The 72089-nt window shown below is 40.7% G+C and overlaps 1 protein-coding gene across 1 annotated transcript; it reads left to right on the plus strand.

Moving 5' to 3' along the window:
• The first annotated feature begins 37405 nt into the window (after positions 1 to 37405).
• LOC145411595 (uncharacterized) lies at positions 37406 to 37927 on the plus strand. The gene has a single exon (XM_080281605.1). It carries the CDS (start codon positions 37406 to 37408, stop codon positions 37925 to 37927), a length of 522 nt encoding a protein of 173 aa, XP_080137731.1.
• Positions 37928 to 72089: the final 34162 nt, after the last annotated feature.

Consider the following 72089-nt stretch of genomic DNA (forward strand, 5'->3'; position numbering starts at 1 on the left):
TGATTCCCATTCCTACTACACTCCTTGTTGTCTGTTCCTCTGTCTTCTCGCACACTATTCAACAAGGTTCTCTTGCACTCCTTCAGTGGTAGGTCTTCTGCACCCTTCTTCTTATCATCCCAACCATTCTGATGCGCAAGTAACTCAAACTGTGCACAGTAAGCTTCCCAAGATACTCTACCATCACTTTCTTGAGGTTTCTTCTTAATTAGATCCCCATTATAGCCATGCACTTCACTTGTTTGAAGCCTAGAAACTGGGGCATCATAATTATGTCCAGGACTTGAACCTCCAACATTCTGATTATTCAACCCTGCAATGCCACTTTTAGATGCTTGGGATCCGTCAAGAGTCACCATATGCTGTTCAGTCCTTTCCATACGCTCCTGTACACTAACCTGAGGCTCAGCAGTGCAATATTTCTCTACAGCCTCAATTTTCTCACTAATTATCTTAACATGGTCGACTACATGCTCCAACTGGTTATCTACATGCTGTCTGCACTCTGTCACTATTTCCTCACTAATCGTAAGCTGGTTTTCCACATGCTGTTTGCACTCCGTCACTATTTCCTCATTAACTGTCTTCAATTGTTCATCTACATGCTGTTTACACTCTCTCACATTATTGTTTACCTCATACTTCTGCTGCTCTAGCTTGGCATCTACTTCCTTCTTAAGCTGTTGCTGTTCTTCCTTGATTTCCCCAATGATTGCATCTGGCTGTCCTTGCACCCTCGGTTGTAATTCCCTCTGTTGCTCCAGTAATGCCTCCCGAAGACGTTCATATCGTTCTTTCTCTTCTTCGTTCTGTGCCTGCAATTGTTCTTTGATTTCTTTCTTCTGTGCCTGTAATTGTTCTTCGAGCTTTTTCTGTCCTTCGTTCTTTGCTTGCAAATGTGCTTGGAGTTCTTTCTGTCCTGCCTGTAGTTGGGCACTTTGTGCTTGTAACTGTTCTTTGAATTCGTTCCTGAGCTCTTCACTTTGGGCCCGTAACTGTGATTGTAGTTTTTCCTGTCCTTCACTCTGTGCTTGTAATTGTGCTTGGAGTGCTTGTAATAGTTTCATAATTTCACCCAGCGATGCCTCTTCCTGCCTAGCTTGGTCTCTTGTCTGGACACCTTCTTGCTCCATGTTGAAGATTAGACTCACTGCAGCCCTGAAATAATGATCCTCACTCCTGACACCAGTGTTACGTCCCCGTCCCCACACTGCCACAGGCTCCAACAGCAGTAGTACAGTATAGGAAGGACGTTGCCCAGTGAGTTGTTGTTCTTATGGTAAGCCTTTAGGTGTGCAGTACACAAGATCAGCTGAGGCGAAAATAAACACTGGCTCCTTAAAGTTCACTGTCTTTATTTTCCAAATAATTCCACTTAATGCTTTTCAACTTCACTGTTCTCACAAGCACTGGAGCTATACACACTTTATAGATTGCAGTTACACTTAATGTTAAACAAAACTTCACAGTTAGTTCACTTAATGCTTGCTAACATTTCACTTATTACACAAGTACTGAAAATAATCTTCACTGACAGTAATTACACTTAATACACTTCACTGCCTTCTTAAGTTTCAATGATATACAAACTTCAATAACCCATCACTGTTTGCCACTGTTTTCACAAGTACCAAAAATATACAATCTTCACTGACACTGACACTGCACTAAACCAAAACTGACTGCACTTCACTCAAACTGACTTGACACCCGACTAAACTCCAAACTGACTGTCTAACTAAGCTCTTCCCCATCCTTATATAAGCTTGCATTACTCTCGAAACTTCTACTTCTCCAACATTCTAGGACATACTGTCTTGCATCAGCCCCTAGCAACAACAGTTACCAACTACGAAACATCAAAACATTCTAGAGTTATCTTACATTACATAACACTCTAAATCATTAACCATACGAACTTAAATTACATAATTTAACAAGCAATTACTTAAATAAAACATTATAAGAAAAAGAGCACAAAAATAAATGAATGTGTAACTTACGAAATAACTACGCTCACAACCACCAGGCAAACTAGCAACTCTGACGACTCGTACCGAAACTTACGGTACCAGAAACGTCTCGAAAGATCTCGGCCGCCTAACTGGCAAATCTCCCTTCATAATAGTATCATGACCTAAAGAAGTACTTCTTATAAATTACTTGGGAAAAGGAGCTTAGAGGACAAGATTTAAATGCTATATATGAAAAATTCTGTAAACTTCATGAAATAGAAGTCCAGAAGTACATCCCACAGCAAAAAGAAGCAGAAAAGAAAATAAAGAAATGGTTCAACAAAGAATGTAAAAAATCAAAAGAAAAAAGAGATTTGTTGTGGAATAGATACAGAAGACACAGTAGTGAAAGGGCATATAATAATTACAAACAGGCAAGAAACAATTATACAAGAATAAGGAGGGAAGCCCAAAAACAGTTTGAGGAGGATATCATAAATAAAAGTAATGATCAACCAAAGCTATTTTACAGCTACATCAGAAGCAAAACCAAAGTAAAAGATAAAATACATTGCGGATGATGGAATCACCTATACACAAGACAAGGATATTGTGAAGCACTAAACAAGAATCTCCAATCAGTTTTTACAAAGGAAAAAAAAATTGAGAGGGATTATGTGGAACATGCATGCCCACACATACTACCAGATATACAAACATCAGAAAAGGAAATACAGGAGGAGCTAAGTAAATTAGACAAAGGAAAAGCAAATGGTCCAGATGAAATTTCATGTTGGGTGCTACGTGAATGTGCAAAGGAGTTAAGTAAACCATTATTTATAATTTTCAAGAAATCCTTGAGTCAAGGTAAACTGTCTGATATTTGGAAGAAAGCAAACATTTTGTTCCCTTATTCAAGAAAGAGAATAGACAAAATCCACTTAACTACCGACCAGTATCACTAACTAGTGTTGTAAGCTAAGTATTAGAAAAGCTTATAAGAAAAGCTAGGGTAAATCATCTAGAACTCAATATGATAACAGAAAGACAGTTTGGTTTCAGAAAAGGAAAATCATGTGTTACTTATCTGTTGAGCTACTATGATAGAGTAACAGACACATTACAGGAAAGAGAAGGATGGGTGGACAGTATCTATTTAGATTTCAAGAAGCATTTGACACAGTACCACACCAAAGACTTATGGACACTGTACTATCAAGGAGGAATTCGAGGCAAACTGTACTGTTGGATGCAAGATTTTCTCATGAAAAGAGAAATGAGAACAGTACTAAGGGGAAATTACTCATCATGGAAAGAAATGACTAGTGGAGTACCACAGGGCTCAGTGCTGGCACCAATTATGTTTTTAGTGTATATAAATGATATAGACAGGAACACTGGAAATGAAAGCTATCTAAATATGTTTGCAGATGATGCAAAAATACAAAGGAGAATTACTAACACAGACTCTTGTGAAGAGCTACAAGAAGAATTAAATAAACTTCTTGAATGGAGTAATACATGGCAAATGGAATTCAATGTGGACAAGTCATGTAATCAAGTTTGGTAAAAGTGGAAAAAGACCTGACTGGGATTATACGTTAGGAAATAAAACCCTACACACATCAGAAAGAGGGAAGGACCTAGCTGTGATTATCAATAACAGATTATCTCTGGCTGACCACATTAGTGAGAAGGTACGGAACATGTATACACTGCTTGCCAATATGAGAATAGCGTTCACATACATAAATGAAGACATGCTAAGAAAGATAATAACATCATTCATCAGACCAACCCTGGAGTATGCATCAGTAGTCTGGAGTCCTCATATAAAAAAACACATAGACAAGATTGAAAAAGTTCAAAGGGCCGCTACAAGATGGGTACCAAGCTTAAAGGATCTAAGCTACGAAGAAAGACTAAATAAACTGAATCTACCAACACTACAGGAGAGAAGGAAAATAGGTGACATGACTATGCTATATAAATGCATATCAGGGAAGTAGAAAATAGACATAAATGATTACTTAATCTATGGGGAAGCATCAACAAGAGGACACTGCAAAAAACTGCATAAGAAGAGAGGTGATAAAGACGTAAGGAAATTTAGTTTCCCAAATAGAGCAATTGATCAGTGGAATGCACTACCGAATGAAATAGTGTGTGCCAAAACAATTCACAAATTTAAGGATATGTACAATAATTATGGTTTAAGACACGGGACAGTACGAGCTTGACTCATTCCTGTAAAGATACAGTTTAGAAAATAATAAAGGTCGAAAAATGGCCGGCACTGGGGTGATGCAGAGGGCTAAAAATAGCTGGCATGCGGTGGGTTAATCCTTCCACCAAGATTGGTTAGATCAGATCACAACTGTTGATGTTGGCTTTGCCACATGCCACTGACCCTAAACTTTTCCTATGTCCTTAACCTCTAACCGACTGTTCTCAAAATCGAATCTCCTTGTCCTTGCCTTACCTTGAACCCTTCCACAAATAGTGAGCTAAATCGGAAGAAGTTCACTTTGTCATGTGGCCTTGACTTTTGACCAGTTCTCAGACACAATAGATAAACCTCTTGGACAATCTTCTACCCATACAACAAATTTACTCCAACCTATATCACAACTGTTTTGCTTTTGTTCAAACACAGAGAAATAGATCAAAGTTTTACCATGCCCTGTGACCTTCATCTATGACTGATAGTTTTAAGACTGAATGTCTTTGCTCTTACCTGATCCTTAACCCTTCCATCTATTTTTATTCAAATCATTAAATGGTGAGTTGACAGGCTTATGTTTTTGGCCTTTGACCATTCCCTCTGCTTTGACCTTTGATTGATTACTCTCAAGAATCGAATTACTTTATCCTTGCATTGCCTTCATCCCCATCACAAAGTTTGGCCTAAATCGGGTAAAAACTGTGTAAGTTGGCTTTCCCATGTGACCTTTACCTTTGGCCTATTGCTGTCAAAGCAATACCTCAACCCAGCCGGTGATCCTGGACTGATCAACCAAGACTGATTCAGATGAGAACAAAACTCTTAGTTAATTTTGTTCACTCACGGACACATGGCTAAAACTTTGGCCTTGTCCTGCAGCCTTACCTTTGATTTTTCTCTTTTTTAAACTGTAATGCTTAATTCTTACCTTACTTTCAACCTTTCCATCACGTTTGGTCTAAACTGGACAGAAATGGTCTAAGTTATCTTTGATAAGTCAAATTTTGACTAACCCCATAACCTTGAACTTTGGCCTACAGTATTACTCCCTAACACAATAGGTGTACTCATTGAATGACACTAACAATTTCCATCAAGTTTGGTAAAAAAAAAAAAAACAAGGCTTCAGTTATTTTATCCAACACACACACACACACACACACACACACACACACACTGGTATATAAGAGGAAGATGTAAAAAAACAAGATCTCAAGAGACAAAAAGGAGATGGCAAATGTAATGGGTATCTTGAAAGAAGTATCAGAGGAAATCTGTAGTAAAGACATAGAGGAACACAAAAGGTTAGGGAAATACGAGAGAAGCAAGTCAAGTCCCCTATAGGTAACACTTTCTCTGGATGTTCTCGCAGGTACCTGTGTAATGAGCTAAATAAAAGCCCTTGTGATCTGGCAGCCAATTGGAGTATCCTTCCTGCCTTAGTGGTTACAGAGCCGGCCTTCTTTCAACCATTATTATTATTATTATTATTATTATTATTATTATTTGGCATTATTATTATTATTATTATTATTATTATTATTATTATTATTATTATTATTGTTATCAGTATTATAATTATACAGAGCTAGATGTGAGCCACACTAAAAAGTCATGATCATATATATGCCAGGATGGGTCCCAGTGGAAGACACAAGTAGTTGTTGAAAAATAAAGACACTATCAGTCCATTAAAAAAGGAGTTAGCCATGGCTAGAACACCTTTCGGTTGTCAATATTTACAACATTATCAGGAGGACTGTTCAACACTTACACACAAATGAGGTAGAACACTTAAAAGATACTGAACAAGGCTCCATCAAAGCATACCTGGTCATGCATAAAGGGCTGAGGAGCAGAGGGGTCCTATTCTAACTGTAGTTACATTGTTAAATTTCGTTTCAGTTATTATATGTGAAAACACTGTTGCTTTGTTGTGTAGCAGCAGCCTGGACATGTGATGTTGTAACGGCGGTAGCAGGGAGAAACTAACAATTTTCCCCTCACTTCTGCCCCAGTGTCCCGCGTCGCCAAATGTGTAATTCAGGATATATAGCGAGATGAGATTCACTTTTTCTCTGATCATCTTGCTTTTGACATCTACAGTAGCATTACTGTGTTGCTGTAATAATTTATTTGCCTGATTTAACCCGTGTGTAAAGCTTTGTCCACTTGGTTGATTTTCATGCATCTAAGATGTTTCATATTCACTAACGTAATGAACACTGATAATGAGTCATGGTCAGAATTGCAATGTACCGGGTAGTTTAAAAGTGCAGGTACTAAGTGATAAATATTTGTGTATTAATTTACCCCACAAAATAGTTTCTTATAGACTTCCATAGCTGTTATTGCAAGTGACGCTTGTGCTATTTAATGGTGATTGGTATTGTTTTATTATTGCGGTGTAATTTATTTAAATCTCACAATTAAGCTATTATTTTGAATAATGCCTTACGTATACGTAACACAAATCGCGACCTTATACAGGATACACAACTTTCGACAACCAGTGCAATGGGAGAGTGTTATTATTTTGTATACTGTGTACACAGCCATGGCTTTCATTCCGGTGGAGGTGGAGAAAGATCTCAGGAGTGTTACGTGTACGTCAGTTCCAGAAGCGAAAATATTCAAAGGAGAAATTGAAGTTGTTCATAATATGTATATCATAATTTTCCAAGTGATGTAAATACAAGATCATTGCGTTAGTATTTGGTTCCTCGAATACTGAAGTTGAATATATTCCTTTGCAAACAAGAATACCCTATACCGAAAAGGACTTAGTTATATACCGTAATTTATAGCCAAACTAGTAGAGTAAAACGTAATAAGCCGGGTATGTGAAGTAAAGATGCCGAAAGTAAGGTCTAAAAATGTGAACTGAACGTGAGGGGATCAGAGGAAAGAACGTGATGGAGCTGCCAGATGCAGTGAAACGTGGCAGTAAAAGGAGCGAGGCAAGTAAAAAGAACAGAAAATAGCGGTGAAAGTGAAAGACTGAGAGATTTTAGCGGGGGAACATAATCTCTTTCCATTTTCTCCCTGATTAATTCCTTACGTAAAACACACACACACACACACACACACACACACACACACACACACACACACACACACACACACACACACACACACACACACACAGTTGGGGGGCTGAGGAGAGATAGGTTACAGATGTAAATGATATGTGGCAAAAGGAGGGAAACAAAAGACTAACCAAATGAGAGAGAAGATAATAAAAGAATTGACAATGACAATTAGAGGGGCTGGATTCCAAATATGGACAGTGGGTGTTAGCGCCGAAGTGGTGACATGTAGAGGTGTGTGGTATGTAGGAGGACTGCTGGGCGTTGATAGCAGGCTGTGAAGCCTATGCCCAGAGTCGGACACATAAAAAAAAAAAAAAAAAAAAAAATGGACTGAACAGACCCCCCAAAATCTCTGTCAATTTACTTTTGCATATTGCTGGTTATTAGTTTCTCTCTCTCTCTCTCTCTCTCTCTCTCTCTCTCTCTCTCTCTCTCTCTCTCTCTCTCTCTCTCTCTCTCTCTCTCTCTCTCTCTCTCTCTCTCTCTCTCGCATTTAATCGATATCAAACCTTCGTCCGTTCAGAAATCTGTGCTGAATAAAAGCATCGTCCGTGAACCGGAATGGAATATCAAAGTTTAATTAAAATTACAGTTTTCATGTCGACAGACTGTACTCGTTGAACTGCATTTCATACAAGTGTCCTCAGTAGCCAGTCAGAATTTTAGCTAAGTACCTGAGTATTTATTTTCCTGGCTGAATATTACTCTGGAGGCAACTGTGACTCTGTGTGGCACTGCGAGATGAGCTAAAGTTTGTGGCTGTCAAGCGCCGGTGAATAATATGAGGGAGGCACAAGTTTATGACAGTTTCTCTGCAATGGGGACTGAGGTTTGGTGACTGGATGCGAAGAAACAAACCAAATAATGGCAAGAGAAGGAGAGTATAAAGAGAAGTGTGAGGTAGTATTTCCAGTGCTAACCAAGACAGTCAGCAAACAGCAATTGTTCAAGAATTCTCCCGTAAATCCTCTCTTGTTGTTTCTCTACGGGGGAGGCTTTCCCCTTAACCTGCTGTCGTTCTCCACCCACCATTTTTCTTTTAATCTAATATTAGATTAAGGCACATTGTGGTCTGACATGCCACTCCTCTTTCGTCTCTCCGATCTTCTGTCCAATACATCTCTCTAGTCCCGAGTTTGATGTTGGGACTAGAACAAAGATTGTGTTAGGCCGCCTAAAGCTTTAAGTGAGTGATTTTTATTGAATGTTATGTTGCAAGACCGATGTTAAAATAGTTTCATATACTTGCTTAGGCTTGCACCAGGTCGATACAGGTGACATGGAGTATAGTCTGACACAGGTAGACATAACTACAGCTACAATTCGACTAAAACTGTTATTACTATTACTGTACTACACGTGCAGGACTCTCGCTGCTGACAACCTTTCCCATATGTAATCTGCCTTCATGGGGAGAGGTACTTGTGGCTGATACTCTCCGTCCAAGGAGATGGTTGTGTCCTCCCAGTTAACACACTCCTTTAAGGTAAAGCACTCCCACCCCTTGGAATATTGACCATATTAGCCAACAAAGTCCAAGCTTTACTTCCATACGTTAGTGTTGGGATTGTACTACTGTCATCCAACGACTTCTTGAGACTCACTTCCCTATTCGTTGTCACCACCCTCAGTGTACAGTACCTTGCAACCCTCCTTTCCCAGTGTACCCATTCATTAATTTTGTCTCTCTAAACGCCCATCTTTGGTCATCATACTGCCAAGATACTGAACACGTTGAAATTCTCCATTGTCTTTTTACTAATCAGACAGACTATGCCCTTATAATTTTATTCATTGCTGCGTTCACTTTCTAAGTTCATTTCTTACATACATTTCCAATCTCTCTCTCTCTCTCTCTCAAATATATATATATATATATATATATATATATATATATATATATATATATATATATATATATATATATATATATATATATATATATATATATATATATATATATATATATATATATATATATATATATATATATATATATATATATATAAGCATCCGGAGTGGGGACAAGGGGGGGGAGTTGCCCCCCCCCCTTGGAATTCCAAAGTGCTTTCAAGGATGATTGAGTGATTTGAGTCAATTCATGCGTTCTGTCACTTTATGCATTTGATGTACCGGTAGGTCATGTAACTCATGTAAGTATATGCCTATGCCTATTTGGAGTGTGTGTATTTTGATACATTATAACCGCACATATATGTGTAATGTCTTTTATTTTGCCCCGCCCCCCCTTACAAAAAATCCTGCGGACGCTCCTGTATCTATCTATCTAACCATCTATTTATATATATAAAATGTGTGTGTGTGTGTGTGTGTGTGTGTGTGTGTGTGTGTGTGTACTACCAATGAAAAATAACACCTTTGTTCCAGTCAACATGCAATGTCAACACGTGATTAAGCTGCAGTATATAACGTTTTAGGTATAACACAAAAATAACTTTGCAGAGTGCAATGTCGGCTCCAACCAGTTTGTCCATGGGGAGAACATTTGACTTTACTTTGTGACCTTGACCTTTGACAGATCACTCTCAAAACAGAATTTCGTTTTTTCTTGCCTAACCCTTAACCCTGCGAACAACTTTGGTTCAAATCAGATCAAAACTGTTTGAGATGAGTTTGTCCTGTGACCTTGACCTTTGACATTTCCCTGTGGTCTTGACCCTTGACTAACTATTCTCAAAGTCGAATGCCTTTATCCTTGCTTTACCCTCAACCCTGCCACAAAGTTTAGTCTACACTGGATAGAAAAAAAAGTGGATGAATTTGCCATATGACCTTCACATTTAACATAGGTAAACGAAAAAAAAAAAAATGGTCAACCTCTTGGGTGATCCTCAACTCATCCAAGAAGTTTGGTTCAAAGCAGAAAAAATCATTTTGGTTATTTTGTTCAAACATAGACACAAGGTCCGAACATTTGCCTTGCCCTTTGATTTTTACCTTTTACTGTTTCTATAATGGAATGCCTTCATTCTTGCCTGACCCTTAGTACTTCCTCCAAGTCTGGTTCTTAACAAACCAAAACCGATTTGACCTTGTCCTGTGGCCTTGGCTTTTGACCCTACCTTATGGCCTTGACATTTGACCCTTCCCTGTAACCTTGGCCACTGACTGGTTGTTCTCCAAGTGGAGTCTTTTATTCCTATCTTATCCTGAACCCTTCCACAGTGTGGTCTAAGTCGGATATGGACTGTTTTAAATTGGCACTGACCTCTGATATTAACCAGTCTTTTGTTGAAAGAAACAGAATTGTTGTTTATTTTGCTAACACACGGCTCGAACTCTGACTTTGCTCCTTGAGCTTAACCTTTGACACCTGTGTTATCACAGATTTCTCTCATCGCACTGACTTGCCAATGTTCTTTGCGTATGATTTAAAGTTTCTACTTGCCTGAGTGCCAGGGGGTTGTCACTCCCCTTTAGACCCACAGCTGGGGGGGCGGGGGTACCTTGGTTACTAGTCTGGGACAAGGTGACACAAATTTTACCTGGTCGTGGTACAGTGGAAAGTTGCCTGGTTTGCACCTGAGAGGCTTGGGTTCGACGATTCCCGGCACAGCATTGGCAATATAGTTAGTTGATTTTTTTCCTCTGCTATTAAAATTTTATCTGTTCATTAATAATGTAGGACAGGAAGGTCCACGGCCTTCATCTCCCTTCTCATCCCGTGGTGGAAGTACGACTAAAAACTTGTTAACGTCATTGAACTGAGACAGAAAGAGTGATTGAAGTAAATACTGTACAAGCGAATGAATGTTTATGGCGTTCCAATATAAACCCGATTTTTTTTTTTCTGCTCAGCAAAAATGATGCCAAGGTTGCTTGCCAGAGGAATCATCATGAAAATTAGTACTTTTCCAAATCCATGTGATTATATGATTTGGAAACTGAATCTCCTATTTTCATTTCACAGGAGTATAATGGACTAATAACTTCAGCAGATCAAAATTAAAAATGGAGGCCGGAGGGAGTGTGGAGTAGTTTGTATACGAGAGAATATTAAGTATACTGGTGAGGAGATAGCACAGAGGGAATTCGCGACACATACATTCCTATCACCAACGAAGTGAGGTGTATGGCACAATGAGATAGTAAGAAGGATTACTGGTGAAAAACGAGGGCACAAGTAACCCGGGCTAGGACAGGCAGTGCTTGAGGGTAATGCAGGAAGGACAGACGCGAGTCCAAAGGAGAGAGATAAACAATATGAAGGTCGGAATGAAAGAAAGGAGGAAAGAAAGAAAAGGCACATGTGTTATCTCGGACTGAGTGATAAATTAGACTTTGAAGTAAAATATAATCGAGAAAGGAATGAGCATAAAAAAAAGGAGTATTGAGAAAGAGAAATGAAAGAAAGAGGGAAAAAGAAGTAGTAATAGGGTAGACAACCAGGACTGTGCCACTGATAACACGTTGGGATACACTGCATTACTGCATTAATAATATACCGTCCATTTTTCTGTGGAAAAATTGTTACTTATGTTACGAAATTCAGTAGAAAATAGTATTTCTGTTTTATACTTGAAAATGTTTTAAATATTTTAGTCTTAAGCACTTATAATTTATTATTTCATCACGGATAAGCGCATAACTCGCACGAGTATTTGTAATCCCAGGTAAAAAAATAATAATAAAAAAATGAAAAAGCTTGTATCTTATCCTGTCTCTTATTTCCCTGGTGTTTTTCGTTTCTGTGAGCAACCCTTAACGTGACGACAATATGGCGTGACAAGAAACAGTTGTGTCGTTGATGTGTGTGTGTGTGTGTGTGTGTGTGTGTGTGTGTGTGTGTGTGTGTGTGTGTGTGTGTGTGTGTGTGTGTGTGTGTGTGTGTGTGTGCCCTTAGTACCTAACTAGGCTTAAACCTTATTATGTCATTCTTGTAATATCTCTGATTCATTTACTTTTTTCATTTCCCTTTGTGTGAATATTTTACTGTCTTTGGTATACAACTTTAGGTAGTAGGTAATTCAGGCATCAAATTTTTTTATGTACGAGCTGCATTACCAAACATCTTTATAGCCTCGATTTGTTATTATTTCCAGCTGTGTCCTTTTGACCGATTGTTTGCTGTTCTCACGTAGCTTTTCATATCAATATATGTAGTTTTTTTTATACACACTTATTTAAAATTATATGTTTTCAGCTTTTTTCTTCCTCTGAAAGCAACGTTAAGAGTTTCATCTCATTTAATTTACCTTTACTCACTCAAGTAAGGAGACCTCCATCTTATGGCTGTCGCACTTTTTCTGTCTCCACACCATAATGAGGAGACATCCTGTTGCTGTTTGGTTTCTCTCTTCTTGTGTTTCAGTTTTCACTTTTCATCCATTTTTAAATACCTTTTAACTTGGGGCCTCTCCTTCATTTCTTCACCCATCCGCCTCAAACCTGTTACAATTGTTCCTCTGCCAAATGCTTCCACTCCCTCCCCCGTTTTTTAAATTGCCTTTTAAAGGGATATATGGGTCGAAAGGTCAAACTGCACAGCCACATAAGTTTGGGGACTGATTGTTCTTGTTTGTTCATTAATCATCACAGCGTTTCACGGAAGTGTCTTTATACTGTAACTGTATGGACACCATCCTTCATTCACTTGATTTTTTTCTCTCAGTGAAGAAGGAATCAAAGACTAGAAACCCCAAGTTTGTTCCGTCACACACACACACACACACACACACACACACACACACACACACACACAAAGAGCCAAAATCAAGGTAAGTGAATTTCTAGATACGTGGACACACTGCGTGTAAAAGAGTGGATGTCAAAGGCAGATAGAAATATAGACGGTTCCAGAGATGACCTGGTGCATGTATGAAGGAGTGGGAGTATCACTTAACTCTTACATTAGAGAGCTGGACAGATGATGGATGAAAGTTTGAGAGTTTGCCACGAGCCAGCCGTAATGGAGGAAGAATGCCAGCAGTCATTTCAGAAGAACAGTGACCATTTATGTAGCGACAGAGGAAGAGATAAATATGACAAACCGTAGCGAAGGGACAGAGGTTAAAGGGAGTCAACTAACAGGAGGAGAATTAATCAGAAGAAAACCCTTTGACTTCACCTTGTTGAGAAGAGCTGCGTGTGGGCAGTCCCCCCCCCCCCCAGTCATGGGAAATGTATTCTGCACAGGGGCAGTCTTTAATTTTCGTATTTGATTTTGTAATTTTCCAAGTGAAAGTTTCATTACCTATTCAAGTGCTGGCTTAACAAATGTAATTATATTCCTAATTATGTCGTCATCTCCAAACTGGAATGTGACCTTCACATTAGTCAACCAAATGAACATAGTAGTGGGAAACTGGGATAAGATGATTATCTGTCGAGCTGTGTAAGTATTTACAGATACACACACTTACATATATACCGTAAACTTAGGCAGAAGTACAGAACGTGCATATCAGGGTAATATTTGTATTTGTGTGTCTATCTGCTCAGGGAAATAATTATGGAAAAATGAGTTTTTTCGTTAGGCAGAAGATTTATTGCATTATTAGAATTACATTATTTTCATCATAGTGTGTATTTTGTACACGTTAATCTTCTATTGATATTGCATTTTTCTATCAAAATAGTTAATTTGTCACTGATAATGATAATTAAAACAAATGTTACCAGCAGCTTTTCTTTTGTTACTTCTACTATGATCATGCTTTAGCCGCCATAATGTACGCCAAAACAGTGTATACTCTCTTTCTTCACTCATTTAATACTTCACCTCCTTCCCTTGTGGCTCATTTTATTTCTGTAATTCTTTCCCCTCCTCCCCTACCCACGTCTTTTCCAAGCTTCTTGTCATTAAACTTTAATCCTTTGTTCGGTCATTGTCTTATTTCCCCTTCTTAATTACTTTTCTGTTCTTGTATCTCTACTGGAAAATCTTCTTTGTTGTTTCTCACTCCCCCGTTACTCTCTCATATTTTGCTTATTTTCATCCAATTCTTCTCCCTCTCTCTCTCATCCCAGCCTAGCAAGAACGACAGTTTTTTTTTTGGTTTATTTTTTTTTCTGGCCTATCGACCATTGGGGCCAAAGCCCCTGGTCATTAAGGCCATATAGGATATATATATATGTATATATATATATATATATATATATATATATATATATATATATATATATATATTATATATTTTTTTTTTTTTGTTATATATTTTTTATACGTTATATTATAAAGAGAAACCTAATCTAAAGACCCTAAAACTAATCACCTAACAGACAAATCGCTAACCTATACTAAATCCTACAGAGACAAAAAACTAGACCTACACTAATGGTAAAAATACCTCGACTAACAGAACACTATCAGCTGCAGATATGTAATGCCTTTCTACATTACATACCTGCACTCATCACCTGGTGACTGTCAGTCGAGGCACAACCTAATATAGGGGACATCGATATATGAAAGGGAACCAGACGAGTCAGGAACATTTCCATATACGTCAGCTGTCGGCCCTAATTAGAACAACTTAAACAAGGTGGTATAAGGTATTCACATAATATGTACAAAATGTGAAGGACCTCGCCCAACAGACCACCATCGACTGCAACTGCCCAATACCTTTCTATATTGCACAGTTACACTCATCAGCTGGTGACTGTCAGTCGAGGAACGGGGTTTAATGTAGGGGACATCAATATTAGAAATAGATCAGTGGGAAGGAGGAACTATTTCAAATATGTCAACTGTCAACCCTAATTAATAGTACAATATATACATAATTACAGTCGATAAAAAACAACACCATATAGTAAAAAAGTCACATCACTCTGATCAGTCCGGTCTCTCTCCAGAAAGCCATCAATTTATCAGTCATAACAATGTCCCCATCACCCGGGATTGTGGAAAGGGTGAAGGGGACGTCTGCTGCACCGCAGTAATTCATAGGTGAAGCGCGTTCACGAATAAATCGCCGACAGCGCAGGATGATATGACTGATAGATAACACCGCATCACAGATGTCACAGTGCGGTGGGAATCGTTTTTCCATACTGTATAAGGTTTCATGTGCGTAAGCATGGCGGCATTAAGCTGTAATCGTGCCAACACTTTTTCTTCCAGGCGACTGGGACAGTTGGCAGTGGCCCAGTCGCCCAGGTACGGATTACAAGTTCGAATATTTAGTCTGGTCCACTGACCTTGCCACAGAAGATTTATTGATTTTTTTCAGAGAGAGAGACTCGACCGTAGATCACGAGGAACGTCCCAAGTCTCCTCGAGCTCTACAGCCGACTTTGCAAGTAGGTCAGCCTGCTCATTGCCGTAGATGCGACAATGACCAGGCACCCAGATCAGCGTGAATGACTTGTTGCATGAATACAACTTATTAACGATGCGGCCCTGGATCTCATGAGAGTCTATAGAATGCAATTCCCTGAAGGGCTGATTTTGAATCTGAAAATATGACAAATGAGTGATGCCTAGAATTGAGAGCATAGTATATGGCTTTGTCAATAGCAAAAAGTTCGGAGGTAAACACAGATGTATGAGTCAGCATCCGATACATGAGGGCACATTCGGTCGACCATACACTTGCACCCACACATTCACTCGACTTGGAACCGTCGGTGTGCAATTGGTGGGACCCCAAGTGACGCACGATGATGTTACGAAACAAGTGGTGAAACTCCGCCTCCGGCGCCTTGGCCTTTGGTGCTGGGAGCCATGATACATCAACGGTAAAGCCAGGTGACTCCCAAGGCACTATATTTTTTAACACCAACTTGTCACAATCACTGAGGTCCACACCAAGCTCCTGAGTCAGTAAGTGGAGGCGAACGGTAAGTGGTGGACTCACCCCCCACAGAAGGTGGTGGTATTGACACAAGGGGGTACAGGCCATATTGCCGATATTATTTTTCCTAAATGTTCCTTGTCCATAGGACAAGGCCAGGTGGTCACAACGAATACGGAGGGGAGGCACATTTGCCTCCACTTCCATACGAGCTACACGGGTACACCGGGCGGCTCCAAGACACATTCGCAGACATTTATTCTGCAACACATCCAATCCTTTCAGCATGGCATCGGATGTCGAGCGAAACACCTTTGCGCTATAGTCTAGCTTTGATCGAATAAAGGACTTATACACCACTAATAAAGATTTTCTGTCGGCACCCCATGTAGTACCTGCTAGGTACTTGAGAACATTTACTGATTTATCACAAAAAATTATTAACATGAATTTTGAAGTTCATCCGACGATCAAAATGTAGGCCCAAAAACTTTACAGAATTTCAAAAAGGTACCGCCTGATTATCCAAAGTTAAGCACAAATTAGGTACATTACGAGTCGTAAAAACTACAGCAGCACACTTAGGGAGGGAAAACTTAAATCCCCACTGCAAGGCCCATTGATGGATGGAGTCAAGGGCTACTTGAATCCACCCAGCCTAAAATTGTGCATTATAGGAAGAGTGCCATATTGCACAATCGTCAGCGTAGAGCGAGTATTTAAGATTCCTCGGGATGGGAGCTGATGACAGAATATCATTGATCATAATGCTAAATAAAGTAGGACTAAGTATACTTCCCTGTGGCACCCCGTTTTCCTGGATAAATATATCCAACGTTACGTTATGGGGCAATTTGACAGAGACAATCCTGTCCCTTAAGAAATATGAAATAGAAATAGGCAAATTTCCTCTTAAACTATAAGCATAGAGCTTCATTAGTATACCGTGTCGCCATGTCATGTCATAGGCTTTATGGATGTCCAAGAACACCCCTATCATGAATTCTTTATTGGCAAATGCCTCTGCAATACAATGCTCCAAATTCATTAAATGATCTAGTGAACTTCTGTATTTACGGAAGCCACATTGTTGATCATTTAACAAATTCTTCGACTCTAAAACAAAAAGAAGCCTATTGTTTACCATTCGTTCCATAATCTTACATAGACAAGAAGTCAACACAATAGGACGAAATGAGGTGGGATTCATAAGATGACCAGCCTCTTTGGCTATCGGTATGATGTGTGCAGAGTGCCATGAGTTTGGAAACATTCGAGACGCCCAAATCTCATTGTACAATGCTAACATCTAAATCAGGTTGTCCTGATTAAGATGCTGGATCATACCGTACGTGATGGTGTCTGGTCCAGGGCTGGTGTCTTTACAGGATTTAAGGGCAAGGAGCAGTTCATCTAGCTTAAGCTCTTGATTGTATGGGGAGTCTACTTCTTCTTTGGCAAAGTCTACTAACTGTAGCTCAGCCGTGCATTTATGGTATTGAAAACGTGGGTCGTAATTGGCTGAGCTACTTACATGAGAAAAACTCCTGGCGAGGATGTTAGCAACGTCCACGGGCTCATCATAGATGGTGTTATTCACCTGCAAGGGAAGTATGGGCCTTTATTATTTAATATTCTAATAGTGGACCAGACTTTACTTAATGGTGTTGTATGAGTCACTCTGGACACAAAGGACCGCCAGGAGTCATGTTTGGCCCTTCTTATTATTCTCCTTACCTCAGCCCATGCCTGTTTGTATACAATAAAATTTTGCTCAGTGGGCTGACTATCAAAAAATCCTGTATCTCCTCTTGCGTTTCCTTAACCCGCCCCATCCCGATGTTTTCTGGGCAGTGGTACGCCCCAGTCCCGACATTTTTTGACCTTTTTTTTTTTAGGCTAAAACATTCGCTTTTGGTGAGAAACATCGAAAATTCATAGAGAAATCGCTCACCTGAGGTTTGAAATACTCGATCCAGGTACGAGTACCTCCTTACCTGACTGGGTTTTCTAACAGGCTGGCACCAAAGAAAACGAGTTCTATGGGAGGGTAACTATTTTATCCACTCATAAACAGTATTTATTTATTTACTTGGTACGAATTTATGTGTAGTACAAGAGTATATTGGTTTTCAAACAGTAATATAGGCATTATAAGCATTGTTCCACTCACTAACTCATCACCATTCATGACCTTTTTTTCCCACATTACCTGATCATCATTTCTGACTGTTTCTTCCTCTAATGCTATGTAAACTTTGTCCTCCACATTGTCATCGATTGGGGAATCACTCTGGCCCTGAATGTCTTTATTGGCCAGGTCACTGGTAACAAGTGAATTGCCGAGACAATGGCATGCAGAGGGGGGGGAGAGGTTATGCGATGTAAGGCATTATCCCTGCTTGGCATCTTGTAGAGGAATAGAGGAAGGTGTCCCGTGTATACATGTCAAAAATCACTCGCGAAATCACTCGCGAAAATTGAAAATTGTGCAAATTAGGGACCTTGCAATGTTGCCGCATTAATTTACGTCTCCAGGATATGAGTGCACATCATGTGAGGACGTGAATTCACGTCTCCGGGACGGGGCGGGTTAATGCTTGTCGGTAATCTGGCATCCACCAATGTGCTCTATGCTTCACATGAACTGTAGAAGTCTTAGGAATAGCAGCCTCAGCTGCGTGTAATATGGAAGTAGTTACATTTTCGACCTTAACATCTATGGTCTCCCCAGATATATCTAAATTGGCGATCCTTGAGAAGGATCCCCAGTCTGCTTTCTTATAGTTAAATTTTGGAGGTGGAGGGTCCGAAACGATGTCGCGTGAATAAGAAAGACAGATGGGTAAATGATCACTTCCCAAGGAGTCTTCATATGATGTATACCAGGGGAGGCCAGGGATAAATCAATGGCCAAAAAGTTACCTGTACGATCATCTACACGATTTGCTCTACCATCGTTCAGAAGACAGAGGTTGGACTGTAGTATTAGGTCGGCTATTTGCTCCACATGATCATCGATCCTCAAGCTACCCCATTGATAGTGATGGGCAATAAAGTTGCCCAACACTAACTTATTTCCAGGAAGATGTTCATATAGTGAATTTAAAGCATCACTATCAATGAGGCCATGTGGAGGACAGTACAGAGAGCAAATAGACAGATACGTGTTATTAAATTTTACTCTGCTTGCGACAGCTTCCAGAGTAGAATTTAGAATCACTTCCGTTTGTCAGTGTGCTTTGTGTGTGTATATGGCAACTCCGTGACCTTCATATTTTCTATACGAGTGGTAGCGTTGGAACTGTGGAGGATCAGGATGATCCTCCAGGCACGTCTCCTGTAAACAAACAATGTCTGGCCTGTGTATTGACAGCAAGATTGCTATATTTTGTAACATTCCCAACACCTCTACAACTCCACTGTAATAGTGTGAAAGCTACGGTTTAAGATTTACATTGGGGGCCAGTATGATTTGTCATTTTTTGTCACCCGCCAGCAGACAAGCGACTACCGGGGGACCTTTCCCAGTGCTTGTTTACAGAAACCTCCACATTTTCATCAATTACGCAGCTCCCAAACCCCACCGAGGAAGAGCTAACCTTCCTCTCCCTCACTGGAGTGGGAACTGGAAGAACATGAGGACGAGTCTGTTTTGTGAGGGTGGTCATGTTATTTTTACTAGACTTGTCTGACTTCGTTTTAGGCCTTACTGATGGAGAGGCAGCAGCAGCAGCCTGAGAATAGGTTGAAGCCTTAGGGATGTCAGTGAGAGAGTTGGAGTAGACAAGGGGTTGAGATGGAGAGGTACTGTGAGTGGCAGGAGGGAGAAGGACAAGGTCAGTCTGCGTCTCGACAGAGCACATCACAGGACGGGACATTACTGCTGAAGCATAGGACCTATTCGGCGTGGGAGTTGCATGCAACTCCTTCGCCTTTTTCCTAGCTTCATAGTAGGAAATGCCCTCAGTTGCCTTCACGGTGCAGACCTCCTTCTCCTCCTTCCACTTGGGACAATCCCTAGAGGAAGTGGAGTGAGCACCCTTGCAGTGAAAGCAACATACCATCTCAGATGTGCAATGTTCTGCATCATAACCTTGGCTTGCACACTTGCCACACACTGGCTGGGAAGCCCAACAAGTCTTGGCACCATGCCCATATAACTGGCATTTCAAACAACGGAAAGGGTTGGGGATATATGGCTGCACGTGAACAATTTCGTAACCGATTTTTACATGGTTAGGCAGTGACACTTTACTAAAAGTCAAAACATTAGTCACAGTCTTTGTCCTGACACATTCCGAAAATCTTGTTATAAAGTGAGCATCAATGACATCTTGCTGAGCGAGTTTCTGTATGATCTCTTCCTCACTCATCACCATGAGATCCCTGCAAGTGATAATACCCTTGCAGGAATTCATGGAAGTTAGGATCTTGGTTTTGACATCATAGCAGTGAAACTTGTGCAGCTTCGGCAAGTCCTTAACTTGGGATGAATTACATGTTTTTACAAGGAGGTCTCCGTTCGCAAGTTTTTTTACTTGTTCCACCTCCCCAGCACAGCCATCAATAACCTTCTTAATCATGAAGGGATTGAGACTGCTCAAGCGAGTGGAACCTAGAGCAGTGATGATTACAAATTCTGCTTTATTTACAGGGACGTCACGAGGCAAACGAGTCTGGGGCCGTTCTGTCTGGGGGCTGTTAGTCCGTTGATCAGTCAGGGGTCGGTCAGGACCACCTCCCCCCCTTAAGGGGGAGGAGGCAGTAGGGGCATCCGCCATAGTACCACTCTCCCCTAACGGGGGAAGTGGGAAGGAGGAGAGAAAACAACCAAAGGACAAATAAGCTGGGGTAGAACACCTAGGTCTGAGGTTGCCCTTTCAACCACTCCAGGGAGGCCCGACCGTGTCTATTCACGCCCCAGAGTGATCAGTGGGGGGGACCCTCCATGGGCGAGTAAGCAAAGGTAAACTCAGTGTAATGGCACAGACACCTACAGTACCTAGCTACAGGGGGGGGGAAGAATATGACTAACTAGCTAACCTAGTCGCCACCAGAAGGGTGAAAAAAAAAAAGAACCAATCCCAGTGAGGCAGCCCTAGAAAGCTAGAGAAGAGAGCATACGCACATACATCTACTCTCTCCACGACCATCCATCAAAGTCCAGAACGACAGCTTGTTTGTTTGTTGTTTGTTTGTAATATTTTCCCCACAGCCTGGTGGGGAACGGGCAAACATGAGAGCCCGTCAGGGAAAATGCAGAAAAGGCTCCTGTGAAGGAGCAAAGCACGGACGGCAGACTGGCAGACAGGGCAAGGGCGGCAAGGGAAGGGAACGATGCGATGGTGAGAACAGCTCGATGATCGACGAGGCGAGGGGGAGAGAGCAGTAGACTGCACGGCGTCGATGGAGGAGGCGCCGGTAAGCTCAGATGGAAATCCCCAAACGACTCGACGGTGGTTGGCGGCCGGCTGCTCGGTGATCATAGAGGGCAGAGAAGGATGAGAGCTGTGTAGACGTAACGGCGCCGATGGTGAGGGCGCCGAAGCTCAGGATGGTAGCGTCCCGACTCTGCCCTCAACCCCCATTGCCCAGGTGGAAATAGGGCGATGTAAAACTCGCCCAGCTCTCCAAACAGCAGCAGATGGAAGCACGAAGGGTAGGCCCGGTCCTGGATGTCAAAAGGGCACAACCCCGGTCCTGGTGGTGACGAAGGGAGGGTCGTCGACCGGGTAGATAAAAGGCAGAGGAGCCTCGGCCTCCTGGTGGACCGACCAGGGCACTCCTCACTCCCTCTGATGGAAGGACAGGCCCGACCCCCTCGGCTGGTATGGCTGCTGTGGAGAGCTGGTCCCACCGGGAACAGCGGTGGAGATGTTGCCTCAGCGAGAGGTGGGCTGCGAGTAACGACAGCTAATCTTATCTTCTTTTATAGTCGTAGCCTGCATTCATGTCTGTTAAGGAAGCTCCTTAATGCCTCTTCCTAAGTGATTTATTTTGCTTACTGTACATCGCTATCCTCTTATGTGTTGCTTAAATCAATCTAATATTGCCATACTCTTCATTAGTAAGGTACAAAACCATATGAACTAACCAGACAAAAATATATATCGCAGAGGAAGAAGTGCTAGGGTGCCTCCTTGACCAACGATAGTATGGGTCCTTGTCTGGCCTGTATTCTCGTGGGTTAAGGAAGCTCCCTAACATCTCTTGTTAAGCAACGTATTCTGCTTATCTTTCCATACTGCCCATTTCTTTGTCATTGAAATCACTCAAATACCACCATACTTAGCATGATTAATATACAAATTTATATTAATCAGCCATATGCAAAAGTAAATCGCTGAGGAAGAGATGTTAGAAGCTTCCTAAACTGACGAGAATGCGAACCCAGTCCTATCCTGAGTCCTGGGGATCATGTTGGCAGGGGGAAGCGGTGGCTTGGACGATAGAGAGGTGGCCTGCAGCCCTATTGGACCCAGGTTCAAATCCCCGCTGGGGCAAGGAACAGTTTAAGGATTTGAATTTCATAAAATCAGACTTTACTGATCTACCAGAAGATCGGCCGACATGTATAAATACCCCTGCTAATACCAGCACACCAGTCTTATATGAGACAGCCCTAGCATGTATTCAATATGGACGGTGGGTGTAAGCGCCGAAGTGGTGACATGTAGAAGTGTATGGCATGTAGGAGGATTACTGGGTCTTGGGAGCAGGTTATGAAGCCTATGCCCAGGGTCTGACACATAAAAAAAAAAAAAAAAAGGTACTGATGGCAACAGTGATATCCGTCCTGGCAAGACAGGACGATATGAAAGACACGAGGAGACGAGAGAAATTTATATAGAAAGAGAAATTTAGTTAATTTTGGTGAGATTATTTGTAAGAAAAGTTAACATGAAAAAATAATCCAACTAACACAAAGTATATATTATAAATAATAGGCGAAAGTGTGTGTGTGTGTGTGTGTGTGTGTGTGTGTGTGTGTGTGTGTGTGTGTGTGTGTGTGTGTGTGTGTGTGTGTGTGTTTGCTGACCACTCATACTCTGGATTACTTACCGCCAACATGCTTTAATTCATTATGTGTTCCTGAATGGAGTTAAAAAATTCTGAGTTTAAATTATCTGCCTGACCCCAAATGACACTCGGCCCAGGTATTATTAAACTCTCCCACCCGTACTGTTATATACTGACGCCGTACTCAGAGGCACAGAACAACCAGGCAAGGGCTGTCTGTCTCCAGATGGAGTGAAGTGAGGCTGTGGGTGTATAAAGACATTCCCTACCACGCTGCAGTAGTGACAATTTGGATCGATTAAAATCCACTTCAGTTCGGACTCCGAATTGCAATATTAAAATGTAAAATGATACTGGGTTATTAAAATGCGAAATGATACTGGGTACTAATACATCCAGGACAGCTGTGCGATTTGTATGTCCTGTGAAGCAGCAACCAAGTCAGTATATTAAACGTGATTCAACAGTAGCAGTCGTCATACTAATCAACATACTGATCAAAGTATCAAGAGTGAATTTACTATGTTTATTGCGTTGGTGGTGAGGGTGGTGAAGATACATGCTAGAGTGGATGGAAATGTTATATAAACTAGGTATAGTTTGGAGATGTTAATAAGGAAAATTTGTTGATAACAGGTGGTATAATGTACTTATATTTGGTGCGGGAAGAAACTGCATAGTGATGGCGATAGAAAATGGAGTTGATGTTTGTGACAGTGGGCCATGAATGTTGTTGACTTGTTGAATATTGGCCGGCTTCATACTGCCCATATTGTTAGTCACGTTTTCTTTCTTGTATTCTTTTTTATTTAATTGTGGCAGGCGCTTCTACCATTCAGAATTAACCAATTCTGACCAAACTTGGACACACTGACCAGCCTATAACCTAGTTGTGTCCGCAAGGTTTTGCCTAGCATGCCTGGCAACGGCCGAAAATCCGCGTTTATTCTTTTTTAATTGTGGCAGGCACTTCTGCCCCTCAGAATTAACCGATTCCGACCAAACCAGGACACAGTGACCAGCCTATGACCTAGTTGTGTCCGCAAGGATTTAGTTGCTAAGTAACTATTCGTTGCCTACCAATGGCCCGCTTAATGATGGCCATCTTTGCCTACTGTCTTGTGATAATTTACAATTTAGTTCACTCTTGGAGAAACTATTGACTTTGATGGGGTTAAAAACAATTGACATTTACCCAATTTCTATGACCCGTCTCACATTAACTGATTACATTCAACTAGCAATAGCCAAGATTAAATTACTTCATAATCCAACTGAGTGGGTTAAATATTCAACAATATGGAGGTGCATCAGACCACACCAGGGTGTTTTAGGATGGGGTTGCGAGGGGACCGACAGTCTTCAGGAAAGCGTCTGATGGCCCATATTATTACCCTGTATTGTCTGTGAACCTCTTTTGTCTTTATTCCTGATATCAACAGACGAGCCTATTCAGTTTGCAAAAAAAAAAAAATCATGGCAATATAGGGATTAGTTGGAGATAGTTGCCTTTCCTTTCACAATAGAGAGGTTTCACCTAGGTTGAATAAAATCGTCTGTTGATACTAAGATAAAATTCCAAAAGACGTAATAATAATGTAGCATTTAACTCCCTCAGTATGAAGACGTTCATATTTAGCATATCCTTTCTACCTTTAGCTGATTTTATTCAGCTGAGGAATGACCTCTCCTGAGCAAAATAGGGTAAAAGGACTTGGGAGAAAATGCGGATAAAACAAAAGTGAGGATATCTAGGGCAGATGGCAGTTCTGTCAATGCAGTAGAGCGTGGCCATGTGTAGTTTGCTACAAGGTGTGAAAAGTAACTTTTGTTGTGCAATGTTTGTGATAAATGGATGCATAAGAGATGGAGTGGTATTAGAGGTAGACTGAAAAATAATTGTTGATTCTATAAATGCTGTTTGTAAAGGACAGCATAGAGATGGAGAGAGGTAGAAAAGGATTTGTCTTGCTGGAGGGTCTCTTTAGAAGTTTAGTGTGTAGGGAACTTTTGCCATTTGGAAGACATGATATGTGCTAGTGGTGGGACTGGAGCTATATCGGTAGTAAGGAGAAGAATTGGTTGGAAGAAGTTCAGGTAGTTGTTGCTCCTCCTAACATTGAGAGGGCTTTCCTTTTGTGCTAAGGAGTCCTTGTATGTATCATGTACTAGAAGTGTAATGTTGTACGTTAGTGAGACTTGGACAGTAAAGGGAGAGAATATTTGTAGGCTTAAACGTACATAGATGACGATGATTAAATAGATGTGTTACGTGTGCTAGAATAACAGGCCGGGAGGGGGAGGGGGCAGGGTTGCGAATGAAGATCTGAGAGGAAGGACGAGACTGGAATGTTTTAGTGTTGTAATGAGATGGGGTACATTGAAATGGTTTGAGCTTTTGGAGAGGATGGAGGATGACAACTGGTTGAAAAGGATAAGAAATTTGAACTTTGAGGGGAGAGCAGAGAGAGTCAGATTGACAAGACTTGGGACGAGGTCAGAGTGTGATCATAATGATAAGTGACTGAACAGAGAGGCTGCTAGAGATATAGCATCGTGGAGAGCTCTCATTAGTTGATCATGGCCGATGCATGAAAGCACGTTGGAGCCTTTATAAATGAACAGTAGGACTACCTCCCAAACTGAAAATTAATGAAATCTTTTCCTACCTCTAGGCTACATAGAATCTCCATTGCGGCAGTGCTCATCATTATTCATTTTACCTGCTTGCAACGTACACCTTTGCTTGCTTATTACCATTACATTGCCTCTGACCGACCCTGCCATCGATTTCTGCCCCGCTTGCAGTATCTGTGCCGTCTATGCACCTCGTGAGCTGACTGTGTTTAGTTTACACCTCCTTCCTTGTAATTCCATCAAGATCTCTTCCACCTGCATCTCCCCTAGCCTCCTGTCTTTTCCGTGTTTATTCCTACCCGCTCCATCACCGTGTTACATTTCTTCCCTTCTGCATCACCATCCCTTTCCCTGGCTCAGCCTGACGTGAAGTAGCTTTTCTAAATTACTGGAAATTGTCGTCAAGCAGAGCAGCGAAGAGGAAGAGGTAGGTTATTGCGGTGTCAGAACACGGGTACACACGGGAATGTTAATATTGCTATTAACCAATAAATTCGTGGTTCTGTTCAGATTTCTTCTGCTTCTTTTTCCCACCTGAAAAATGAAGATTAGCTTATTTTTGTTGCACGGTGCTGTTACTAAATATAAATGAAATCTAAACAACAGTGTGAATATATGAATGTCAGACAACCAACATGGAAAACAGGGTTTGAAACGTACAACTTTGATGGGAGATTGGAACTCTGTTTTTATAAGATGGTTTAACTAAAGTAGCTGTTATATGCTAAGCTGGAAAAAAGAAATGCATTATAAGATAACACAGCATTATACGAGTATACCAGTAACAATATACTGAATGGTTTCGTTATTTTGTGTTTCTTCCTTGATATAAATTTTAGTGTAAGCGGATAAATGACACAACCAGTTATACAGAAATCAAAATGAAGTCAAGCGGTGAAGTTCGTCCCCTCAGTTTTCTTCCACATCCTACCAACTGTGAGGAGTGTAACACAAAGGGCGTTGTGAGTGTGGGGCGTGGCGGCCTCTGTCTGACCTCGTTCTCAAAATAACCAAATTGGGAACCAGGAAGGGACCTCATGCGGGCTGCAGCGGGTAATTATTATTCCTTCTCTGTATAATAATGCAACATTTGATTTGTTACTGTTCAGGTCGCGTAATCTCGTAATTTGACCTGAGACAATACAGTGTTGTCACTCTGCTTTTTTTGGGTGTGTGCAATTTGTGATTTGTGCTAAGGAGATGCTTTGCTATGTGCTATTGGTGACATGTGCTAAGGTAATGTTTTTTTTTTTTTGCAACTGGTGATATATAGTGAAGATATGCTTAAGGTGATGCCGTCAGCAACATGTGTTAAGGAGTTGCTATGTTTTGTGCGTTTGGTGATGTGTTTACCTGATGCTTTACGATGCTGTTGGTGACATGTGCTATGGAAACAGACTGTTGTTTTGTGTCACTGATACATAAAGTGTGAAAAACAGTCTTTCGATACATACGGAGTTAACGTCATATGGCAGAGACTAAGGCTGCCTCTCACAGAATATAGTTTTGTCATGACAAATATTGATTATTTGTAAATAGGGTCCAAGGAATGACATGCATACATTCCCCTCCGTATGTGTAGCAATTTTCTACTGCTTGACTTGGCCGGATATTAGTTAATAAACCTGAATCAAATTCCAAACTTCCCCCCCCCCACCCCTTCCTGCGTTTACTTTTGTCAGAGCTATGACTGAATAACAATAATCTTTGAGTCAGTGCTGTGCGCAAAGGAGCTTTATTTGGGATGATGATCCGTTACTAACAAAAGCCTGCTGTTATTGTATATACTCTCAGGCAATTGACATATTTTGGTTAGGTAAGAATACAACTCACAAGCTGTATTACTGTTAAATTCAAAATATATTTGTTCAGTATTTGAAGTAATTTATTTAAGTGGGGGATTCAGGTAATCTCTCTCTCTCTCTCTCTCTCTCTCTCTCTCTCTCTCTCTCTCTCTCTCTCTCTCTCTCCCCGCTGCCGTCCACTCACCTACTGTATACTCTCTGCTGCAGCTCGTGTTCCTCTGTCCTTCAGCCCGGCCATCCCTTTCCCATCTTCCTCCCCTTCCTTTATTTATGTTCCCTTCTCCTGACTATGGCTGTAAATCCACAGTGGCCACTCCACAGCGTCCCTCCTCCCTTTCTGTAAGTTTCCTGTTACCTTTTATCTTGCTTATACTCCCCCCCCCCCTTCTCTCTCTCTCTCTCTCTCTCTCTCTCTCTCTCTGATTCGTAATTTTTGGTAATCCGGGGTAGCAGTTCTCATGCAATTATGGCTGGACCACCTTGTAAGAACCTTAAATCCATAGATCCTTATATCTGTGTAACTATGTACTGAAACCCTTCGTGTGTGTGTGTGTGTGTGTGTGTGTGTGTGTGTGTGTGTGTGTGTGTGTGTGTGTGTGTGTGTGTGTGTGTGTGTGTGTGTGTGTGTGTGTGTGTGTGTGTGTGTGTGTGTGTGTGTGCTTGTGTGTGTGCAAACTTTATACGATATTGTCCGTAATTTAATTGAAGACTTGCTGAAAATACAATGATCCTTAATTGACAATGCATAAAGGTCAACATGGTGACTGTGGCTTTCCTGAATAGTCCACTACCTCAACCAGCCCGTCGTATCATATCCCCCCTCCTTCCCACAAATTATCCCTCACACTCCTCTCAACCTCAAAACCTAACTCACCCTATTGCCTTCCTCCCCTATTCTTCTTCGCACCACAGGCCTCTTCTCATATTCCCCCCACCACTGCATTCCTCCGTAGCCTATTCCTCCCTTCACCTCTGTCATCCTACTATATTCCTCTCATCACCACTGCCTTCCTAACATATTCTCCTCCTCTGCCTCCATTCTATATTTCTCTCCGAATCCCTGTCTTCCCCCTACGTTCTGCTCCTCACCACGTTTTTGTTCAGTCCTTCTTCTGGCTCTTCGTTTATTGTCTTTCCTCAGCTGCAGACGGAACTGCTTTCCAAACCGGCGGGGAATATAGAATAGGCAAAATGCACCACGCAAATGGAAAAAATGGAGAGAGGACAGTACAGTCGCAGAATTCATTGAATGGTAGATTTTACTCTGGTGGAGTGGGGGGTTGACTGCAGGAACCTTTTGTGAAGATTTCTATTTCAGTGTCATTTTTATTCCTAGAACTGCGTTTCATCTTTTTACATTTTATTAAGGGGTGTGAACGAATGGTTAAATATATACTGAATCTATCCCGCAAACATTTTACGAGTGACCTGCAACGTTTTAATTAATACGAAACATTTCCTCCAAATCAATAATCATAGTAGGCTGTCCGAGAAAAGCATCCACCGTGGCTTCTGATCACCTCCCAAAATTCACTCTCGGAAGCGAACGAAGATTTAGAATTATACCCATATTTAAGATGGGTTCAAACAAACCTTAGTAAATATGATCGAAACGATGTTACTAAACTTGTAGGAAAGCTTCATAGAAGAAATGAACTGATAGACACTGAGGACGACTTCTCATCAATCTGCCATCCAGTCAACCAATAGGTTGACCGGTAAGCACTTTATTCTTGCTGTTATCAGATGATGATATTTAGAAAATTAAGATTACACTAAACAACTTACCATCCACGACACCAGAAAGAGAGCCTTTGGGTCAGTCAAAACTTGCCATTCATTCAGCCAGAAGGTAAATTAGTTTATCTACCAATCATCCAGTCAGTCAGCAAGTCAGGCTGGCCAACAGCAATTGATTTGATGACTTTTAACAGAAGAAAAAGTGAATACTTCTAGAGGCCAGACTGTCAGCAGTACTCGTGAGGTTGGAGAATAAAGGAAAGTGAACAGAGGTTGCTCCTGTACTCAGGCTCAGGGGACAGAGAGTAGAGTGCTCTTACATATTCCTCCGCTGACTTAATACACGGAACGCTTGACGGTCCACATCTCTTCTGCCTTGACTGTCTTTCGTCCCTGCGTGTTGTGAAGACTTCTGCCACACTAGATTAAACTAACACTTATATTAGTTTTTGCTGACCACTCTCTCATTTCTTAGTAGTATCGTCCCCTTCACTTTCAGACAACATAGTAACACCGACTTACTTTCTTGTTTCGTTTTGAGAAGTGTAAAATTATCTACCGTTAAACCTATACAACCCAGCCAACAACGCACAGCGTCACTGTTTCCATTACCTTATTCTTGCCTCATCGCCCAACAACATCCCCGCCCACGTCCATTCTCCCCTTCATCCAAGAGAGGAAGGTGTATGAATGTGGTATAAACTGAGAATGGAAGTGCCAGAGACGAAAGAGATTGGGAGCAAAGGATTGAATTATGTGTAAACTATTGGAAGACTGGTTGAGATGAAGATCGTGGGGTGTGGAAAGGGATTAATTAATAGAGAAAATTGAAAAGACACATGTAATAAGTAGAAGCAATGAGAAGTGAAGACCAAACGGAAAATTAAGGAGATCGATGAATGAATGACACAGAAGTAAAGAGGGAGGCTAGACGAGCGCAGATTAGATCGATGGAGGGAAACCTATAGCGGTGGAGAACAGGGGGACGAGGAAGGTGGGATGGACGAGGGTGGGTGCGTGGTGGGGAGAATAAGAAGACATTCAGTGACATTGATGAGAGCCAGTTAATAGGAAACAAGAGAGAGAGAGAGAGAGAGAGAGAGAGGGAGTGAGAGTGTGAGTGAGAGTGTGGTTAAGGGGTTGAGGGAAGATGTGGAGAGAGGGAGAGAGAGATGAGGATCATCAAGAGAAGTGTGGCCTGTGGGATGTTATAAGACACGGAGGAAGGGTGGTGAGCGGAAAGCTAAGAATAGGTGGCCAGGCTGAAGACAGTAACATGGGGACAAAGGTGAACTACCGTAAGAAAAACGAAAAAGGCTGGGAAGGTGGAAAAAGGGAAAATGTCGGTAGAAAGGAGGAAACAAAGATTTATGTACTTTATCCATTCATATAGCCTACCATCCCCCTGCACATTGTGGTAAGGTATAACTCTCTCAATAGTATTCACTTTATCAATCATTCACATACTGTGTTTATTCACTCGGTTATTACAGGTCCTTTCTGAAAAGTTATCAAGTGTCTAGGCTGTTGCAAAAAGGGTAAATAACCTTTTCTGAATTTAATATACGAGTAAACACTAAACTTCCTACTTACCTTAGTAGTTTCCTTGTTAGTCACCCACATACGCAGCACTTATCCGTCTATGTTGTACTTTAGTGGTTACGTCCACTTTTCAATTTCTGCTCCCTTAACCAATAGCTTTCAGTTTCGCCTGCTTATGACATCTACTTAACACAATCCTTTCCATTACGTTCTATACTGTGGAGATGAGTTTACGTTCAAAGGACATTGTTAGACTCCAGGTTTCCAGTTCATAACAGAGACCTAGAAACACACACTGAATAGCCTACCTTTATCATTATTATGTCACAGAGGCACAGTCCTATCCCTCTTTTGACCATTTTTACCTAAGGTCCTTTATCTCATCCCTATTTTCTGGACTTGATTTCGTTGTCCTGAACTGTTAGTCCCTGAACTGCCTGTCCTAATTACGGTATATTCTTCAACACATTCTGTCTCTTCATACCCTCTTTAAAGTGGAACCTATTCATTATTTATTGTAATACAATTCTTTTCCATCTTAACAAAACCAAAGAAAAACAGTATACAGTTGTACACCTAGATCTAGACCTCCACACCTCGTAAAGTTTATGTGATGCCGGATCTTACTCTTATTTCCTTGCATTTGATTTACTCTTTCAGAATCGAAAATAATTAAGAAGATGATGACGATGAAGAAGAAGAAGCAGAAGAAGAAGAAGAAGGAAAAGAAGTGAAAGAGGAGGAGAAGAAAGAAAAAGGGAAAATATAATAAACAAAATAATAATAATAATAGTAATAATAATAATAATAATAATAATAATTATAATAATAATAGAAAGAGGAAGAGGAAGGTTAAGTGAAATGGGAAGAGGAAAGAAAAAAAAAAAAATAATAATAATAACAGCATCATACAGAGAAGGAAAAGAGTGTATCGTCCTGTATCAAAATCTTCCACTCGTTTGGGATGGAAATGTATTCACATCAGATGATAAGAGAGGCAGCGAGTCTCAAGAGGGAGAGGGAAGGTAGGGAGATCGGGTATGTTACGGTGAGGGAAGTTATGGAGACGAAAGACCTGGTGGTGAAGGGAAGTTAATTGGGGAGACTGTAAATACATGAAGAAGGTAGGAGATACGAGAGAGAGAGAGAGAGAGAGAGAGAGAGAGAGAGAGACAGACAGACAGACAGACAGACAGAGAAATAATGAGTCTAGTAACTAAATTCTTCATTTTGAAAATTCTCTCCTGAGGTGAATGAAATGGACTGGAGATTTCAAGAATACAAAAATATAAGACGTTACGGTAATGAGGGAATAATCGATTATGAAGTCACAGACACTAGTGTGTTTAGCTTTACACTATCATGAATTTACCAAACGGAGCAATTATGCACACATAGTAAAATTAAATTTGCTGTGAGGATACATTTTATGTCCGATTTGGATACTGAAGAGGGTTGAAGTTGAATTCTGAAACAGTTCCCTGCAAGCATCCTTTCCATCATCATCGATGGAGTGTTCGAGTGCTGCTGCATATTCCTCCCAAAAATGATACACGCTCGTCCTTACCCAGTAAAGCTGCTCTGCAAGAGTATTCAGTAAACTCCACCCAGCTCACCCACTCAGAGCTCTTCCCTCCAGGCCAACAAAATGCGAGTTATTGTTTGCCAAACATTTTCAACTTTCCCTGGTGTGTGCCTCACACTCACCTCAGGGCTGGCTGCATGCACGCCAGAGTTTTACTTATAAATGTCAGATCTGAGACGAGGTGACGTGAATGTAATGAATTCATGTAATTGGATTGCCTGCCAAGCCAGTAGTTAATGTTACATTATATACGGTATTAAATGTTGGCATTTTGGGACACAGAAAGCAGAATTATGTTGCATTGTAGCTACATCTTCCAAGTGATCACACAGTCTTGCATAAATAAAACGTCTTTCACAAGCGATTGATTGACTGCACAGCTACAGTTTACTTTTACATAACATATAATTTATGAAGATGTAATAATTTCCCCATATCATCTGACAGCTGTATATACATTTTATAATTATCTTTGAATTACTTATGACAGTGAAAACAGGTATTGTATAATAAACATGTTCTCTGTTAACCTGCCATCACTGCCAATCATCCAGTGTAAAATCACTGCTTACAATGGTTTTCATAAAGTTCTCCTTTCTGACGTGTTGGTTGTAGGACAATTCCTTCACAACCCCCCATAAATGAAAAATAGATAAATACGAATAGGCCTGCTATCCCTTTATCTACTTATCTGCCTACCATGTACTGTACCTCTTCCTCTCACGCCACATCTGGGCCAACACTCGTGTACCTTCAGTGTCTTAGAGCGGTATTCTGGAGTGGGTAGGAAGCTTATGAACACCTTTTCCTTGCCGGTTTACTTCCGATGCTTCTCCGTTACTATTCTTGTGAGTTATTCATGCAATCTATGACGATATTAAAAATACATAAGAAGCAAATATGAGGATATTAATGTGTACTTTGGAATATAAATCGCCAAGGAAGAGGTGCTAAGAATCCTCCTTACCCGACGAGAATATGGAGCTCACCCTCCATCCTCTTGCTTCAGTGTGTCTCCCTTTCAAACTTCTTTTTACCTGGTTGTCTTTTTTGATTTTCCCAGAAGTGCAGGTCCTTCTCCATGCTCGAAAATGTCTGTTATTGTCACTTTCTCTTTTTCATCCTCAGTGTGTGTGTGTGTGTGTGTGTGTGTGTGTGTGTGTGTGTGTGTGTGTGTGTGTGTGTGTGTGTGTGTGTGTGTGTGTGTGTGTCCTGTACTGAAGTTCCCAGCATCACCAAATTATGGGTATGAGCTCACAAGTGGGCAGTGAGTGGGATTAAGAAAATAATCAGAGGGCAGATTTTTACACAGGCAAAAAATAATACACTAAGTAAACAAACGTAGAAATGCGAATATCATATACATAAAAAACATATTATTAACCCAGTGGCCATATATTCTGCACACAGGGTTCAGTATGTCTTTATTGTCTCTCATTTGTCAGATTCACGGCGAATAATTACATTTAAGAAAATCTCTGGGCACACATCCGTTCTCTTATCAAAACTTACTAAATCCTATGTTCCATCCTGCAGTCGATATTATCCTTATGTATTCTTCATATCATCAGGCAGGTCTTGCATCTCAGTTGGGGTAGAGTTATTCAGCCGACTGCCTCCTTATAAGACTCAGAGGAAAAAAAATGAATAGGGGAACATCTTTATGGAATATTATTTAGAAACTTGTCTTACTACTAGCCGAACTCTCCTAATGAAGATAGAAGGAATCAAACAATAGTATCTGATTTTCGTCACAGCTTTCCGTTTCCAAATTTGTTGTTTCTCAGAAGAATGATTATGAGTGCAATGAAGTATGAGGCACAACAAAGGAAAGATGGTTCTGCAAACTTTAGAAATGACGGGGAAAAAAAAGAAAGAAAGAAAATCCAGGGACCTATCGCTATTCACTGGAAGTTGGTGGAAAAGCTGCACTGACGGGGCACGTGAGAAAGTGGGGTAAGGACGAGAGAGAGAGAGAGACAGAGAGAGAGAGAGAGAGAGAGAGAGAGAAGTTAGAAACGTCATTTTGAAAATAATAAATAATCAAAGATACCTACAAAATGCTCCAAATATTAGAAACTTCCGTCACTAAGCTTCTCAGCGAGAGGTATTAATGAAAACGACTTTCAGCACTCTTTCTCCCGAGGATTTCTCTCATAAGGTGAATGAAATCGTCTGACACCAGCCAGATTACTGATGAACACTGGAGGGCCTGAGTTCCTATCTCCCAGTTTGAATTTATGCATCTCAAACCAAAGGGTATACTGTTTCTAATCTTATTTTCCTGCTGGTGTCTTTATCTCTTACCGGCTATGACTATCACTACGCCATTATACAGTGTGAGGAAATCAGCTGGAAAGAGTGCCCTTTTATGTTCATTAAATCTTTCTTTTCCCTCTTGTTTTTAGTTCCTATAATCTTTACATTACGCTCTGTTAATTTCTTTCGTCCTGTTTCTCCAGTCCTTGATTTTCTTTTCTTCCCTTTCTTCTTGTGTATCCTTCTTGCATCTCCTCATTTCTTCATTCCTCCTTTCCCCTTCACTTCATTCCCTCGACTCCGTTATCAAAAACCTCGGGCAAGATTTGTCCACATCTCCCTTCTGAGAACCATAATCCTCTCTTCCCTCCCTTGTCCCAAAACCCATAAAAGTTGTGAGTATAAAAATGAATTTTAGGTAAACAGTGTTATGTATACTCGTAAGTTGTATAATCTCTTGTTTTATATTCTCTCTCTCTCTCTCTCTCTCTCTCTCTCTCTCTCTCTCTCTCTCTCTCGCTATATCCACTTAGGCCGCGCATAAAGTCCCTGTAAAAGAATTGTCAGTTCAGGTACAGTAAATACTTGCCTGTAATCCCTAGAGTTTCCTGTAATGAGTTCCTTCCCCTTAGTCTTATCGGTTTTATTACCTGACTTTCCCTCTGCCAGGCTGTCAGGTCAAGCAAGAGTTTTTTCGTTTGCACTTGCTCTCTTAAACAGTTTCGGATTAATGAAGACTTTATTAGAGATTGTTTTGAACCCCTTCACTGCAAGATTCTATTCCAAAATGAATGATACCCGCTGAGAGTTGTGCTAACGATTTGAAAAGGCTTTAGCGTAACCCCTTCTCTCCTAGGCTGAATTCGATTTTTTTTTTTTTCGGCAACAAGGATAAAGGAGAGAGAGAGAGAGAGAGAGGTGAGCATTAGGACTTAATATTTATTGAGATTAAAACACAACTGTTTATTTGATATAAACACTACTGATAAATGAACCGCTGCTAGCGTTGCATGGAACAGAATATCATGCTCACAGCTCTGTACCTATATCTTGCACACACACCACCATCTCTCCAGCACCAACACCATTATCACCTCATCATTATGAACAGTACAGTACTACCATCATGACCACAACTCTCATAGCCATCACTGTTATCATTGCAACATTTGAGAGCTCTAATTCATAGGAATAATGATAGTCCTTGTGCATAAACAGGAACACATTGGCAGAGCCCACAACAATGTACACAATATTCACCGGGAGGTGGTTTAGCTACCAAATGTTAGTCACTCTCCCTACCGAATGCTCAAACCTTGCAGAGTTAACGGGCAGGGAAATATTCACTTTTTGGCTATGGTTTCTGAAGAAGAAGAAGAAGAAGACTTGGATTTATGTCTGTGGACTGGAGGAAGGCAATAAAGGCAGAAAATCAATCTTTGCCATGTGCCAGCTTCCTCCAGAACACAACTCGCAAGGGTCAGTAATACATCCAGATCTATTGTTACACTTCCTGGTGAATAGGGGCAAGAAGTAAACAAGATTATTCAAGATGTGGATCAGTCCAAGAATCAAACTCGAAACCTTCCTTTTGTGGCCTGAACGCTAACCAGTGCACTACCGACTCCCCTTTAAAAGGACAATTAAAAAAAAAAAAATAGTTAAAATAGACTTATGGCTTTAGACACCAAGTGGTTATGATGGATAATCACATGAGTTTATGTTCTGAGGACGTGATTTCCCAACCTCCACCTCACTTCCGATGAAAGAACGTTTAAGGCCTCAATGCCTCTCCGTATCGAGGTTGATTTTACTCTGGTATGTGAGAAGCAGGTTGACTGATTCTAGTAACCAGTTAAATGTACCAAAGATCAGGTCAAATGTCAAGATAACTTGTAAAATTTTCATTTCCTTTGTGTGTGTGTGTGTGTGTGTGTGTGTGTGTGTGTGTGTGTGTGTGTGTGTGTGTGTGTTTGGGGGGGGGGCTATGCGCATGAAATATAACAAATTTTGATAATGTATAGCAAAATATGACTATAGAAAATGTAATAACCAAGATGATATTAAAAATGCCTTTCATATAACATGGAAGAAAACCCTTACTAACCCTTCGGTATGGTAACACATGTACAGTAGCCCAATAAAGTTCTGCGACAAATATTAACGTATCTGGTAACTCTGGCATCCGACTTAAACTACCACACTCGTTCCATGCATACCTCCTCCACTTCCACGTTCATCATTCAGTGTTGTCAATGTTCTTAAACTGAAACGTGTGAATCTTGGAGGGTCGACTCATGTCAGCTCAGACTTAGACGAAGGGTGATGCGAAATTATTATTGATCATTACACAGTCTGCGTTGCGTCACAGGCTTCAGTAGTGACGTTATTATGTTTTAAGTTGGAGTTATGAGGGCACCATTGATTATCTGTTTTAGTATACTCGCTGTCAGCTTCAAATATATAGATTTAGCTTTATGCACCATGACATATCTTGTTATTCCCGAGAAAACACACACACACACACACACACACACACACACACACGTTTACTGATAAAAATAGCTGGTATAATCAGAGCCAGGTGTCGTAACACTGTAGGTTTATCAGTTCTGCACTTAATTGGTAGACAAGGAAGGGAGATAAGAGGCGCCATGTTACAGATTCGTGTTCAGATGGTTTTCACTGAAAAAAAAGCGAACGTATAAATGAACCAAGGTGATGAGAGTGCTGGAGACGTAGTCGTGATCACACCCCACCATCACGCCCGGCCTGCAAGACATGGAGCGTCACGCTGCGAAGATTGCTCTCCGTGGCAAGATTGTCGGAATGAGCGAAAGTGGGATGTTAGCCGACGATATTGCGGGGCAAGTTGGAGTGCATAGATCAACTGTTTACCGGTGGCTGAACAGGTGGGAGGAAGAGGGTGATGTAACTGACCATCATGGGCGAGGAGCGAGAAGAAAGACTACGGCAGAGCAGGACCGGCAACTAAGACTTTACATTGATAACTACCCATTCTCTAACGCTGAAGAAGCAGAGCGACATTTGCAACTAGACGTGTCTACAGAAACAATAAGCACACGCCTGAAGGAGATGGGCTATCGACATAGATCGCCAACAGTCAAGCCAAAATTAACGGAAAGGCATAAACAGTTGCGGCTCGATTTCGCTCAACGATTTCCAGATCAGGACCTTGATTACTGGGGAAGAGTCGTATTCTCAGACGAGAAGACCTTCAGCTCCACCACACATGGACGACTACGCTGCTGGAAGCCAAACAATACGAGGTATTTAACATAATTGTGTACTGTACTATAATTAAGACTATGCAAATAGATAGGGAAATGACAAGAGCCACTGTGTTAATGTCTAAATCATAATGCAAAAATATAAGTAGGGAAGAAAAAACCAACCATATTTTGTTTATCTCAATTTTTACCATAGGTGTTCACGGAACTCCTTATGCCCTTAATGTCATCATATGTTTAGGCTGACCCTTGGTTATTAATCACGCACTCCAGTAAGGTTAATAGCCGCTGGGATGTTATACAATAAGTGAATATCTTTCCTATTGGCCAGGCTTTATCACTTGTCTTTGGCAATTTTTCTTTCAGATATGATCCTGAACATATCTAATAGAAGGCACACAGTGGGCACGTTACCTGCAACGTTTGGGGTTGGATTGGTCTGTATGGAGTTGGGGAGGTCACAAGGATCGAAGAAAGGTTTACATCTGACCAATACTTAGAAATCCTAGATGAGGTTATGCTGCCTACGGTTCTTGCTATGACCCTCCCCTATCCAGAAACTATCATTTTCATGCAGGACAACTGCCCCATCCACACAGCCACGATGGTGAGACAATGGTTTCAGGAGCAACTTCGCCTCGAGCTACCGCCATGGCCTCCCAACAGCCCTGATTTGAACCCAATTGAAAACGTGTGGGTCAATATCGTCAATGTTTGGGAGCTCACCAACGAGAGAACATCAGATCAACTGTGGCGCCATGTGCAGACAGAGTGGGAGGTTCTAAGAACGAAGCCCCAAGTCATTCACAATCATGTGGAGTCTATGCCTAGAGTCTTCGAACTGTGATAGACGGTAATAGTGGCTGGACCAAATACTGATATTCTAATATAAATTGTTTCTGTGGTATTGTTTTGAGCTGAGGCATTATTTGTTTAATTTGTTATTGTGGTCAAACACTATTTTCTTGTGTTCCGCCTATAGAGGGATGGTTATAAATAAAACAAGGCTTGCTGTTTTGTTGTATTTACTGTTTTGTTTTATTTCCTTTTTTGTTTTTTGTTCATGAGCACTAATCTGTGTCTACAGTATAATATGCGTGAATATGATGTGGTATTGTAATGTTTTCAGTGTGGTCGAGAAGATAGATGACGGACCTAACATTTTGCTGTTAGCGATAATACACAGCCTCTGCCATTATCATGCAGGAACAGAAACCAATATTCCTAGATGAACGTATACCATAAACATACTAAAAAGTTATAGATTATATTTCACGTTACCGAATTTTCTCAGAAATTATGTCATGTTGCATAAAGCTAAATCTATATATATGAAGCTGACAGCGAGTATACTAACACAGATAATCAATGGTGCCCTCATAACTCCAACTTATAACATAAAAATGTCACTACTGAAGCCTGTGACGCAACGCAGACTGTGTAATGATCAATAATAATTTCGTATCACCCTTCGTCAAGTCTGAGCTGACATGAGTCGACCCTCCAAGATTCACACGTTTCAGTTTAAGAACATTGACAACACTGAATGATGAACGTGGAAGTGGAGGAGGTATGCATGGAACGAGTGTGGTAGTTTAAGTTGGATGCCAGAGTTACCAGATACGTTAATATTTGTCGCAGAACTTTACTGGGCTACTGTACATTTTTTTTTTTTTTTTGGAACATATTTCGTTCCACAAAATTTAAAATTACTCTGGGTAATACTTACATCATTTCATTAACCAGCGCACTGTGATGAGGCATTGTTCTACTTTATTATTGTTTCTGTCAGACAAATTCTTTCCTATAAGTGAGACGTGAAATAGAAGTTATTAATCAACCCCACTCTGTCTTGCTGAGCTGACCCATCAATCAAGCTACCTTTCCATTTGGGCTGTCCCATTAATCCGATGTTCCCTTGTGGTTGACAGCGCCTCATCACACCGAGGCGCGAAGAAAAATGTGGAGGTTTGGCTTCTGGATGGATGCGACATTTTTGTTTCTCCACCCACTTAATAGGAAAATCATAGTAGTCTTCATTTCACCCTGTGATCTGGGCATACGGCAACCACCCAATGTGGTAAATGCTTTCCTGGGATAAGGCAAACCATGAGATTTGTCACTCAGTGTACAGCCACATGAAGTTGAAAGAAGAGCAATAAATAATTGCAGAAAGGAAAGGGAGACGTAGGAAGAGGGGAGGGCAGTAACAGAAATAGAATGATAAAGGTGAATGAAAAGTTAGGCAGCGCTACAATAAGTGAGTGGATGATGGTCGCCACCACCTACCACTTGCCTCAAGTAATAAAGATATAAAAGTATCAGTGATAGCCACATCTCACTATATTGCCTTGAAATGTTTCTCCTTAACTGGAGTACGCTAGAGTGGTGTCGTGCATGTTTCTGTGACGTGACTGAACCTGAGTGTGACAATGACTTTGGTAGACCGTGACACCAACGGTGCCATGACTCAGTACAGGATACAGCCATCAGTCCCCCCCAGCTGCTGATGACACAGGGTTCAATTATTCTTTCCCCACAAGGTTCCACAACACAGCATCCTCAGCGATTTTTTTTTTTTTTTTTTTTTAACCCTCGAGTCTTAATATCTTCTTTCACTTTACAGATGCGCTGTATGCGGAAATTAACTTAAACATAATACATGGCAGTATTAAGGAGATACGTCCTAAATAAACTGCTGAAGAAGAGGTGTCACGAAGTTTTCAGGGTCAGTGAAAATATGGTTACAATTAGAGTGTGAGAGATTGCAGCACCTACCCGACAAGGAGGTAGAGTGGAAATGTACTGTGATGGGTGAGAGGACGGGGAAATGGAATCACAAGAGAAGAAGAGGAAGGCGACTGAAATGTTACTCTAACTGGGAATGAAAAATGAACAAATGAATGGCAGAGATGAATGAAAGTGGGATTAAAAAGGTATATATAGGGCAATTATAGTGAAAGTATTGGAAGGCTGGAGGATACTGACTGTCGGTAAAATAAAATGTAAGAAGAAAAAGTACACAAGCCCAATATTTCTGACTGTTATAAATGGACCAGTTATGAGTATTTGATATCGTTAACGTGCTCACCACATGAAAAAACGCATTCGTCAGGGAGTCAGAGAAGCCAAACACAGTAGCACAGGTGTGGCAAATGTCTGCCGGAAAATAAGGGCTTGCAAACGCCTTCACCATCTTCTATATATGAACAGGAACTTAAAAATTAGACGTAATAGAAAGGATGATATTAATGAAAAATTAGCAAGGGCGGAGAATGGGAATTCAAATTTAAAAGAAGACCTGTAGGAAAGATTGAGTGAGAATACGGAGATTAGTGTCTTAATAAACCATAATAATACTGACGGAAAGTAAAGTGTAATTTAGATAGATGGAAGGAATGCTAATAGAGAGAGAGAGAGAGAGAGGACGACTAGAAGGCAAAATGGACAGGGAAAAGGTGTAAGGGAGAGGCAGGGAAGTAGGATGGCAAGGTGTAAAGGATCGGCTGGAGACTGGATAATATGAAATGTGTCAATGGAGCAGTGGAAAGAAGGACGAAGGCGAAACGAAAGACGTGAATAAGGAGATGTTTATAAAGACGGAGAAGGCGATGGAAAGAAGTGATGAGAAAAAGTAAAAGGAAGAAAAAACGTATGATAGGAGGAAAGGGGAGAGGAGAGGCGTGAGGAAGAAGAAGAGGGAGATGAGGAGAATAAAAGAAGGGAGGGGAAAATCGAGGCGAGGGTCATCAAGTGCGTTGCAGTGTATAAGACATGAGCGGAAGAGCAAGGAGAGTGAGGCTTAGAAAAAAACAATGCCAGGCTGAAGGAAGTAAAATATAGAGGAAGGTGAACGGACAGGCAAGAAAATGAATGTTAGGAGGGGAGTAGAAAAGAGGATGGGAGGGAGAACTGAAATATTTAGAACGAACAGAGAACCACAGCTTACATTAAAAACGATGACCCATAACGACAGTCCATTATCAGTTTGTGCTTGCTACCGACATCAGACTTTATTCCCCTCAGGAAAAACCCTTCATAATAAAAGAGCAAAAGAAGTCCATAAATTGCCAATTCAGATCGAAATGTCTAACAAGATGATTTAATGCATCTTGAAATGGAAGAATCTGTAGATAGACAGAGAAATATAGGTAGATATGTGCCGACAAGAGTAATCGTTTACGGACAATAATCAGTGTTACATCTTACTCTTGCTACGGCCGGACGATTTTTTTTATTGAATTTATGAGCTAACCTTGATGTGATGGAGTTAAAACCATTGTACTCAAAGCCTTTCAGAGCGATGACGTCTTTTATGTTATTCTTCCCAAAATCAGACTACGTCATCCAGCTCAGGAAGTACTGACGAAATAAAAAATTACCAAATCATTACAAACCCCTTGCACAGAATTGGGCATGGAAAAAAAAAAAATGTAAAAGAAGCAGAAAATATGAGAAGCGAGATGGAAGAAAAAGTGTTGCACAGGAAGCTTAGGAGAGAGGGAGAGAGAGAGAGAGAGAGAGAGAGAGAGAGAGAGAGAGAGAGAGCAGTGTGTTAAAGAAAATTCCATTTCCATTTTTTGTTGCAGGAGACCAAGGCTGGAAAATGAAGCGCAGCAGTGTTAGAGAGAAGTTGAAGCAGGAAAGTCGAGAAACTAAGAGTGTTGCAAAGACAAAATATGATGAAAATAGCACAATATTTAGGTGTTTAATTTTGAAGAAAATAAAGACATATAAGAAGTTATGCCACAGGCTGATTATCGTTATATATAATCACACAAACGGGAAGTCGACAAAACTACCCATGTTCGCTTATCGCTGGACGAAAGTAATTTAACTTTGGTGGGGAAGAAGTTAAATAATATTATATAAACTTTTCCCAATACATTTTCTTTAACATTTCTGTCTCACTGGCGTCTGGGCCATTATAGAAACTGCTTTCTTATGTCACATGCAGGTGCTGTGAGCTGTGACTCAGGTCATGTCTTGGCAGGTGACGCAGACCGCAAATCGTACATATATCTGAAACACAATATGCAGGTAAGGCTGTCACAGTTTCTGAAGGATTATCCTAAAGTGGCTCTGTGAACTACACTGGTTATTGATGTGTTCAGTGGATACCTGAATAAGTACATGATATACAGTTCCATATTAAGAAGTATTGCTTACATGATAAAGGATTATAAGGTTTTAATAATAATGGCCAGGTAACCAAAAGCAAAAGTGCCAAGAGCAAGAGAAACACCGATGACCAGACAAAAAACTACGTCTGTGTGTGTGTGTGTGTGTGTGTGTGTGTGTGTGTGTGTGTGTGTGTGTGTGATGCCAGATGCTTTCAATCTCGCTGTAGTTTGTGAAAAAGTTATGATGGAACTCTGACTATCAGCTATTTGTGGCGTGGGGGAGTGCAGGTGTTGAGAGAGAGAGAGAGAGAGAGAGAGAGAGAGAGAGAGAGAGAATTTTTAGGTTGTCATTTCCTGAGTTGTAAAACATATTCAAAGATGGGAAGAGAGATGCTGCTGCACTCTAAATATGATGAAAAGGAAAGAGAGGAACAACTGCATCACTTACATTTTCATAAATATAACATTCATAGATTTCCCTGGTTTAATTAACTTTAATGGCACTCGCTTACGGCAATCTACGGCGGCCTATGTTCTTTTGGATCTGTCACCCTTTGTTTAGTTCTGGGAAGTGTGAAATAAAGTAAATATGTATGAAAACAGTGATATATGAGTAGGCTTGAAGAAAATGGACTTTACGCTGTTGGATGCGTTGCAGGAAGCAAACTACTGAGGGGTAACTATAATAATTTCGCAAATTAAATTGTTATCGAGACAATGAAATCAAACTGTGCAAAATTCGAGGCTCTAGGGAATGATTCTGGAAAGTTTAATAAAAATCGGTCCACGCGTCAAGGTGGAGTAGGTGGATAAACCTTTGTACACACACACACACACACACACACACACACACACACACACACACACACACACACACACACACAACGGTCTATTATTATGCAGGTACGGGAACAGAAGCTAGTGGTTGAGTGCATAGGGTGGCGCCTTCCATCCCAGTTACTGTAGGGAACGGTATGTGGCCTTCACCTGGCTATAAACATATTACTGGTCTTTCGTATGGCCCCATCGACTCGTCGTCAAGACATACCCATCATACCATGAAACTAGTTTTACGTGGTATCTCATGCTTACCACACTGGAGGTTTTGACAGATATCACATGGCTGGTGGTGTGTAATGCCTGCTAGAAATGAGCCCTCCGTTGGTGTGTCGTAGATGAACATCAAAACCTCGGGATCAAGCTTAGTACCCTATGTATAGAGTCGACAGTGGAAGAGAAGACGGGGCACTATGGAACTATAATTACTGCTATTTGTGTATTAATTGATGGGCCATTTTGGGATAAACCCGGATTTGTTTAATATTTATAATGGTTATTTGTTAATGGTTCGCTTCCTCGGCAAGAATCCTGTAATAAAGAAAATAAATTTAGAGGTTTTGACTTCAAAGGGTCAACATGTAGGTGTGAACGTCGTGAATAAATGGTTCAAATTGACCAAGGAAAAAACCTACACTTGTACCGTATAACAGATTCGGAACATGACTCCAAAGAGCTCAGGTTATTCACATAAATGAATCATGAAGCAGTGGGCAAATCCCAAATACCACAAACCCATTACGGATGAAGTATTTACGGTGATACACTTTCACCCAATATTAATGCTAATGGACTTCTAATGGCAGTTTCCACATCCGAGAAGCCATATTCAATCAGTATATGATCCTCAACGCCCATAAACGTCACCATCAAGACAAATGCTCCTGTTCGTACCATTATCTGTCCCGTGAACACATATTTCTCGACATTTACATAGTCAGCGTCTATATCATGGCTTCATGTAGCAGGGGGTATCGGGCGTTTGTGTGTCGTAAGCGTTTCACATCAGTTTTATCTTAATTAATAACTGCTGCATTAACAACAGCTACCTCAGGAAACTCCTTCCGTACTGATCAGGATAATATGTTTTGCTGTGTTTGTATATGTATCAGTTTAATTCATTTAGCATACCACTAAGGAAATAGATCGTTTTGTGCCACTGGTGCATAAAGTTTGCGGAACATTCTTTTGATACATACCGAGTTAACATCATATGGCAGAAACTAATGCTGTCTCTCACAGAATATAGTTTTGTCATGACACAGATTGATTGTTAGTAAATAGGGGTCCAAGGAATGACATGCATACATTCTTCTCCATATCTGTAACATTTTTCTACCCCTTAACTTGGCCGGATATAAGATGATAAACTTAAATCAAGTTCCAAACTTCTTTGACCCCCTCCCTCCATTGCCTTTTATTTTTGCCAGTCAGAGCAATGGCTGAATAACAATAACCTATGATTCAGTGATGTGTGCAAAGGAGTTATATTTGGAATGATTTTCCGATGCAAACAAAAGCCTGCTCTCACTGTAGATATTCCCTGGCAATTGACCAACAGATATTTTGGTCAGGTAAGAATACGACTCATAAGCCGTATTATCGTTAAATTCAAAATATATTTGTTCAGTATTTGAAGTATTATATTTTAACTGGGGGAATCAGGAGCGCTCTCTCTCTCTCTCTCTCTCTCTCTCTCTCTCTGATTCGTAACTACTGGTAACCCGGGGTAGCAGTTCTCTTACAATTATGGCTGGACCACCTTGTAAGAACCATAGATCCTTTTATCTGTTTAACTATGTACGGAAACCCTTTGTGTGTGTGTGTGTGTGTGTGTGTGTGTGTGTGTGTGTGCATACTTTATACGATATTGTCCGTAATTTAGTTGAAGGCTGGCTGAAAACGGAACGAGTTACAATGCAAAAAGGTCAACATGGTGACTGTGGCCTTCCTGAATAGTCCACTACCATTTCTTAACCCTCACCTGCCTACTCCCTCACAATCCTCAACCCACATATTCCGACGTACCCTCAACCAGCTCATCGTATCACATTCCCCCTGCTTCCCACAACATACCCTTCACATCCCTCACAACCTCAAAGTCTTTCTATATAACTCACCCCATTGCCTTCCTCCCCTATTCTTCTTGTCACCACTGCCTTCTTCTCATATTCCTCTTACCATTGCATTCCTCCCATATTCCTCCCTTCACCTCTGCCATCCTACTCTATTCCTCTCATCACCACTGCCTTCCTAACATATTCTCCTCCCCTGCCTTCATTCTATATTTCTCTCCGAATCCCTGTCTTCCTCCTACGTTCTGCTCCTCACCACACTTTTGCTTAGTCTTTCTTCTGGCTCTTCGTTTATTGTCTTTCCTCAGCAGCAGACGGAACTGCTTTCCAAACTGGCAGGGAATATAGAATAGGCAGAATGCACCACGCAAATGGAAAAAATGGAGAGAGGACAGTACAGTCGCAGAATTCATTGAATGGTAGATTTTACTCTGGTGGTGTGGGGGGTTGACTGCAGGAACCTTTTGTGAAGATTTCTATTTCAGTGTCATTTTTATTCCTAGAACTGCGTTTCATCTTTTTACATTTTATTACGGGGTGTGAACGAATGGTTAAATATATACTGAATCTATCCCGCAAACATTTTACGAGTGACCTGCAACGTTTTAATTAATACGAAACATTTCCTCCAAATCAATAATCATAGTAGGCTGTCCGAGAAAAGCATCCATCGTGGCTTCTGATCACCTCCCAAAATTCACTCTCGGAAGCTAACGAAGATTTAGAATTATACCCATATTTAAGATGGGTTCAAACAAACCTTAGTAAATATGATCGAAACGATTTTACTAAACTTGTAGGAAAGCTTCATAGAAGAAATAAACTGACAGACACTGAGGACGACTTCTCATCAATCTGCCATCCAGTCAACCAGTAGGTTGACCGGTAAGCACTTTATTCTTGCTGTTATCAGATGATGATATTTAGAAAATTAAGATTACCCTTAACAACTTACCATCCACGACACCAGAAAGAGAGCCTCTGGGTCAGTCAAAACTTGCCATTCATTCAACCATAAGGTAAATTAGTCAGTTTATCTACCAATCATCCAGTCAGCCAGCAAGTCAGGCTGGCCAACAGCAGTTGATTTGATGACTCTTTTAATAGAAGAAAAAGTGAGTAATTCTAGAGGCCAGACTGTCAGCAGTACTCGTGAGGTTGGAGAATAAAGGAAAGTGAACAGAGGTTGCTCCTTTACTCAGGCTCAGGGGACAGAGAGTAGAGTGCTCTTACATATTCATCCTCTGACTTAATACACGGAACGCTTGACGGTCCACATCTCTTCTGCCTTGACTGTCTTTCGTCCCTGCGTGTTGTGAAGACTTCTGCCACCCTAGATTTAGCTAACACTTATATTAGTTTCTGCCGACCACTCTCCCTATTTCTTAGTAGTAACCTCCCCTTCACTTTCAGACAACTTAGTAACACCGACTTACTTTCTTGTTTCGTTTCAAGAAGTGTAAAATTATCTACCGTTAAACCTATACAACCCAGCTAATAATGCACAGCGTCACTGTTTCCATTACCTTATTCTTGCCTCATCGCCCAACAACATCCCCGCCCACGTCCATTCTCCCCTTCATCCAAGAGAGGAAGGTGTATGAAATGTGGTGTAAAATGAGAATGGAATTGCCAGAGACGAAAGAGAATGGGAGCAAAGGATTAAATTATGTGTATAATATTGGAAGATTGGTTTAGATGAAGATCGTGGGATGTGGAAAGGAATTAATTAAAAGAGGAAATTGAAAAGACAGATGTAATAAGTAGAAACAATGAGAAGTGAAGACCAAACGGAAAAATAAGGAGATCAATGAGTGAATGACACAGAATTAAAGAGGGAGGCTAGACGAGCGCAGATTAGATCGATGGAGGGAAACCTATAATGGTGGAGAACAGGGGGACGAGGAAGGTGGGATGGACGAGGGTGGGTGCGTGGTGGGGAGCATAAGGAGACATTCAGTGACATGGATGAGAGCCAGTTAATAGGAAACGAGAGAGAGAGAGAGAGAGAGAGAGAGAGAGAGAGAGAGAGAGAGAGAGAGAGAGTGAGTGAGAGTGTGGTTAAGGGTTTGATGGAAGATGTGGAGAGAGGGAGAGAAAGATGAGGATCATCAAGAGAAGTGTGGCCTGGGGGATGTTATGTGACACGGAGGAAGGGTGGTGAGCGGAAAGCCAAGAATTGGTGGCCAGGCTGAAGACAGTAACATGGGGACAACGGTGAACTACCGTAAGAAAAACGAAAAAGGCTGGGAAGGTGGAAAAAGGGAAAATATCGGTAGAAAGGAGGAAACAAAGATTTATGTACTTTATCCATTCATATAGCCTACCATCCCTCTGCACATTGTGGTAAGGTATAACTCTCTCAATAGTATTCAGTTTATCAATCATTCACATACTGTGTTTAATCACTCGGTTATTACGGGTCCTTTCTGAAATGTTATCAAGTGTCTAGGCTGTTGCAAAAAGAGTAAATAACCTTTTCTGAATTTAATATACGAGTAAACACTAAACTTCCTACTTACCTTAGTGGTTTCCTTGTTAGCCACCCACATACGCAGCACTTATCCGTCAATGTTGTACTTTAGTGGTTACGTCCACTTTTCATTTTCTGCTCCCTTAACCAATAGCTTTCAGTTTCGCCTGCTTATGACATCTACTTTAACACAATCCTTTCCATTACGTTCTATACTGTTCTGAGGTCACTTTCAAAGGACATTGTTAGACTCCAGGTTTCCAGTTAATAACAGAGACCTAGAAACACACACTGAATAGCCTACCTTTATCATTATTATGTCATAGAGGCACAGTCCTATCCCTCTTTTGACCATTTTTACCTAAGGTCCTTTATCTCATCCCTATTTTCTGGACTTGATTTCGTTGTCCTGAACTGTTAGTCCCTGAACTGCCTCTCCTAATTACGGTATATTCTTCAACACATTCTGTCGCTTCATACCCTCTTTAAAGTGGAACCTATTCATTATTTATTGTAATACAATTCTTTTCCATCTTAACAATACCAGAGAAAAACAGTATACAGTTGCACACCTAGATCTAGATCTCCACATCTCGTAAAGTTTATGTGGTGCCGGATCTTACTCTTATTTCCTTGCATTTGATTTACTCTTTCAGAATCGAAAATAATTAATAAGATGATGACGATGAAGAAGAAGAAGAAGAAGGAAAAGAAGTGAAAGAGAAGGAGGAGGAGGAGGAAGAGGAGAAGAAAGAAAAAGAAAAAATATAATAAACAAAATAATAATAATAATAATAATAATAGTAATAACTGTAGTAGTAGAAATAGTAATAAAAATAACAATAGCATCATACACCCAGGAGAAAAGAGTGTATCGTCATGTATCTAAATGTTCCACTCGTTTGGGATGGAAATGTATTCACATCAGACAATAAGAGAGGCAGCGAGTCTCAAGAGGGAGAGGGAAGGTAGGGAGATTGGGTATGTTACGGTGAGGGAAGTAATGGAGACGATAGACCTGATGGTGATGTTAACAGGAGAGACTGAAAATACATGAAGAAGGTAGGAGATACGAGAGAGAGAGAGAGAGAGAGAGAGAGAGAGAGAGAGACAGACAGACAGACAGACAGACAGACAGACAGACAGACAGAGAAAGACAGAGAGACAGAGACAGAGACAGACAGACAGACAGACAGACAGACAGAGAAATAATGAGTCTACTATCCATTTCAGAGGCGGAGTTGCGCTGTTTTTCGCAAATATCTCCTAAGCGAATCGTTGGATCATTATGATATTTCAACACAGTACTTTTGACATCCGGGCCTAATTTATGACCCTTAAACCATACTGCTACATATGTTACATTAGGAGTTTACTGAAGGATATTAAGCCTAATCCAGTCATCAAATCTAAGGTGTTATACAAAATCGGACGAGTGCGACTGTGTGGGGTAGCTCCTCCACTAACACCCTGAACAACCCTCTGACCATTCCTTCCCTACCCCCCAATATCGCGTTCACCCCCTCCCCGTTCCCTCTTCACTCCCAGTCACACCATCCCTCTCCCATCTTTGCACTTCCGTTTTCTTTTTTCATTCTAATTGCATACATAATATTTGAATATGACAGTATGTATATACTTATCATACATTAGTAATATTATTTAACACAGTTACCTACTGTTGTGTGTGGCCATGAAAACCAGAGTGGGTCAAACGACCATTGCAAATAATCATATCAATACGTCTACAACTACATAACATTCTTACATTATAATACAGTGCTGGGATAATGAGGGAGGGACACAAGAGTGATGAAGGAGGCGAGGAGCTAGGGGAGAATAGGAGGGATAACGAGGACGAGAAGGGGGAGAAGTAGGGGTTGTTAAGGAATAGTTTGGGAGGGTGTTGGGGGGGCAACACTTTCCTTCGAATGCGTCAACATGACTAGTCGACTTTCTGTTATTTTTCACGAGTAAACTCCTCACATAACATAAATAGCAATATGGTTTAAGGGTCATAAATTAGGCCCGGATGTCAAAAGTAGTGTGTTGAAATACCATACTGATCCAACGATTCGTTTAGGAGATATTTGCGATAAACAGCGCAACTCCGCCTCTGAAATGGATAGTAGTAACTAAATTCTTCATTTTGAAAATTCTCTCCTGAGGTGAATGAAATGGACTGGAGATTTCAAAAATACAAAATATAAGACGTTACGGTAATGAGGGAATAATCGATTATGAAGTCATATACACTAGTGTGTTTAGCTTTACACTATCATGAATTTACCAAACGGAGCAATTATGCACACATAGTAAAATTAAATTTGCTGTGAGGATACATTTTCCGTCCGATTTGGATACTGAGGAGGGTTGAAGTTGAATTCTGAAACACAGTTCCCTGCAAGCATCCTTTCCATGATCCTCGATGGAGTGTTCGAGTGCTGCTGCATATTCCTCCCAAAAATGACACACGCTCGTCCTTACCCAGTAAAACTGCTCTGCAAGAGTATTCAGTAAATTCCACCCAGCTCACCCACTCAGAGCTCTTCCCTCTAGGCCAACAAAATGCGAGTTATTGTTTGCCAAACATTTTCAACTTTCCCTGGTGTGTGCCTCACACTCACCTCAGGGCTGGCTGCATGCACGCCAGAGTTTTACTTATAAATGTCAGATCTGCGACGAGGTGACGTGAATGTAATGAATTCATGTAATTGGATTGCCTGCCAAGCCAGCAGTTAATGTTACATTATATACGGTATTAAATGTTGGCATTTTGGGACACAGAAAGCAGAATTATGTTGCATTGTAGCTACAGCTTCCAAGTGATCACACAGTCTTGCATAAATAAAACGTCTTTCACAGGCGATTGATTGACTGCACAGCCACAGTTTACTTTTACATAACGTATAATTTATGAAGATGTAATAATTTCCCCATAACATCTGACAGCTGTATATACATTATATAATTATCTTTGAATTACTTATGACAATGAAAACAGGTATTGTATAATAAACATGTTCTCTGTTAACCTGCCATCACTGCCAATCATCCAGTGTAAAATCACTGTTTACAATGGCTTTCATACAGTTCTCCTTTCTGACGTATTGGTTGTAGGACAATTCCTTCACAACCCGCCATAAATGAAAAATAGATAAATACGAATAGGCCTACTATCCCTTTATCTACTTATCTGCCTACCATGTACTGTACCTCTTCCTCTCACGCCATATCTGGGCCAACACTCGTGTACCTTCAGTGTCTTAGAGCGGTATTCTCGAGTGGGTAGGAAGCTTATGAACACCTTTTCCTTGCCGGTTTACTTCCGATTCATCTCCGTTACTATTCTTTTGTGTTATTCATGCAATCTATGACGATATAAAAAATACATAAGAAGCAAATATGAGCATATTAATGTGTACTTTGGAATATAAATCGACAAGGAAGAGATGCTAAGAATCCTCCTTACCCGACGAGAATATGGAGCTCACCCTCCATCCTCTTGCCTCAGTGTGTCTCCCTTTCAAACTTCTTTTTACCTGGTTGTCTCTTTTGATTTTCCCAGAAGTGCAGGTCCTTCTCCATGCTCGAGAATGTCTGTCACTTTTCTCTTAGTCATCTTGAGAGTCGTGTGTGTGTGTGTGTGTGTGTGTGTGTGTGTGTGTGTGTGTGTGTGTGTGTGTGTCCTGTACTGAAGTTCCCAGCATCACCAAATTATGGGTATGAGCTCAGAAGTGGGCAGTGAGTGGGATTAAGAAAATAACCAGAGGGCGGATTTTTACACAGGCAAAAAATAATACAGTAAGTAAACAAACGTAGAAATACGAATATCATATACGTAAAAAACATATTATTAACCCAGTGGCCATATATTCTGCATACAGGGTTCAGTATGTCTTTATTGTCTCTCATTTATCGGATTCACGGCGAATAATTACATTTAAGAAAATCTCTGGGCACACATCCGTTCTCTTATCAAAACTTACTAAATCCTATGTTCCATCCTGCAGTCGATATTACCCTTATGCATTCTTCATATCATCAGGCAGCTCTTGCATCTCAATTGGGGTAGAGTCATTCAGCCGACTGCCTCCTTATAAGACTCAGAGGAAAAAAAATGAATAGGGGAACATCTTTATGGAATATTATTTAGAAACTTGTCTTACTACTAGCCGAACTCTCCTAATGAAGATAGAAGGAATCAAACAATAGTATCTGATTTTCGTCACAGCTTTCCGTTTCCAAATCTGTTGTTCCTCAGAAGAATAATTATGAGTGCAATGAAGAATGAGGCACAGCAAAGAAAGATGGTTCTGCAAACTTTAGAAATAATGGTAAAAAAAAAAAAAATCCAGAGACCTGTCGCTATTCACTGGAAGTTGGTGGAGAAGCTGCACTGACGGGGCACTTGAGAAATCGGGGTTAGGGGAAGAGAGAGAGAGAGAGAGAGAGAGAGAGAGAGAGAGAGAAGTTAGAAACGTCATTTTGAAAATAATAAATAATCAAAGATACCTACAAAATGCTCCAAATATTAGAAACTTCCGTCACTAAGCTTCTCAGCGAGAGGTATTAATGAAAACGACTTTCAGCACTCTTTCTCCCGAGGATTTCTCTCATAAGGTGAATGAAATCGTCTGACACCAGCCAGATTACTGATGAACACTGGAGGGCCTGAGTTCCTATCTCCCAGTTTGAATTTATGCATCTCAAACAAAAGGGTATACTGTTTCTAATTTTATTTTCCTGCTGGTGTCTTTATCTCTTACCGGCTATGACTATCACTACGCCATTATACAGTGTGAGGAAATCAGCTGGAAAGAGTGCCCTTTTATGTTCATTAAATCTTTCTTTTCCCTCTTGTTTTTAGTTCCTATAATCTTTACATTACGCTCTGTTATTTTCTTTCGTCCTGTTTCTCCAGTCCTTGATTTTCTTTTCTTCTCTTTCTTCTTGTGTATCCTTCTTGCATCTCCTCATTTCTTCATTCCTCCTTTCCCCTTCACTTCATTCCCTCGACTCCGTTATCAAAAACCTCGGGCAAGATTTGTCCACATCTCCCTTCTGAGAACCATAATCCTGTCTTCCATCCCTTGTCCCAAAACCCATAAAAGTTGTGAGTATAAAAATGAATTTTAGGTAAACATTGTTATGTATACTCGTAAGTTGTATAATCTCTCGTTTTATATTCTCTCTCTCTCTCTCTCTCTCTCTCTCTCTTGCTATATCCACTTAGGCCGCGCATAAAGTCCCTGTAAAAGAATTGTCAGTTCAGGTACAGTAAATACTTGCCTGTAATCCCTAGAGTTTCCTGTAATGAGTTCCTTCCCCTTAGTCTTATCGGTTTTATTACCTGACTTTCCCTCTGCCAGGCTGTCAGGTCAAGCAATAGTTTTTTCGTTTGCACTTGCTCTCTTAAACAGTTTCGGAATAATGAAGACTTTATTAGAGATTGTTTTGAACCCTTTCACTGCAAGATTCTATTCCAAAATGAATGATACCCGCTGAGAGTTGTGCTAACGATTTGAAAAGGCTTTAGCGTAACCCCTTCTCTCCTAGGCTGAATTCGATTTTTTTTTTCGGCAACAAGGATAAAGGAGAGAGAGAGAGAGAGAGAGAGAGAGATGTGAGCATTAGGACTTAATATTTAGTTGAGATTAAAACGCAACAGTTTATTTGATATAAACACTACTGATAAATGAACCGCTGCTAGCGTTGCATGGAACAGAATATCATGCTCACAACTCTGTACCTATATCTTGCACACGCACCACCATCTCTCCAGCACCAACACCATTATCACCTCATCATTATGAACAGTACAGTACTACCATCATGACCACAACTCTCATGGCCATCACTGTTATCATTGCAACATTTGAGAGCTCTAATTCATAGGAATAATGATAGTCCTTGTGCATAAACAGGAACACATTGGCAGAGCCCACAACAAAGTACACAATATTCACCGGGAGGTGGTTTAGCTCCCAATGTTAGTCACTCTCCCTACCGAATGCTCAAACCTTGCATAGTTAACGGGCAGGGAAATATTCACTTTTTGGCTATGGTTTCTGAAGAAGAAGAAGAAGAAGACTTGGATTTATGTCTGTGGACTGGAGGAAGGCAATAAGGGCAGAAAATCAATCTTTGCCATGTGCCAGCTTCCTCCAGAACACAACTCGCAAGGGTCAGTAATACATCCAGATCTATTGTTACACTTCCTGGTGAATAGGGGCAAGAAGTAAACAAGATTATTCAAGATGTGGACCAGTCCAAGAATCAAACTTGAAACCTTCCTTATGTGGCCTGAACGCTAACCAGTGCACCACCGACTCCCCTTTAAAAGGAAAATTAAAAAAAAAAAAAAAAAAAAAGTTAAAATAGACTTATGGCTTTAGATACCAAGTGGTTATGATGGATAATCACATGAGTTTATGATCTGAGGACGTGATTTCCCAACCTCCACGTCTCTTCCGATGAAAGAACGTTTAAGGCCTCAATACCTCTCCGTATCGAGGTTGATTTTACTCTGGTATGTGAGAAGCAGGTTGACTGATTCTAGTAACCAGTTAAATGTACCAAAGATCAGGTGAAATGTCAAGATAACAAGTTTTCATTTCCTTTGTGTGTGTGTGTGTGTGTGTGTGTGTGTGTGTGTGTGTGTGTGTGTGTGTGTGTGTGTGTGTGTGTGTGTGTGTGTGTGTGTGTGTGTTTGGGGGGGGGGCTATGCGCATGAAATATAACAAATTTTGATAATGTATAGCAAAATATGACTACAAAAAGTGTAATAACCAAGATGATATTAAAAATGCCTTTCATATAACATGGAGGAAAACCCTTACTAACCCTTCGGTATGGTAACACATGTACATGTTTTTTTTTTTTTTTTTGAACATATTTCGTTCCACAAAATTTAAAATTACTCTGGCTATTACTTACATCATTTCATTAACCAGTGCACTGTGATGAGGCATTGTTCTACCTTATTATTGTTTCTGTCAGACAAATTCTTTTCTATTAAGTGAGACGTGAAATACAAGTTGTTAATCAACCCCACTCTGTCTTGCTGAGCTGACCCATCAATCAAGCTACCTTTCCATTTGGGCTGTCCCGTTAATCCGATGTTCCCTTGTGGTTGACAGCGTCTCATCACACCGAGGCGCGAAGAAAAATGTGGAGGTTTGGCTTCTGGATGGATGCGACATTTTTGTTTCTCCACCCACTTAATAGGAACATCATAGTAGCCTTCATTTCACCCCGTGATCTGGGCACACGGCAACCACCCAATGTGGTAAATGCTTTCCTGGGATAAGGCAAACCATGAGATTTGTCACTCAGTGTACAGCCACATGAAGCTGAAAAAAGAGCAATAAATAATGGCAGAAAGGAAAGGGACACGTAGGAAGAGGGGAGGGCAGGAACAGAAATAGAATGATAAAGGTGAATGAAAAGCTAGGCAGCGCTACAATAAGTGAGTGGATGATGGTCGCCACCACCTACTACTTGCCTCAAGTAATAAAGATATAAAAATATCAGTGAAAGCCACATCTCACTTTATTGCCTTGAAATGTTTCTCCTTAACTGGAGTACGCCAGAGTGGTGTCGTGCATGTTTCTGTGACGTGACTGAACCTGAGTGTGACAATGACTTTGGTAGCCCGTGACACCAGCGGTGCCATGACTCAGTACAGGATACAGCCATCAATCCCCCCCAGCTGCTGATGACACAGGGTTCGATTATTCTTTCCCCACGAGGTTCCACAACACAGCATCCTCAGCGATTTCTTTTTTTTTTTTTTTTTACCCTCGAGTCTTAATATCCTCTTTCACTTTACAGATGCGCTGTATGTGGAAATTAACTTAAACATAATACATGACAGTATTAAGGAGATACGTTCTCAATCAACTGCTGAAGAAGAGGTGTCACGAAGTTTTCGGGGTCAGTGAAAATATGGTTACAATTAACGTGTGAGAGATTGCAGCACCTACCCGACAAGGAGGTAGAGTGGAAATGTAATGTGATGGGTGAGAGGACGGGGGAATGGAATCACAAGAGAAGAGGAAGGCGACTGAAATGTTACTCTAACTGGGAATGAGAAATGAACAAATGAATGGCAGAGATGAATGAAAGTGGGATTAAAAAGGTATATATAGGGCAATTATAGTGAAAGTATTGGAAGGCTGGAGGATACTGACTGTCGGTAAAATAAAATGTAAGAAGAAAAAGTACGCAAGCCCAATATTTCTGTTATAAATGGACCAGTTATGAGTATTTGATATCGTTAACGTGCTCACCACGAAAAAACGCATTCGTCAGGGAGTCAGAGAAGCCAAACACAGTAGCACAGGTGTGGCAAATGTCTGCCGGAAAATAAGGGATTGCAAACGCCTTCACCATCTTCTGTATATGAACAGGAACTTAAAAATTAGACGTAATAGAAAGGATGATATTAAGGAAAAATTAGCAAGGGCGGAGAAAGGGAAGTTAAATTTAAAAGAAGACTTGTAGGAAAGACAGAGGGAGAATACGGAGATTAGTGTCTAAATAAACCATAATAATACTGACGGAAAGTAAAGTGTAATTTAAATAGATGGAAGGAAAGCTAAGAGAGAGAGAGAGAGAGAGGACGACTAGAAGGTAAAATGGACAGGGAAAAGGTGTAAGGGAGAGGCAGGGAAGTAGGATGGCAAAGAGTAAAGGATCGGCTGGAGACTGGATAATATGAAATGTGTCAATGGAGCAGTGGAAAGAAGGACGAAGGCGAAACGAAAGACGTGAATAAGGAGATGTGTATAAAGACGGAGAAGGCGATGGAAAGAAGTGATGAGGAAAAGTAAAAGGAAGAAGAAACGTATGATAGGAGGGAAAGGGAGAGGAGAGGCGTGAGGAAGAAGAAGAGGGAGATGAGGAGAATAAAAGAAGGGAGGGGAAAATCGAGGCGAGGGTCATCAACTGCGGTGCAGTGTATAAGACATGCGCGGAAGAGCGAGGAGAGTGAGGCTTAGAGAAAAACAAGTGTGAAATAAATTGAATATGTACGAAAACTGTGGTCTATGAGTAGGCTCGAAGTAAATGGACTTAGCTCCGTTGGATATGATAGGGGAAGCAAACTACTGAGGGATAAATATATTAATTTCGCAAATTAAATATTTTTCGAGACATTGAAATCAAATTGTGCAAAGTTCGAGTCCCTTGGGAATGTGTCTGCAAAGTTTGATAAAAATCGGTCTACGCGTCTTGGTGGATTAGTTGAATAAACCCTTATGCACACAAACAGCTGTCCATTATTATGTAGGTACGGGAACAGAAGCTAGTAGTTGAGTATATAGGGTGTCGCCTTCCATCCCAGTTACTGTAAGGAACGGTATGTGGCCTTCAGTTGACTATAAGGATATTACCGGTCTTTCGTATGGCCTCCTCGACACGTCGTCAAGACATACTAATCATACCATGAAACTAGTTTTACATGGTATCTCATGCCTATCACACTGGAGGTTTTGACAATTTCACATGACAGGTGTCGTGTGATGCCTGCAAGAAATGAGCCCACTGTTGGTGCGTCGTAGGTGAAACTCAAAACCCTCGGTACAGGCTTACTACCCAATGTATAGAGTCGACAGTGGAAAAGAGGACGGGGCACAGTAGAAACATACTGCTATTTATGTATTAATTGATGGACTATTTTGGGATAAACCCGGCTGTGTTCAGTCTTTATAATGATCACATGTTAATGATTTGCTTCCTCTGCTACAATCCGGTAATAAAGAAAATTTAGAGGTTCTGACTTCAAAGGGACAACAGTTAACGTCATGAATAAATGGTTTAAAGTGACCAAGGAAAAATAAACTAGACCTGTGTAACAGATTCGGAACATGACTTCAAACAACTCAGGTGATTGACAAATTTATCATAAATCAATGAGCAAATCCCAAATACCACAAACCCATTACAGATGAAGTATTTTTGGTGATATATTTTCACAAATTACTAACTAATGGACTTATTATAGCAGCCACATTCAATCAGTATATGATCCTGAACGCCCATAAACGTCACCATCAAGACAAATGTTCCTATGTGTACCATTAGCTGTCACGCAAACACATATTTCTCGCCATTAACATAGTCAGCAGGTATATCTTGGCTTAATGTAGCACGGGTTATCGGGAGTTTGTGTGTCGTAAGGGTTTGACATCAGTTTTATCTTAATCACTGTAACATTGAGAAAAACACCTTAGCAAATACCTTGTTTTCTGATCTGGATAATAAAATTTATTTTGCTGTTTGTTTGTACTTGTATCAGTTTACCTCAATTAGTACACCAGAAACGATCAGCTTCTTTGTAGTTTCACACTGATAAATATTTTCGAGTGTTATTTTTAAGCCTCTAAGTGACACCTACCCCAGACCACTGATAATACCTCTTTAAAAAAATAAAAATAAAAAATAAATAAATAAATCTAAATGATAATATATGCTGGAGTTTCCTAAAATCTTGGCGTAGAAATATTGAGATAAATATAGCCAGCTGAACTTTACTAAACCAAGCCTAGCCTACATATCGTTACCTAACCAGTCCTAATTTCACTTAACCATACCTAACGCACCCTCGCCGATAGAAGAATGAAGACTATATTAACGCCGATATTTAACTTGAAACAGCCACATGGGGAAGAAAAACATATGCCAGCCTGACTGCAAAAGAGAGAGGAAGGGTAAGGACTATGATAATGAACAAGACAGAATGCAGGGTAAGATGTGGAAAAAGAAAGAGAGGAAACTGATGTAAAGGATGGTGAAGTGTCCAGTGAGAGAGAGAGAGAGAGAGAGAGAGAGAGAGAAAAGAGGAAGTACCGCATAAAGAGAGAATGAAATCTGGAAAGGAGCAGAGAAACGGCCTCCATAAAATTTCTGGAAAAAAATAGTAATTTATTGGGCGAATGTAGAATAATATATAGATTTAGGATAATGTAATGAGTAATGCATTGCACATGAACTTATATTTTTTGTTCTATTGTTAATTTATGGTGAGGGGTTGCTGGTAGAGTGATTAAGACTATATGACTTAAGATTTGGTTCAGATACCTGGGGCTGGGAAGGCTGGGAGGCTGTTGTAGAGTTTAGCCTTTTCACTACCATGCTATCCTCAATATTTTGTTCTTATCGCAAACCTGAAAGTTTTATTATTCATAAATATGCCATCTGGCAACCAGTGGAATGAAGAATGAACACCACCCCGTTAAGAAGGAAAATTACTGTATTATTACTCCTCCCGTCAGATGATCGTAGTCCGCCATGAATGCAGTAGTGAAAGAACAGCAGACAAACTTGTCATACTGTATATATAGACTCTTATTTTACTGTATTCTTGCTTCTGGACGACGACTGTATTTATCTCTGAATGGGCCTCTTCTGCTGAAAGGGTAAGAAACTGCCTTTATTAATCTGAATCGGGATACACAAACGCACTTACGATCAATTCCCTGTCGTAACTCAGGCTTTGATATGCAAGAAGGACACAGGGGGCTGTCGAATCTTCCTGTTTGTCCTGTTCTGGTTTCAAAAATATATCTTAAGGTACGACACGAACATTACAGTAGGTTATAACTGTTTTCCACAGGAAGATCAGGGAATGCAAAGCAAAATCTTCCCATGTTTAGTTCTCCCTGTAAAAACATATCTAAGTCACGAATGGGAATATATTTTAAGTATGTTCCTGACTTACACTCTGGTCGGTATGATGTATTTTTTACTTAGGTCCTGTTAACACCATATCATCTTATTCACCTTAAAAAGGGCCACGCGTAGTAAAGGGATTAAAACAGTCCCCACTGAAAATTGCAGCACAGTGTCTGTCATATTACATTTTTGCCTCCTCCTAGATTTTATACAAATTACAGACTCCGGAAACTGAAAGGGTTAAGAATATCGTGTACCAGCAATGTAATTCTGATTCTCGTTTTGCCTCCCAAAGAGCCAACCGATTTCATTCATCTCTCAGAAAAGGTCATAATACTCTGTTCTTTATACCCTGGACTAATATTGTCACCACTCCATCATGAATGGTGACTTCCAACAATAGATTAACCCTTGAATAGGACACTAGTTACAAAAAGTAGTATTACAGAAAGGATGGAAAGCCACATTATTTTCTCAGTATTTTCTTTTTCTGCCACTGAGCTACGTGAAATAAGCAGCAAAAAGATGAAAATTTGGGTCAGGTTAAAATGAATGAACTGTAGCATTGCAGTACTTAATTGGCTTGTAATCTTTTTCTTCTTCACTCTGTTTTATCCTCCCACACTCACTCCGCGCTTCCATCTCTCCTTATCTCGCGTCTCTCTCTCTCTCTCTCTCTCTCTCTCTCCCTCCTGTCACCATTTGTCTTTTCTGTTCGCAGTCAATAGGACTACAGATTCGCGAGAAAACCATTACTCTAACAACAAAGAGCATTCTAAGAATGCTACAGTCACATTGTAGGTATTCCAAGGGCAGGTCATTTGACACTGGCTTTCGACCCACTGTTCTCAGACTCGGACTACCTCATTCCCGTCTCTCCCTCACCATATTTAGACCAGATCGATTGAGACTTTTTAAGCTGACCTTACGCTGCACCTTGACCTTTGAACTTTTGTTATCAAAATCGAATCTCTTCATCAATGGCTGACTCAGTCCCTCCATCAAGATTAGTTGAAATTGATTTAAAACTGTTTGGGGTGTAGTTTTTGACCTTGTCTCGTGACCATGACGTTTGATGGCTTGTTCGCAGAATCAGATCCTTCGTCCTTGCATTATCCTGAACCCTTCCACAATGTTTGGTCTAAATTGGACAAAAACTTTACGATTATACTGCCATGTGATCCTGAACTATGACCAGTTGTTCTGAATAACCGTAAGTCATCCCCTCTGGTGACATTCACCTCTTCTACCAAGTTTGGTCCAAATTCATTTTGTTCACACACACACGTATGGGTAGCTTTGGTATTGCCTTGTTCTTAAATCGCACCCATTCTTTCTTTCCTTACTCTCAGCCCTTCCACTAAGCCTCGTATAAAATGGATCAAAACCACTTACTGTGAATCTTCACCTTTGACATACTGTTCACCAAAACAACAGTTCGACCTGTTAGCTGACCCTCATTCCTTCAACCAAGTTCGGTTATTATCAGATAAAAACTGTTTGAGATGTTCTGTTCTGACACACGTCAAACAGACACACGTCAAGCAAAACATGAAACCTGCCTTGATATCAGGTGTGCCTATGTTACAAATCCGCCCACCCATTGCAAAAGTTACGTGGACATTAGCTTCCTTTCTTGTAAACGTCTTCAGTCGCATAGGTGAAGGGTAAAGGTGGGTGCGGACGCGATGAGGCGCTTAGCAGCACTGCCCATTTCCGTAATTTAGGCCTTTGAACCTGTGGCGATTTTTTACGCAGTATCGTGCAGTACAAGTCAATGCATCATCCAGATTATCACAGTCACCACACTTACGTGTTACCCTTGGCACTCATAATGCCTACAAGCCATAAAGGGTGGATGGACACGTGAGTCGAGTGACGCCTGCTGCCCGCACTAGGATCCGAACCATTGTTAGACACAGAGATAGACGGGTAGGTATATATATATATATATATATATATATATATATATATATATATATATATATATATATATATATATATATATATATATATATATATATATATATATATATATATATATATATATATATATATATATATATATATATATGAAGTAACTCTCTTGGTAATGAAAAGGTAAGACAAGTGCAAATTTGCGCACCAGTCTGAAAAGCATACATTTACTATCCGATCTTGTATGATTGCTAAAGAAATTCACAGTTACATTAAGTTCATGGTTAAGCAGCTATTTTTTTTTTTAAATCTCATTCATGTTACAAGAACATACAAACAGTATTTTAGAGTATAGTGGAAGAAAGAGGAAAAAGTGCATGTTTCAGAATGAGGGTAAAAATATTTAAACAGTGAATGTAAAACGGAGGCGGAGGGAAAACCGATACTGGAAGGTCACAAAAAGGAAAAAAGTGACCGAGAAGTGGATAGGAAAGGAGACAAAATTGAGGTGAGAGGAACAGAACAAGATGAGAAAAGGCATAAAATTGACCATTTCTCACGTTGTTGCCTAACCCCGGTCTGTCCGGATGAGCAAACCTGCCGATCACATGTAAACAACTGCTTCTGTGAGGCCGTCCTACAGTTACAGAGCAGTACAGTACATACACCATGTAGGATCCACCACCCAATTGAGGCAAACAGCATCTCACCAGGGTAGGACCAGGTCCTTCCGCCTAGAGAGATGCAGAGAAATATGAAATTGAGGAGGTTTGACTCCTGGGGGGACGCAGCAGCTGCCATCCAGGGTAGCGCCACCACATGTAGGCTCCTTGTAAAAGAAATGCATTTGGGGGAGACAAGAAAAGCGAAGGATACGAGGAGGTGCAGAAAATAATTAAGAAAACACGTAAAAGCTCTTCATGTCTTCAGCAGAAGATAGGCTACTTTTACAGGGTGCTTCTGCAGCACCCTTTATATGTCACAGTAAAATATGATGAAAATGGTCACTGTTGATGAATGGACGTAAGAGAAATTTAGCAGTAGTTACTGAACTGTGTTGAAATAAAAATGAGATGAATACGGGCAGAAGTCTTGAGGGCCTGGGAAATGTTTGGAGGTGAAGACTTAAAGTGAGAGAGGCGTCCCAGGCTAGTTTTTTTTCTTTCGTTTATTTTGATTTGTTATTTTTTTTTTTACTTAAGGGAGACACGTTCTGCTGTTCCCTGGATCGTATTACTGAAATGGTAAAGTAAAAACAAAAATTAAGACTTTCTCTTCCTTGATTATCGCACATCAGTCCTTTTTCAGTTAATGATTGGGGCAAACACTGTGTGGTTTTACGTGACCTGCCATTTTCTGAACTTCTTTCGATAACCTCGGGTACCTGTTTTATTTTTTTTTTTCTTGCATTTGACCTATTGTGATCGAAGTTAGTGGAGTGACTAAGTTACTGATAATGAGAACTGGATACAAGAAATGTAGAGAATTCCAAGGTGTGAACATCATTAACTTATGATCTTCTGCCTTTGTTTATATTAACAAGTAAACGGCTAAGCCTCTGTGCAGCCCATATTTGTTAAAAGTACCTGATGGTGCTCAACTTTTCTCCCTTTTGCACGACCAAGATGAAGAGCATAGAGAGAGGATAATCTGTGTGTGTGTGGGGTGGGTGGGTGGAAAGGTGATATCCTTAGTGTGTAGTCAAATATTTTCCTTACGAAAGTTATTATTATTTTTTTTTTTACAGTGGTAGACCTGTATTTCAGCCAGGTTTTATGCAGGATGGGAACCCCGGAGGTCGCCCAGTTGGGCAGGATGGGCACCCCACGGGAGTCCCATCCTTGGGGACCTATAGGCAGAAGTGGCCCGTGACGGTATTCTAAATCTATTACTCGTATAAAACATTAGAGGGATTATTTGAGTCCTGATAGCCCATTGACGAGAAGAGACCACTTCTAAAATGAGTAAAACTGTATGGCATTTTTGGACTACATTTTAAAAGGTATCTTTCAGTCTTTACGGAATTTTGTGCATTACACAGTCTTGGCTGTAGAAATGAATGTCATCATCGCTAAATTAACTTCCACTATTTGTACTGCATATCATCTTCGACATAAAATGGGTATTCCTCAAGTATTTCTTACGTAGTCTGCTTGCAGTTTTGCCTCTCATACCATACGGACAGTGTTGAAGGATAGGACAGGGGAATAAAATAGCGAGCACAAAGATAACAGAGGGAAGAAGGAAGACCAGGAATGGGGAAACTATTTGTGTATATAAAGGAAAGTGTGTCTGTCCTTCACAGTTACATCCTTCATAGTGATGGTAATGCCAGTGATGACAGTGGTAGTGACTGAGATTGTGATGGTAGTTACGATGATGACAGTGGAAGTGGTGATTGGATAAAAGTGATGGTTGTGATTTAGTAATGAGTAGTTGCTGATTTTTTTTCTCGGGCAACGGCGTCTACCCCTGCAGGTAACACACACACACACACACACACACACACACACACACACACACACACACACACACACACACACACACACACACACACACACACACACACACACACACACACACACACACACACACACACACACACACACACACACACACACACACACACACACACACACACACACACACACACATTCCATAAAATCTGTTAAAAACAGTAACTCAGTCTATTGCCATATCTGGTCCAAAAGTCCATGGAAACATCTGACAGTAGCACGAATTGAATTAATTTGACATCCTCGGACTCACGGGGGTATAGGTTGCTATAATCAAACTCCTAGTTCGAAAATTATCTCCTAAGCTGAATAGAGTCTGGAAGTGTATTTAGTAACAGGATATTTGGCGGAGGGTTAGTGCCCCTCCCCGGAAAACAACTAACTAAAAAAACAAACAATAAGCCTCGGACAAGGACTGACCAAACGTTGACGACCAAGGACCGGACAAAGGACATTGCAATTGGAACGTGGAATGTAAGGGGAGCAAATGATGAGGTGAAAGAGAGAGAGATTGTCCAGGTGCTTGAGGATGCGAAAGTGGATGTATGTGGAATAACTGAAACAAAATGGAGAGGAGAAAGTGTGAGAGAATGGGAGTATGGATGGGGTATATGTGCAGGAGTAGGTGAGAATGAGAGGGCAAAGGAAGGAGTATGTATAGTTGTGAGTAAAAGATGGAAGAAGAGCATAAGACAGTATGGATCAGTTGGGTCAAGGATTGTGTGGGTAAAGTTGAAAGTTGGAATACAAATATGGGCGATTGTGTGTGTGTATGTGCCAACGCAAGATCGTGCTAGAAGAGTGAGAGAAGAGTTCTGGACAAATTTAGAAGTGTGCATGGAAAAGTTTGGAAAGAATGATAGAGTGTTTTTGATTGGTGATATGAATGGTAAAGTTGGGAATGTGAAGGTGGATGGAATAGTTGGTGAGTGGGGTGTGCCTGCTGAGATAGATGAGAATGAGAGTGCGTTAGTGGACATCTGTGCTGGGAGGGGGTTGGTGATAGCCAATACCCTCTTCAGGCATAAAATGATCCACAGATATACATGACGAGTGATGAGAAGGGTGGGTGGTGAATTGAGTGAAAGGAAGGCAATGATTGATTATGTGTTTGTGGATGAAAGGATGCGAAGATGTATATTGGATGTAAGAGTTTATAGAGGTTGGGGGATTGGACTTTCTGACCACTACTTGGTGGTGGCCAGTGTTACGGCTATAATTATTACTCCTCCGCCTCATCCCTCGTGAACTCCCATCTTTTGACTGAAGTCAAGCACTCGTCCACCTCACGCTACCAGCGCTCCATCTGTTGACTGGATTTGATACTACTAGTTTCCCAACATGTCACCTGACTTTCCCTCCCTTTTTCTGTGTGAAGCGAGGTTGCCTGATTATCTGGTTTCCCGCGCAAGTTCAGTTCACACTCATCCTCTGCCCTGGGAATATCTTAGTGAACCACTCCTGACCTTTACCTGGAAGCCTGTGTTATAGGGAACCCATCTTCAACGCCTTCTTTTGCTGTAAACCATGAGTATCAGTTTTCTCCTTGCATTAGTTCATTAATCTTCTGATGGTGAATGGCTTTAGGTATTTATATTGTTTTTTTCTTAGGTTTAGTTAGGTTTAGGGTTGTAATTATTGTATGTTTAGTTTGTTAAATTAAATGAATAATCAACCAAATCATTATCAATCTACCCTGTAGTTTGTCTAGTTGCATAGTGTTCATGATCCTTCTCTTTTCTTATTGCTTTCCATGGGTCTTCATAGGGTAGATACAGTTAAATACTCCCCATGGATCGTAATACCAGAGTTAAAGTTCAAGTAAGATGGAGGAATAGAAGGGAAAGACGAGAGGAAGGAGTAGTTGCAAGGAGAGTGGAAAGGTTACAAGAGGATGGGAAAAAGGCAGAGTATAAGAGAGAAGTGGAGGAACGATTGGGCAAATATGAGTTGGAGCAGATGGGGGACGTGGAAGGTGTGTGTAGAATATTTACAGAAGAAATATGTGCAGCATGTGATGTGGTGTGTGGAAGGAAGAGAAGACGGAGGGGGGTGCAAGGAACAGCGTGGTGGACTGAAGAGGTGAAACGGGCTGTGGCACAAAAGAAGAAAGCATACAATGAATGGATGAGAAATAGGGGCGTGGAAGAAGTTGAGAGGCGGAAGAGAGAGTTATATGTAGAAAGAAAGAGAGAGGTGAAAAGATTAGTAAGAGAGAGTAAGAAGAGAGTGGATGAGGAATTTGGAAGGAATTTGAGTGTAAAGTGGAGGGACTGTAAGAAAATGTTCTGGAAAGAGGTGAAAAGAGTAAGACAGGGTGGAAGTGAAGTTAGCAGGGGAGTGAAAGATAAAAATGGTAGATTACTAGTGGAGAAGGGAGAAAAAGTGAGCAGATGGAGAGAACACTTTAAGGAATTGTTGAATGTGGAGGATGGAAGTAATGCGAGTATAAGTGGCTGGGGAATGGCTGGAAGAAGGAGGGAGGTGAGAAGACAGGAAGAAATCAGTAGGATAGAAGTTGTGGAAGCAATGAAGAAAGTTAAATCAGGGAAAGCCCCAGGAATTGATGGAGTGTGTGGTGAAATGCTGAAGCATGGGGGAGAGATAGTAGTAGAATGGATGTGGAAGATGTGCAGATTGGCCTGGGAGGAAGGTAGAGTCCCGGAGGATTGGAAGTCGGGTATAATTATTCTCTTGTACAAAGGAAAAGGGGAAAAAGAAGTGTGTGGTAATCATAGGGGCATTTGTCTTCTTAGTATAATAGGAAAAGTATATGGTAGGATACTTATTGACAGAGTTAGAGAATGAACAGAGAAATTAGTTGGAGAAGAACAGGGAGGCTTTAGGAAGGGAAGAGGTTGTGTAGATCAGATATTCATTCTCAGATATTTAGTGGAAAAGTTTCTAGAGAAGGGAAAGAAGTTGTATGCGGCTTTCATGGATTTGGAGAAAGCATATGACAGGGTGGATAGACTAGGATTGTGGAAAGTGTTAAGAATATATGGAATAGATGGAAAGTTGTTGAATGCTGTGAAGAGTATGTACGATGGTGCGAAGGCTGCAGTGCATGTGGATGGTGAACTAAGTGAATTTTTCTCTTTGAAAGTTGGTTTGAAACAGGGATGTGTCATGTCTCCATAGTTGTTCAATCTGTACATGGATGGGGTAATAAAAGAGGTACAAGGTAGGGTAGTGGATGTTGGAGTGGCCCTGGTGAGAGAGGATAGTGTTTGGAAACTCCCTGTACTGTTGTTTGCAGATGATACCGTGTTGTTGAATGAAGACGAAGGGGAGCTGCAAGGCTTGGTGGATGAGTTTGGGAGAGTGTGTAAGAAACGGAATCTAAAGGTGAATGTAGGGAAGAGTAAAGTGATGGTCTTTGAGAGAGATGAAGTCAGTGAATGTACAGCGAGGTTGGATGGTGAGGAATTGGAAAATGTGAGTACGTTTAAGTACTTGGGTAGTGTGATGAGTAAGGATGGAGGTTTGGAGGGTGAAGTGCTTGAAAGGGTACAGCAGGGAAGAAAGGTTGCTGGTTCTTTGAAAGCAGTGATAAGAAACAGGGAAGTGAGCATGGAAGTGAAAAAGTTACTACATGACATTATTGTGATACCAACTCTAACGTACGGAAGTGAAGCTTGGACGTTGTTGGAAGGACACAAGTCAAGAGTGAGAGCCGTGGAAATGAGTTATTTAAGAGGAGCCTGTGGAGTCACATGGAGAGACAGGCTGACGAATGAGGATATAAAGGAGCGTTGTGGTGTTGATGTGGATGTGATAGGAAGCGTTATGAGGAACACACTGAGGTGGTTTGGCCATGTGGAGAGGATGGAGGGTGAAAGACTGACGAAGAGAGTGTATGTGAGTGAGGTGGAGGGGGAAAGAGGGAGGGGGAGGCCAAGGATGAGATGGAGAGATGGGGTGGAGAGGTATATGAGAGAGGGGGGTGTGAGTTGGAAGCAGGGGAGTGAAATGGCGTGGGACAGGGCGACTTGGAGGCGATTTGTTTGTGGCCACCCCAAACGGGATTGAGGAGTCTGGCAATAGATAGATAGATAGATATTTATTCAACTCTTTTAGTTCGAAAATTATCTCCTCAGCTGAATAAAAACATCCAGAGGGAAATGGAGTGTTGGGTGCAATATCCAGCCCTCAAAGCTTGACATTTTCCTCCTAAGCTGAATAAAATCTAGAGGTAAATATAACACTGTACACGGTGCCCAACCCTTCTAGTTCGAAAAGCATCTAAGCTGAGCAAAATCATCGAGAGGGTACAGTCGGCCAGATACACACAGAAAGAAATATAAGCACGAAAAATTATAACTTTAAGGACTAGTGTTTTTATTAATCAGAGGAAACTACTCAGGATGCCCGTAATTCTTTCATTTCTTGGCACCGTCAAGGACAGTGCCATAAAAAAAAATATTTACCCAGACAAGAACTATAGAGGCATATTTTACCCTGTGGTCAAATATAGCAATAAAACACCGAAACATAGCAGCCTCGTAATGAAAGGAAACAATTACTTATCAAAAGAGCACCTAGATATTTCACGATATTATCTGTGCGTAAATCAAAGGTTGACTTGAAATAGCATTTCTAGGTTGGTACTAGAGGGATTAATTAGTATTTCTGGAGAGGCAATCGATTATAATTACAACTCTCATTAGTACTCCACAACCTGACCCGTAATTACCCTGCTTTTTATCAGGGCAAAATCCCATGAATCTAATTCTTTCAGCCTCATTACGTAGTTTTGTATTATATTCTTGAAGAGAGAGAGAGAGAGAGAGAGAGAGAGAGAGAGAGTGGTGGGTGGGCAACGTTTGTGTGTGTGTATGTGTGCCTCACGTTCCCTCCATTAGAATACATTTACGTTATTTGTCACATTCTCTTTTGTCATACTCTTCAACACAGTCTCTCTCTCTCTCTCTCTCTCTCTCTCTCTCTCTCTCTCTCTCTCTCTCTCTCTCTCACACTCACACACAGACACACACAGACACACACAGACACACACAGACACACACAGACACACACAGACACACACAGACACACACAGACACACACAGACACACACAGACACACACACAGACACACAGACAGAGACACACACAGACACACAGACAGAGACACACACAGACACACAGACACACAGACACACAGACACACAGACACACAGACACACAGACACACAGACACACAGACACACAGACACACAGACACACAGACACACAGACACACAGACACACAGACACACAGACACACAGACACACAGACACACAGACACACAGACACACAGACACACAGACACACAGACACACAGACACACAGACACACAGACACACAGACACACAGACACACAGACACACACACACACACACACACACACAGACACACACACACAGACACAGACAGACACAGACACACACACACACACACACACACACACACACACACACACTTTTTTGCAGCTAATGGGAGGCTTGTCGACGTGCATGCATTAGTTATCGCACTGTCTGTCATCATGACAGGAGGTCCTTATCTTACCAAAAAGACTTACTGCTCTGTTTATTACCTCAGCCAATGAATTTGGAGGAGGTTTTATATTCACCTCTGTTCGTCTGTTTCTTTGATTGACCACAAGGTATCACAATAAGATACTGATGATTTTCAGAAAATTTATTGATATGTGGGTCATGGGCCAAGAAGGAGTTGATTAAATTTTGGTGATGATCTGAGACGCCTGATAAAGGCTTTGGCGGAGGTATGCGCTGTTTGAGGACGCTTGACTTGTTACACTTGCCTCCTTGCGATTTTACTGAAAGCTGGTGAGCTTTGTCGAAGTAAAAACGCTTGACGCCTTTAGTAACCTTTTCATCACTAGAAGCACGGTCTAAGTTTAATAGTCTGCAGGTGCCAAGAGTATAGTAAACAAGGGATTTTTGTACTGGCATGGCAAGAGCAAACTTTATTCCTTTCAGTGCAATGGCGTCTTGTGCTGACTTTCGTGTATTTACTTCTGTTATTTCTACTGTAGAGGATTAGCTTCGACTAATGAAATGCCTCTTGAAGCGAAAGGGCTGTGATGAGATCGGTATGGTACTATGGCTGAGATAATGTGGTACAGGAAGTTAGGACTGTTACATACTTAAGGTAGATAAACAGAATAAAAAAGTGGGGGACAGATTCTCTTTAAAAAATGAGAGAGAGAGAGAGAGATTGGGAACGGTGGGGGAAGGGGGGAAGAGGTAGGAGTGGGAAGTCTTAATTGATTCTGAGGAAAGCCTGAGGGAACGTCAAAAGAAGGGAGAAGAGAAAACCCTGTAAAGTTAGAGTGACAAAAGATAGAGAAGGAGTGTGTGCAGAGACAGGTAAATTTAGAGAGTATGGAAGTGTCTTGATACATAACATCGGGAGCTGGGAAAAAAAAATGATTCGCTCTGTTCTTTTCACTTTAACTTGGCCCAAAATTGTGGCGTTTTTATTTTGAATTTCTAGTAGTAAAATGGATTAACACTAGATATGATGAGAGTGACGACGAAGTGCGGTGAAAACGATGAAAGCCGTAACCTTTTTTTCTGTCATAGACTTATCGAAAATAAATCAAAAGGAAAAAAATCTGGGCCAAGCTGAGGTGAATGAACTGTTGTTCTGTCTTAAGCTCACACTGCCGTAGGTTGTGCAGAGATAAAAAATACGTACAGATAAGAAGAGTTTGGGTTCTCCATAAAATATGTATGATGGAAATAGTTTTCCCCTTCGTTTTGTTAGGGCTGAACATACTCAGCTACTCAATTGGATCATCTTAAATCAAAACGATATGGTTCATTTTGAGATTTACAGTTGAAGATGTCGATAAGAACAATTCCACCAGTTATCATATTACTACTAGAATCAATAATATTACAAATAAATAAATGCACATTATTTGCCTCTCTCTGTCTCTCGTGTGTGTGTGTGTGTGTGTGTGTGTGTGTGGTTTATGAGATCGACGTATTTGGGCGTGACATGTAGTATATTTTTCTTGTCTTTTTCGATTCAACAAATGCACTATAAAGGCAATATTGAAGTAGTAAGGGTTCAAGAACCTCACTACCAGGGCATTATTGGAACTGTTCATTATGTGTGGGTTTTGCTATACCAGTGGCGGACCACCTCCCCAAACCCAGCAGTGTTTCTAGGCAGTTAAGCCAGAGATAAACTGATGCCACAAAGGCCACAGCTGCAGCTAAATACCCACCATTACACTCTGGCAGCTGATCAGACACTGAAGTTTGTCACCTTCCCCGCTGTTGCCCTACATGCACATGCAGAGGAAATGTGCATTTATGTAAATTATTCACGAAATAATGACGACTTGTCGATTGGTTTACGCTATACGCCAGGTTATGTGTGGCAGGACGTTACACGCCCACCAACAGCCACTCCCACCTCCACCATATATATATATATATATATATATATATATATATATATATATATATATATATATATATATATATATATATATATATATATATATATATATGTAGTGATCATCAGTTTTAAATATAGTTATAATAATAATAATAATAATAATAATCATATTATTATT

The sequence above is a fragment of the Coenobita brevimanus genome, chromosome 90, assembly GCF_032717465.1.
Source record: "Coenobita brevimanus isolate Jiangsu-jjx chromosome 90, ASM3271746v2, whole genome shotgun sequence".
NCBI classification, from domain to species: domain Eukaryota; kingdom Metazoa; phylum Arthropoda; class Malacostraca; order Decapoda; family Coenobitidae; genus Coenobita; species Coenobita brevimanus.

Bases quoted from the DNA above. Each gene is read 5' to 3' on its own strand.
- LOC145411595 (XM_080281605.1), top strand. From the start codon at position 37,406: ATGGAGCGTCACGCTGCGAAGATTGCTCTCCGTGGCAAGATTGTCGGA.